The 72,089-nt window shown below is 36.0% G+C and overlaps 2 protein-coding genes across 2 annotated transcripts; one reads left to right on the top strand and one right to left on the bottom strand.

The window, feature by feature from the left end:
* The first annotated feature begins 25,140 nt into the window (after nt 1–25,140).
* On the top strand, nt 25,141–29,184 carry zgc:113227 (uncharacterized protein LOC541506 homolog). The gene is made up of 2 exons (XM_056459446.1): nt 25,141–25,270; nt 27,101–29,184. Exon 2 carries the CDS (start codon nt 27,113–27,115, stop codon nt 28,208–28,210), a length of 1,098 nt encoding a protein of 365 aa, XP_056315421.1. The 5' UTR covers nt 25,141–25,270; nt 27,101–27,112; the 3' UTR covers nt 28,211–29,184.
* Nucleotides 29,185–32,204: 3,020 nt separating this feature from the next.
* si:dkey-261j15.2 (uncharacterized protein LOC794828 homolog) lies at nt 32,205–39,575 on the bottom strand. The gene is made up of 3 exons (XM_056459447.1): nt 39,096–39,575; nt 36,921–37,322; nt 32,205–34,128 (listed from the first exon to the last, which is right to left on the bottom strand). Exons 1-3 carry the CDS (start codon nt 39,490–39,492, stop codon nt 33,860–33,862), a joined length of 1,068 nt encoding a protein of 355 aa, XP_056315422.1. The 5' UTR covers nt 39,493–39,575; the 3' UTR covers nt 32,205–33,859.
* Between the last annotated feature and the right edge of the window lie 32,514 nt (nt 39,576–72,089).

Here is a 72,089-nt window from a genome sequence, read left to right on the forward strand (position 1 = left end):
GTACTGACCCATACCGTAACGTACTACTCCATAAAATGCACTTTGATATTCAACCCAGGCTCACTCTGAAAACGTAGTCCCGCGAACGTTTCTGGAGACCGCGGAATACATCCCAGGAGGTACGTATTTGTGCAGTTTTTGTTTTCGCGAATCCGCGAGAGGCCGCTGTGCGCGCTTTTTTCGCATCTCGAACGTCTCTCGCGAGCGCCGCTCGCACCCGCGCCGTTCTCGCATAAACCCACAAGAGGCCGCTGTTGAACGACCGTCCCTCCGACTGCCTGAATGATTGACTGGGTGACCGACCAATCGGCCGACCCACCCTCCTCCTCCTTCCCTAAACCCAAGCAGTTTTACCGATTGACCCGCCCACCTGCTTACTTCCCTAAACTCAACCAACAGTTTACAAAAAAAAAAAGAGTCGTCTAGAAAAAAAAAGCCCTCGTCTGATTTTTATCACATTCTCAGCCTGTTCTGAACTTGTTCACTTTATTTTTTGGGTTCTGTTTTTGTCTTATGTGATTTCTGGAAACGCTTTTCCCCGGACTCGAACTTGGTAATCGTCGTCGTGGTCAGCTCCTCTCTGCGTCTCAAGTCCGCCGACGTACACGACGAGCTAACCGGACAAACTGGTTGCGGCGAGAAAGCCCTCCACATGAAGGTGAGCGGTCAGCCGGCAAGCGTGAAAGGGAACGGCGTCACACTGCCCCGTAGCGTTCGCTTAAAAAACTAAATGCAGCCGTACGTACCTCCGGCTACATAATTCGCAGTCTCCAGAAACATCCGCGGGACTACGTTTTCAGAATGAGCCTGTGTTGTTGATATTATAGCAGCTCAAACATTCTGACTAGCTTCTCCTTCTGTGTTTTACTGTTAAACATAACACAGACTCATACTAACATGAGGGTGAATTCATCAGTTCATCTGAACATTTTAAAACCAACGACTCTCCCTAATAACATCAATCTCTCTTCTTTTAATGCTCTTTTCACAAACATGCATGCATCTGAGCTTGAGAGAAAATCATCTTATTTTCTCTTTTATTACAGCCTGACTTGAGGCCATCACGCATTATGTCTTTCTCCCCCATTACAATGGCTTTAATATTCATTGTGCAGCGGCTCCGGCTCCTTCCAGACTGCCCAGGTCTTCATCTTTTCTTCATTCTCTCTGAATAAACCATTTCTTGCTTGAACTGTCCTGTGTGAATGGCATCTGAGGCCATTATCGGGGTAGAGGAAATCAGATAGGTGTATTCAAAAGAGCTGGAACGGCACACATCATTATCATAATTACAGGCTGGAAGTCCATGCAGAGGTATTCAAAAAGCAGCCCTTTAAATGTAAAAACCTGCGGATGGAGAACTGTCCTGATTGCTTTGAACAGAGTTCGTGGCCCTGCAGAGCAGATCTGTGTGCTACTCGTGGGTGGTGAGCCATGTTTCTCTAGCTCTCGACTTGAACTTGAACCCAGAAGCCCTAACACTGATTGAAGCTGGGAGAGCTCCCCGTGGGACTGCAGTAAAGCTAATACAGACAACAGCCACACCATCATGAGGATGTTCGGCTTCTCCATCTCTCCCCCAACACGCACCTCTGGATGCATTTATAGCGTATATATGTAGCATGTCCTTGGAAGATCAAAATAACATCTTAATGTTCACTTTAGCCGGTGAATGATTTATTTATGAGTGCAAATGTAGTTGCACATACTCAAGACATGATAGCTAATATACACTTGACTTAAAGGGCAGGCTGGTGTTTACGTATGACTTCTAAATGGTTACAATACATAAATACACTCACCGGACACTTTAGTTGGTACACCTGTCCAACTGCTCGTAAACGCAAATTTCTAATCAGCCAATCACATGGCAGCAACTCAATGCATTTAGGCACGTAGACATGGTCAAGTCAATCTCCTTCAGTTCAAACCAAGCATCAGAATGGGGAAGAAAGATGATTTAAATGACTTTGAACATGGCATGGTTGGTGGTGCCAGACGGGCTGATCTGAGTATTTCAGAAACTGTTGATCTACTGGGGTTTTCACAGACAACCATCTCTAGGGTTTACAACCATCTCTAGGGTTTGGCATATATATATATATATATATATATATATATATATATATATATATATATATATATATATATAGGGGTTTGGTCAAGAACTGATTGGATAATGGAATAATTGTCAATGATGTATTTGATACTGAAACTTCTGCGCATGCTCCTCCCGGAATTTGTTTACAAAACATCACATATGAAATTGCCACTGCATAAAAATATTTCATGTTTTAAAAAACAAAAAAAAATCAGTAAAGATGTGAGCTAAGAAAACAGCAGCATCAAAACCGTCCTCTCCCATAGTGTTAATTTTTTTTTCAACTCTCTTTGTTTTGTCCTAATGAATAAATATAAAATGAATAAATAAATCTAAAGATCTAATTGTGTATGAATGAATACTCTGAATAAATAAACAAACAAATAAATAAATATATAAATCTGAAGACATAATTGTGTATGAATGAATGAATAGTCAGAATACATAAAAAAATTAAAATAAAGAAATAAACCTGAAGACCTAATTGTGTATGAATGAATGAATAGTCAGAATATATAAAAAAATTTAAATAAAGAAATAAACCTGAAGACCTAATTGTGTATGAATGAATGAATAGTCAGAATATATAAAAAATAAATAAATAAATAAATCAACCTGAAGACCTAATTGTGTATGAATAAGAACTCTGAATAAATATACAAATAAATAAATATATAAATCTGAAGACCTAATTGTGTATGAATGAATGAATAGTCAGAATACATAAAAATAAATAAATAAATAAATAAATAAATAAATAAATCTGAAGACCTGATTGTGTACGAATGAATGAATAGTCAGAATACATAAAAATAAATAAATAAATAAATCTGAAGACCTAATTGTGTATGAATGAATGAATGAATGAATAGTCAGAATACATAAAAATAAATAAATAAATCTGAAGACCTAATTGTGTATGAATGAATGAATGAATAGTCAGAATACATAAAAATAAATAAATAAATAAATCTGAAGACCTAATTGTGTATGAATGAATGAATGAATAGTCAGAATACATGAAAATGAATAAATAAATAAATCTGAAGACCTAATTGTGTATGAATGAATGAATAGTCAGAATACATAAAAAAATAATAATAAATAAATAAATAAATAAATCTAAAGATCTAATTGTGTATGAATGAGAACTCTGAATAAATATACAAATAAATAAATATATAAATTTGAAGACCTAATTGTGTATGAATGAATGAATAGTCAGAATACATAAAAAAAAAATAAATAAATAAATCTGAAGACCTAATTTTGTATCAATGAATGAATAGTCAGAATGAATAAATAATTAAATGAATGAATGAATGAAAAAATCAATCCGAAGACCTAAATGTGTATGAATGAATGAATAGTCAGAATAAATAAATCAAATCACATACACCCAAAAATGTATATGAAATGGCCTCTGCATAAAAATATTTCATGTTTTAAAAAATCGTCCTCTCCCGTTGTGTCCATTTCTTTTGAACTCTCTTTGTTTTGTCCGAGCCCCAAACCGCACTCCATCATACATGAAAAATGACACAAGCCGTTTTCATTATTACAGATATCATGCAAATAAATATGCATTTTGAGGAGTGGCCTATTGCCACGACACCGGGCCCTCATGCATATTTAAATAGCTCCAACCCCGTGTCTGGCCGGCAAGCAATTTTCAGCTCCATCCCCCCAGCATGCATATGTATGAAGCGCTGTTTCATATGTATCGGGTCCATCATTTTCTCCTGTTTCACTGAGGGCCGATGACACGCATGGCATCAAGAGGGATGACCCTCACAGGGGGCCAGACGCTCTCACAGGAATACAGCAGAGCCAAAACAAACTGCAGACTCCCATCATGCTCTGTAGGAGAAGGAGATGAATAATCCAGATCTGCAGTCTGTCGCTGACGGCCTTACATGGAGATCTGCAAGAGGTGAGGATTAGATGCGGCCATTCAGACGAGATATATCTAGCTGTAGGCCTGCAGACCCACACACGTTTTACACCACTAGATCCAGGCTGGACCGAACCATAATAGTGGATCAGTCACGGTTTTGAAGCATATTGTTAAATGAGCCATTTCATGTTGACATAGTCAGAATTATTAGCCCCCCTGTATATTTTTTCCCCAATTTTTGTTTAGCAGAAAGAAGATTTTTTTCAACACATTTCTAAGAGTTTTAATAACTCATTTCTAATAACTGATTTATTTTATCTTTGCCATGATGACAGTAAATATTTCAGATATTTAAATAGATGACAGATATTTTTCAAGATACTAGTATTCAGATAAAAGTCCAAATTAAAGGTTTAATAAGGTTGGTGTTCAAACTCAAATTAGTAGAATTAAACACTAAATAAAGCATATATATATGTACTTGTCGTGATAATTGTCATATTAGTTTAACGTCATGATTGTTAGAACAAAAACTATTTTTAATATTTAAAAAAAAACTTTTATAGGTTACAGTAACCTGTTATGTTTTATTATTATTTACACCCACCTCAACCCTAAACATACCCCTTACAGTTATTAATAAACTGTATTTATTGCTGGAAACTTCGTCAGAAATGATAACTGAAACTGGACATGAGAGAAGCTTCACGAAGACTTCATATATAATAATAAGGAAACGTGGAAGCAAGGATTAGGTTAGCTACATAGTGACCATCAAAATTACCAATCATAAAATATCAGAAATAGTAAAATTACAGATATTGTTACCATTTTGGATCTATGGCACTAACATGAAGTTATTTATTTATTTATTTATTTATTTTAAATGTATTTATTTTTACAGGGTATATTTGATTTAACAACATTAAACTGCCTGCCCAATGATATGGTCACGTAATCAAATTGTGATTTATTTTGTTGTGGGATGTATTCACATCTATAAAATATGCACAGGAAATAAGTAAAACAAACAAGCAAATGGATGAATGAAGAAACGAACAAATTTAGAATAAATTAAATAAACAAACAGACTTACTGAATAAATAAACGCAATTAGTAAATAAATGAATACTTAAAAATGAATGAATGAATAAATAAATAATTTTAAGACAATTGTGTATGAATGAATGAATAATCAGAATAAATTAATTAAGAAATAGAATTAGATGCTTTGTTTCCAGTGAGGACTTTACAGTGAGAAAACTTGTTCATGCTTTTATCACCAGCAGGGTGGATTACCGTAATGGACTCTCATTGGCCTCACCAAAGAGACAGTTGCAACTAATCCAGAATGCAGCTGCCAGGTTTCTGACCAGAACCAGAAAATCAGAGCACATCACACCTGTCCTCAGGTCTTTACACTGGTTCCCAGTTACATTCAGAATAGAATTTAAGGTATTATTACTTGTCTATAAATCACTAAATGGCCTAGGACCTCAATACATTACCGATATGCTCACTGAATACAAACCTAACAGATCACTCAGATCTTTAGGATCATATAAACTAGAAATTCTAAGAGTTCAGTCAAAGCAGGGTGAATCCGCCTTCGGCTATTAACAGCTGCTGGAATCAGCTTTCAGAAATGATCAGATGTGCTCCAACATTAGACACATTCAAATTAAGACTTAAAACACATCAGTTTAGCTGTGCCTTTACTGAATGAGCACTGTGCCACGTCCGACAGATCGCACTATTGCGTCATTCTATTCTTTTTCATTCTTTTATAACCTGTTTTAACACATTTTAATCTGTTTTTAATCATTTTTAATCTGTGTTGTTTTTATTTTCTTATACTTCTCTTTATGTAAAACACTTTGAATACCATTGTGTATAAAACGTGCTACATAAATATACATGCCTTGCCTCTCTTAAATAAATAGATAAATAAATTTGAATTATGAATGAATCAGTAGTCCGAATAAATAAATAAATATATAAATAAATACTGACATGATAACTAAGAAAATAAACAGATTTATTCATTAAAAAATAAGACTTGGAATGAACTAGATCTTAGAATGAACACAAATTAATAAATAAAAATTAAAACAAACAAACAAACAAACAAACATAATGAATAAGTAGTCTGAACAAACAAATGAACAAATAAATAAAATATGAAATAAGACTCGATGAATGAATGAATGAATGAATGAATGAATGAATGAATGAATGAATGAATGAATGAATGAAAAGGATACTGAACAAACCAACAAAAACATAAATAGACAAGGAATTAGAGGACAAACTAATCAAACAAACAAACAAATGCATAGAAAAGTGACTAAATAAATAAATTGCATACAAGTACACTAAATACATGCATACATACATGCATAAAACTTTTTTAATAATGAAAAATAAAGCTTCAACGCACACACACACACACACAATTACATCCTTTACCAATAAACCTAATCATAACAATTTAGCAGCAATCTGACAGGCGTTGCACTCGTAGCCACGACACCAGTGATGAAGCACTTGGCATTTTGGCTGCGCTCATTTATTAGAGAAGATGAGATAGAGATTCTCTCAGTGGCAGCGGTCCATATTAACACATATGTCTAACTCATGTTTGATAATTGCTAGCATGTGCTAATTAGCCCCAAAGCTGCAGAGGAGGTCACTGATACCAAAGAGTGGCACAGAGAGAGGGAGAATCAGGGCACGTTATAAATGCCACTTTTAGTGCCCTTGAATGGCACTGAATGGCAGAATGAGGAGTCGTTCCAAAAAAATCTGTGGCAAATAGCGAGGTAAATTATTTATTGAAATATGGATTTAAAAACAATTCTAATGATAAACTTTAGATAGAAAAAAAGATCAACAGTATATACATACTTCTATTATCCCTTAGACATAATTACTGCAGTTGTTTTTAAGGAATACTGCAGTATTAGTTAACTTCTGAAAAGTGCAGTTTTTTGAACACGAAAAAACTGTGTTAAGTATATTGTAGTATTACTACTACCATAATATATTGCATTGCACTTTTCAGAAGTATAACTAATTACAGAAATACATCTACAATACTGCAATACATAATAACACTAAAGTGCACTCTTAATACTTATGTTCCTAAGTGCAAAATGTAATTATAAAACATATCACTATATTGCCCTGCTCAGTTTATTTAATGTTACTTCAGTTGTATCGCAGATTTTACTGCTGTTGTTGTTGAACTGTGTTTATACCTCATTATACTGTAATTTTGCAGTTGCATTGAATTTTGCCACAGTTATCCTTGTATATAGACTACTGCTGTTGTACTGTTCAGTTCACTACAGTTTTTTTTTTATTATTCATTTTTGCAAATAAACTCTTAAAATTCTAAATAGAAAATTACTTGAATCCAAAAAACATCCTTAAAAAAGTACAAAATATTCTTGGAAGATGTTGAAGACCAAACCCCCTGGAACACAAGTGCAGTACAGTTCTTACCACACCATTGGCATATTAAACTACAGCAGCACAAGTGCAGTAAAGACGGAGTTTACTTGTTTTTACTCTAGTTTACTGCAACTCATACTGCTGTTGAACTTTATTGTTCTGTATTTGAACTGTGTTTATACTTTATTGTATTGCAATTTGCAATTGTATTTAATTTTACTGCAGTTATATTTCTATATACTGCTGTTGTACTGCAGTTGTACTCAGTTTTACTTCAGTTTACTGCAGTTATTTTTTGTAACTACTTACTTATTTACTCCCAGGACCAGTTATATCAAAGTTGATATTTAGCCGTACCATGTTGGGGTTTTGTAACATTTAGTTTCATGAGGTGGGTTGTTAGCTCAATGCTTAACCCCTGGAGGACCAGGGCATACACACTATGAACAATTTAGCTAACCCAATTCATCTACAGCACATGTCTTTGGACCGACGAAAAACACACAGAAAACTGACCCAGCTGGGGCTTGAACCAGCAATCTTTTTGCTGTGAGGCAACAGCGCTACCCACTTCATCACTGTGCCGCCTACTACTACTACTACTACTACTACTACTACTACTACTACTACTACTACTACTACTACTACTACTACTACTACTACTACTACTACTACTACTACTACTACTACTACTGCTACTGATAATGATGATGATGATAATGAAGAAACTGAGCCCTTAACTGAGCTTGCCCTCGGCGTATAGATACTATCTGTAATAATTAGCAAAATTGTTTAGAATCAAATCATGTTAAAATGGGTAGCAGGTTTGCAGATTTTTAAATATAATCACATTGCATAAAGTCCTTGTATTTCTGTTATATTACATTTTAAAGTACTCATAATCAGATTACAGTTACTTTGTACTGATTATGTTTTTATTTATAGTTTTTCCATTATGCCGGCAGTTAGCTCTCTGCAACTCTCATATGGTCGCCCACTGAAGCTAAGCAGGGCTGTGCCTGGTCAGTATCTGGATGGGAGGCCACATGGGAAAGCTAGATTGCTGAAAGTGGTGTTAGTGAGGCCAGCAGTGGTTGCTCATCCTATGGTCTATGTGGGTCCCAATGCCCCGGTATATTGATGGGGATTCTTTACTGCTCAGTGAGCGCCGTTTTTCGGATGAGACATTAAACTGAGGTCCTGGCTCTCTGTGGTTGTTAAATTTCCCAGGATGTTCTTCCAAAAAAAAATAGGGTTTTTTTCGGCATCCTGGCCAAATTTGTCCACTGGCTTCTGTTCATCATGGCCTCCTAAACATCTTCATGTCTTAATTGGCTTTATCACTCTGTCTCCTCTCCACCAATCAGCTGGTGTGCGGTCTGGTGCAATATGGCTGCCATCCCGTCATCCAGGTGGATGCTGCCCACTAGTGGTGGATGAGGAAATTTCTGTCCAGAAAAGCACTATATAAATGTAAGGAATTATTATTATTATTTTTTTTTATTATTATTATTATTATTATTATTATTATTATTATTATTATTATTATTATTATTATCATATCTATCTATAATGGCATTCACCTACTGTGGATTCCAAAACTCTTGACAGGCAGGGCGCACACATATAGATAGGGTGAGGAGCTCTGTCACCCGGGAGGAGCTCAGAGTAGAGCCACTGCATCTCCACATTGAGAGAAGTCAGCTGAGGTGGCTCAGGCATCTGTTTGGTGCCTCCTGAAATGCCTACCTGGGGAGGAGTTCCAGGCATGTCCCACTGGGAGAAGGCCTCTGGGAAGACCCAGGACATGCTGGAGGGACTATGTCTCTCAGCTGGCCTGGGAAAGCCTCGGGATCCCCCGGAGAAGCTAGAGGAAGTGTCTGGGGAGAGCAAAGTCTTTGGGTTCTTTCCTGAGACTGCTGCCCCCGTGATCCGGCCTCGGAAAAGCAGATGAAAATTTATTAATTAATATTTCCCAAGTCATTTTAACAGAGCAAGTGCATTTTTTACAGCATTCCCTATCATATTTGTTCTTGGAAGAAATTCTTATTATTTTTATTTTGGCTGGAATTATATATATATAAATTGTTTAAACTGCTAATGTCAATATTATTACCCCACTTATTGTAAAAGGTGTTTTTTTTTTCGTTGGTTGTCAAATGACTTGCCTAATTAAGCTAACCTAACATAATTAACCTAGTTACACCTTTAAATTGTGCTTAAAGTCGAAGATAAAGTAAAGATATACATACAATTCTGTAAATACATACTTAAATCTAAACGGTGCTGTAATTGTAAATACAGTATTTTTTGCTGTAATTGATTGACAGTTACGAACTGCTGCCAGTAAGTTACTGTAAATTCTACAAGAAATTGTCAACAGTGTGTATAATCTCCAACCTAATGAAATGTCCAAGTTTTGAAGACTTTTATGTTCAATGCTTCTGTATGGTCGATGTCTGCGCAAATTAGAAACGGTTTATTGTGGCCATGCAGCAGTTTGCACTCTACTGGACCAGAGGTTGGCCAGATCATATCTAGAGCTTTCACCGTTCAAGAAATCTGGAAGGCTGACATCGGTTATGGATCCCAAAAGACCAATTTTACACAGACTGAGACACTGTGTGACATTCATGGAATGAAAGCCTGAGGCACAAGAAGACGGGGTGAAAGAGGACAAGATGGAAAGAGAGAGCGTTGAAGACGGCAGAGAGAGAGGGAGAGAGAGAAGGGATGAATAGTCAACTTAGTGGCGGCTGATGTGCTGATATCTCTTGTGGCTGTGGGCAATGTTCATGTGATTGGGTGTTTGTCAAACAGACGCAAAAGATATAGCACCCCATTCACTCGAGATCACTACAAAAGCACACACACACACACATACTTGTATACATGCGTTACAGGGACACTCTATGGGCATAATGTATTTTATCGAGTTAAAAACTGCTTATCATATGGCCCTAACCCTAAATCCAACCCTAACATGAAACCTATGTGACAAATTTTGAACACACACACACACACACACATACACAGAGACATAGGGAACATTTCTAAAGCCATATGTTTGAGGAATAAACATGAAGCATGGAGAAAAAACATGGCTCTTCCACTCATCTAAATGTATATGCAAGTTCAGTGCTCTGTAAATATAGTTGGGTTAAAAATACCCCAACATATAACCCAACTATAGGTTATTTTAAGCACCTTCCCAACTATGGGTTATTTTAACCCAATGCATTGGGTTATTTTGATTAAATGTAATTTTTTCCATTCTGATATTACTATTGCTACTGTTAACAGTACTATTACTAATACTAATACTACTATTACTTTTAAAATTATGACTGTGTAAATAAATAACATACAGTTTAAAAAATATTTAAAATGCTTTATTTTCACATTTTATTCCAGACACTTTTGTTAAAATATAGCAAGAATCACAAATAATGAAGAAACAGAACAGTACCTTGAAATAGATAACGAATCCTCTCCCAAAAAATGATGATAGCAAGCCTCTGCTCTCATCCAGGATGACTTCTTCATGACTAAAGAAAGAAACGTTGAGATTGTTAAGATCAAGTCATCGCCCTCTAGTGGCGAATAATAATCACTTTAGTAATGCTCCAATTCTCCATTTCTTGGGAAAACCAGCAACTTCTTAAATAAAATGTAGCATATTTTTGTCTATCTTAGTATTTAAATGCTACAATATAGTTTTTTTAGCTAAAGGAAATGTGTTTTTTATAAAAAGGCAACATACCTTTACCAAGACTGGACGCGATACTGGATTGATGTCTCCGCTGGGTCCTAAAGATGAGAATGACGGCCGAATATCTCAAATATGTGTATCAATCCCCCCCAAAAAAGGTAGAGATGAACACGAAAGGTTGATAAACTGTTTTTTTTTTTTTTTTGTTTGTTTAATACAGATTGCTTACGAAGCGTTTGTATCTTCATTAATTAAGAGTACTGGTGAAACAGATATAAAAATCACTCGGTGCACGGAGAGAGGTAAACATGATAAAAAAAACAGAAATATTATCACGTTACAGTTTAAATAAACTTTATAACGCAAAACAACATACATCTGTTCTGTGTCAGTTGAATCAGTCGAATGTTGAAATTCAAATTTTAAACCCAACTGGTTGAGTTTTTAAATAAATAACCAAATAAAGGGTAAAAATAACCTAACAAAGCACTAAACATTTAACCCAACTAGTTGAGTTATTAATAAATAACCAAATAAAGGTTAAAAATAACCCAACAAAGCAGCAAATATTTTTAACTCAACCACTGGGTTAAATAAATAACTCAACGTTTTTTATACTTATGTCTGTCAGTTTACTCCAGTACATAATACTGTCATTAAGGTGTAAAATGATTAAAGCTATTTTATTTATTTATTTTTCTTATTTTAACTTTTTTTTTAGGGGGGGGGGGGTCCAATTTAAAACCGACTACTTGAATACTTTTCAGAAGAGGAAAGTATACTTTTTAATCTTTACAATTTAATAAAAACAACCAAAAAAAAGCTGATATTCAATATAGAAAACTTACCATTTTCTGAAATAATACTAGTAAAAAAAGCTGTTATTTAATGGCTAAATAGACTTTATTTTTTTCTTCAACTTCAACTGTGTTTCTTCAGCTCTGCTGCATTTTAATTGTTGTTGTATGCATCTGATAGATGGTTTTGACCTTTTACCATTGCATGTTTCCCCATTGAACCAAACCTTTGTCTGTCTGACAAATCATGTTTACGATATTTACTTTACCTTAAACTAGAGAACAATTCATTATGATGAAACTTGGAGGAAATTTTTGAAATTAGCCATGATTTTCCACTTTATGTTGCACTTACAATTAAGTGCTGCGTGAATTATGTTTTTGCAGTATTTTTGTTACCCCAAACCCTACAAAAAAAAAAAAAAACAGTGTCATTATCGATTTATTCCAAACTAAACCCATGTTAAATAGCTTAATTGTTTGTTGTTTTCATAAGGCATAACAAAAATCCATTGATTTTATTTAAATGTATTTTTATCTAATTTTATGCTAAATGTCTTAAAGTCGCCATGAAACGGAAGTTGATTTTCTTTTTTTCACCATATCACTATATTTTCATGTATATTGAAATAAAATGGTCAATGAGAAAAAACAAAAGATGGTGCATGATTTCATCCTTTGTGAACCGATTGGATCATTGGATGATGTGTGATGCTACCAAAATGAAGGAAGACTGACGAATGGATGAAGGCCGAGCAAAAACGAGACACGCCCTAATAGCCCCACCCTAGAGGCATCCCATGTGAGCAGAAGTGAAAAAAGTAGTTTTGAGGGAGGATGAAATGTAGTATTTGATAAAACATTATGAGGGTAAATTCATTTATTCAAAAATAATGAAGTGCACAGATACAATGTTAATAACAATCACTATTATATACATATAAAAATACGAGTATATGTTTTGATTTTATGCCAACTTTAATATTTGCTAGTCAATTGAAGTCCAGTCAATTAAAAAAGCATTCAAGCAAGTAAAAAAAAAAATTCAAGAAGCATTTAAAAATCAAAGAAACAAGCAAGTAATCCATTGCGAACACCAACCTCAGTGTTCCAATCCCTGTATCCAGTCTTGTGAATAGCGTGGGACGGAGTGTGTACATGTGTATGTTTTTGCGTCGAGAGGTTAGCGCTGGTCAAGGTAGAATGGCTTGAACCGGAGGGTTCAGGGAGAGGAGGCTAATGCAGAAAGCCACTTCAAAAAACACTTTTCATCTTCTCTCCTTTTTTAACCATCCAGCCCTCCATCATTTTCCCCATGCCCTCCACTCCGAAAACTCCCCTTTTCATCTGGAGAGGGATCAAGACCGCGGATGTGTTTGACGTAATTATGTGCGATCAGGATTCTGCCTGTCCTCCTGTAGGAAATGATTTCATCCTTTTCAAAAGCAGGTCATAATCGAAAATAAGATGGACTGCATTTCACGTTCTTCCTTTTTTTTGCATGATGATACTCCGCTGTCCGTGAAGACCTTCTGCCTTTATTCATAATTCATTTCTAGCATGACAAATGCAGGCTTTTTTTCTCCCCCGCTGAAAATATGATGGACTGAAAGCCACATGTAGATGACTTTGATGATCAATAATGAATATACGGAACAAGTTTACAGGTTTGGACAAAAGCATTTTGATGTTGTGGTACGTGTAGAGATCACGGGTCAAAAGACATCGGTAAGGAATTAACAATGTCTTTTAAGCTACGGCTTTAAAAATTCAGAAGATTAAAGCAACATTGTCTGGTTGTTTGCAAAACCCTATTTGTGACCCATTTGTGACCCTGGAGTACAAAACCATCCTCTTAAAGGGATAGTACACCCCAAAAAAAAGAAAATTTACCAACATTAATTCTAAAAACAAAGCCCTATATACATTTTTGGAGATCACAAATTAAGTAGCCAGAGGTACGTATGGCTGCATTTCATCTTTAAAATGAATACTACAGGGTGGTATGATGCCGTTCCTTTTCGAAACAAACAAAAACAAAGGACGGTGCATGATTTCATCCTTTGTGAACTGATTGGATCATTGGGTGATGTGTGATGCTACCAAAATGAAGGAAGACTGACGAATGGATGAAGGCAGAGCAGAAATGAGACACGCCCTAATAGCACCGCTCTAAAGGCATCCCATGTGACCAGAAGTGAAAAAAGTCATTTTGAGGGAGGATGAAATGTTGAAATTAAGAAGGTAAAGGCGACGCAGTGACGCAGTAGGTGGTGCTGTCGCCTCACAGCAAGAAGGTCGCTGGTTCGAGCCTCGGCTGGGTCAGTTGGCGTTTCTGTGTGGAGTTTGGATGTTCTCCCTGTGTTTGCGTGGGTTTCCTCCGGGTGCTCGGGTTTCCCCCACAGTCCAAACACATGCGGTACAGGTGAATTGGGAAGGCTAAATTGTCCATAGTGTATGAGTGTGAGTGAGTATGTATGGATGGATGTTTCCCAGTGATGGGTTGCGGCTGGAAGGGCATCTGCTGCATAAAACATGTGCTGGATAAGTTGGCGGTTCATTCTGTTGTGGCGACCCTGGATTAATAAAGGGACTAAGCCAAAAAGAAAATGAATAAAATGAATTAAGAGTGTAAATTAATTTATTCACAAATAATGAAGTGCACAGATACAATGTTAATAACAATCACTATTATATACATATAAAAATACGTATATATATTTTGATATCATGCTAACTTTAATATTTGCTAGTCAATTGAAGTCCAGTCAATTAAAGAGTAGGGTAGAAAAAGCATTCAAACAAGTAAAAAAAATCAAGACGCATTTTGGGGTGGTATGACGCCGTTCCTTTTCGTGCTTACCAGCTGACCGCTTACCTCTGTGTGGACAGTTCTGCTGTTATCAGTTTGTCCAGTGGCTCGCTGCGTATGTCAGCAGACTTGTGATATGGAGTGGGGTTGACTGCGACGACAGGATTCGAGTCCGGCGAGGAATGGCTCCAGAAAGCAGGTGAGACAAAAACCAAAGCCAAAAAATAAAATAAAGAAGTAAATAACAGGGTGAGAATGTGGTAAAATCTGAAAACGTGGTAAAAATCAGACGAGGGCTTTTCTTTTTCTGGATTGCTTTAGAAAACTGTCTGTTGAGTTTAGGGAAGGAGGAGGGTAGGGGTATCCACATTGGTCAGTAAGTTGGTCAGTCAGTCGACAGCGGCCTCTGGTGGAATTACGAGAGAACAGCAGGTGTGAATGACTCTTGCAAGAGCAATTTGACATCTGAAAAACTTACACAATGGCCTCTGGTGGATTCGCAAAAACAAAAACTACAAAAAAAAAAAACAGGTGTTCCTGGGATATATTTGGCACTATCCACAAATGTATATAGGGGTACGTAATCAGATTGATCCTGGGTTGATGGTATGAGGGTGAGTAAATGACAGTAAATTACCTCATTTTTATACTAGGGCGAACAAATAGTAAACTTCTGCCATCATTTACTCACCCTTCAGTTTCTTTCTGTTATTGAACGTGAAAGAAGATATTTTTGAAAAATGTTGGAAACCAGTAACCTTCCAATTATCTCGTGCTCAGTGGCATCTAATATTCTTCATAATATCTTTTTTTGTTAAACAGATTTGATTTACTCTCCACTTTGATTTACTCAAGCCAAAATGATTTCATTTTGGCTCGGTACACTGCAAAAAAAATGCTTTTCTTACTGTACATTTTTTTATAAAACTGCTTTGGTCATGAGTCAATTTGCATCGTGTCAGTTAATATTTAATTGACACCTTTTACTTTTTCCAAATTTGCAGGAAATGTACTAAATGTTTTTTAACAGTGAAATACTTTCACATGCCTATAGACCGAACATATACTGACAATAAGCATGCTTTTTAATGTTTTCCATATTATTTATTTTTTCTTTGCACGTATAGTTGAAGTCAGAATTATTAGTCCCCCTTTAAATGTTTTTTCTTTTTTAAATATTTCCCAAATTATGTTTAACAGAGCAAGGAAATTTTCACAGTATGTCTGATAATATTTTTTCATCTGGAGAAAGTCTTTCTTGTTTTATTTTGGCTAGAATAAAAGCAGTTTTAAATTTTTTTAACTATTTTAGGGTCAAAATTATTAGCCCCTTTAAGCTATATATTTTTTCGATAGTCTACAGAACAAACCATTGTTTTACAATAACTTGCCTAATCACCCTAACCTGTCTTGTTAACCTAATTAACCTAGTTAAGACTTTAAATGACGAGTGTCTTGAAATACGTCAAGTAAAATATTTTTTACTGTCATCATGAGAAAGATAAAATAAATCAGTTATTAGAAATGAGTTATTAAAACTATTATGCTTAGAAATGTGTTAGAAAAATCTATATAATAATCTAATAATTCTGACCTCAACTGTATATGGCTGTTATATCTTTCAAAAGATTTCAGGACTCCAAACATCACTGTCATGTAAAAGAATGGTTCAAGTATTCATACAGAATGACGTTGAAAGTAATTATTAGAATTATTTTGAATATTAATTTCTTTTCAATTGCTAGTATTATCAAATGGAAACTCAAAAAAAACGTAATAGACTATTATTTTTAATCTAAGTATGTTTATGGTCTGTTTTACACTACTAAAAGCAAACATTTTGTTGATGACGTTGGAAAATTAATAGGTAAAAAAAATTACAACACCCAATTTGTCTTGTTTCTAGGCAAGAATCATTGTCTGGACAAGCAAAAAAATCTCATCTCATTTTTATCCGCTTTTCCAGGGCTGGGTCCCGGTGGTAGCAGTCATAGGAGAGAACCCCAGACTTCCCTCTCCCCAGACACTTCTTCCAGCTCCTCCGGGGGAATCCCGAGGCGTTCCCAGGCCAGCCATAGTCCCTCCAGCGTGTCCTGTGTCTTCCCGAGGCCTCCTCCCGGTGGGACATGCCTGGAACACCTCCCTAGGAAAGCCTCCAGGAGGCATCGGAAACTGATGCCCGAGCCACCTCAGCTGACTTCTCTCGATGTGGAGGAGCAGCGGCTCTACTTCGAGCTCCTCCCGCATGACAGAGCTCCTCACCCTATCTATAGGGTGAGCCCTGCCACCCTGCGAAGGAAACTCATTTCGGCCGCTAGTATCCAAGATCTTGTCCTTTCGATCATGACCCAAAGCTCTTGACCATAGGTGAGAGTGTGTAGATTTGCCTTTCGGCTCAGCTCCTTCTTCACCACAACGGACCGTACATTGACCGCATTACTGCTGCCGCTGCACCAATCTGCCTGTCAATCTCACGTTCCATCCTTCCCTCACTCGTGAACAAAATCCAGATATTTGAACTCCTCCACCTGGGGTAAGGACTTTCCTCCAAACTGGAGATGGCAAACCACCTTTTTCCGGTGAAACACCATGGCCTTGGACTTTGAGGGGCTGATTCTCATCTCAGCCGCGTCACACTCAGCAGCAAACTGCTCCAGTGCATGCTGAAAAATATTGTCTAGTTTTCAGAAATAATAAATCCAAATTAAGCAAGTTTTTCCTCTTAATATTAATCTGTTTTCACTTTGAAATTAGATTATTTTGCTGGTTTTAAGGAAAAACTCACTTAATTTTGACTTAATAATTCCGAAAATAAGACTATATTTTTAACTTGTCTGGAAAACGTTTCTCAATTTTAGAATTTTTAGATATTTGGACTTAAATCAAAGCATATAAGAAGGGCATTTTTGCAGTCTACATGTCTATTAAGGTGATTTTAACCATTCATGTCTACTTTGGTACAGTACAGCACCATACCATAAAGCAGGGAACTCAAAATACAAGATCTACTGTATAATAACGCTGTTGTTTTCATCGAATCTCTACGGATAAGCATCTTTCAGCTAAATGTTAATGTGCATGTTCATATGCATATATTATTTCAACGGCATCATAATCTTAAGTGCAACCACCCAGGGAAATTGACCGAGCGCTGTCTTTGTGGACGCTCAGAGCATCAGGACAGGTTGCATTCAACAACACGACGTTCATTAATCTATGAATATTCAAACCGTCACTTTAATATCACTGACACGCCTGAACTTTGTGGCGGTCACCAATTGCAACAGGTGACCACGAGTAATTATGCAGATTTATTCAAGACATTAGCATGATTAATTAGGTGCAAACCGAGGTGGCTACACTTGAATTAGTAAGCATTATGAATAATTACCATGCATATTTTGCTCTTTATGCGGCTGGGTTTCGTGATAAACAAAGCTTTAATTACGAGAAAACATCTGGGAATAGTAGTGACCTTCATTAATCTTACGCAAATTCCCTCAGCTCTACACCCTGATGCATAATTATTGCATTAATAACAGAGGCTGCACTGTATTAGTCCACTTGAGGAAATTCATACTATCTGGCTTTAGGAAGAACTACGCTAAAAGTTATAACCTGTTCTGAGCTAAGACCCAAATGCTGTGCTTAAACTGAAGAAATGTTGAGGAATAGCTGCTGTTTTACATATAACGAAAGGAAAACCAGGCCTGTAGAGTTACAAAATAACATAAATGTATAATAAATGCATCATGATTCAGCCACTGTATTCCATATTGGAGCATAACCTTTTACATCATAACTAAAAAGTCATCATTCAATGATAATCTTTCAGATAAACTGCAGATTTTGCTTGAAATTTGGTGTTTTTCGATGCATAATGAAATCAGATGAAATCAATTCTAAATAAATGATAAAGTCTCACAGAATGAAGACTTTAAATAAAGCAAACAGGTCATATAAGTTACTTTTATGGTGGATAAATGGTGTTTTTGTTAACTTAATCCAAGTCATCATCATTGTCATTAAAATTGACTATTTTTGTCAATATAGCCAACTTAATCCATGTACTTGAAATAGTATATACATTTTTTGGTAACACAATACCAGTGATTTCCATAATAAATAATAATATTGAATACTGAATAACCATGATTTTCAGTAATAACTAAAACATTTGGCATTCTATTTCCAAATCTAATAAATTGAGTAAATCGTAAATCTGAGAAAATTATCATTTAAGCAATCTATATTTGCTTCAGATATATATAGAGAAATATTGCTCATTTATTTAGCAACTGCAAAAAATTCAAAAAATAGAATAAATAAATAAATATATATATATATATATATATAAATATATAAATATATATATATATATATATATATATATATATATATATATATATATATATATATATATATATATATATATATATATATAGTGCATCCTGAAAGTATTCATAGCTCTTCACTTTTTCCACATTTCTTTATGTTACAGCCTTATTCAAAAATGGATTAAATTCATTTATTTCCTCATTATTCTACACACAATACCCCACAGTGACAATGTGAAAAAAGTTTTGAAATTGTTGATAATTTATTAAAAATAAAAAACCTGAAAAATCACATGTACATAAGTGTTCACAGCCTTTGCTCAATACTTTGTTTTTTGGCAGCAATTACAGCCTCAAGTCTTTTTGAATATGATGCCACAAGCTTGACACACCTGTCTTCTCTAGGAAGAGTCCTGGTGGTTCCAAACATCTTCCACTTACGGATGATGGAGGCCACTGTGCTCACTGGAACTTTCAGATAAACAGAATTTTTTCTGTAACCTTCCCCAGCCTTGTGCCTCAAGACAATCCTGTCTCGGAGGTCTACAGACAATTCCTTTGTCTTCATGCTTGGTTTGTGCTTTGACATGCACTGTCAACCCTGGGACCTTATATAGACAGGTGTATGCCTTTTCAAATCATGTCCAATCAACTGAGTTTACCACAGGTGAACTCAAATTAAGCTGCTGAAACATCTCAAGAATGATCAGTGGAAACAGAATATACCTGAGCTCAATTTAGAGCTTCACTGCAAAGGCTGTGAATACTTATGTACATGTGATTTTTCAGGTTTTTTATTTTTAATAAACAACTAAACAATGTCAAAATTACTAAAAACGTTGAAATAAGCAAAACAGTATTTTGAAAAAAATAAAAACAACATCACAGTGATACTGAATGAACCCTGGTCTCCATTAACTTTCGATATATGAAGACCAGCCAGTTTAATCGTCTTTCAGTCCTTATTATTCTTCTACCACATCACAAATATACAGTAGACATTTGCCTTTTTGATGTTTTTCATTCTTCTGTAAGTCAGCGGTGTCAAAAAGGCGTGATGGATGAGAGCAGCAGAGGAAAGGGTGAAAGGTTTGTCCTCTCGCAGTGACTCTGCCTCTTTGGCCTGACTTCACACAAACAGATCACCAACTCTGAAAAGGACCAGAATCTAGCAGAGGGGATCAGTTTTCCCTGAGCCGAACCACTTACCCAGCAGCACTCACACACACACACACACACACACACACACACTTCATGTCAGGGTTGTCACAGTAACCTGATCCTAAGGCCTCTTGACATGCAGCAGTCCAGTCTGCTCTCTCTGCCCGTTCCTTCACTCTGGCTGGAAAACAAAGGAATTGCTTCCACATGTTTCTAAAGGCTGCAGAGTCTCTGGGTACAAGCCTTCAGAACGAGACCCTTCTCTGCCAGGACACTTGCTTGCTCACTCACTCGCTTTCTTTCTCTCTCCTCTGCACACACACACACATCAAAACTGCCATCTAGTGTCTTGTGTTTACAATTTTTTTGCATAGACGAATATGTATATACAATTATTCCTTCCTGAATTATTAGCCCCCCTGTTTATTTTTTTCCCCAATTTCTGTTTAGGGGAGAGCAGATTTTTTTTCAACACATTTCTTAACAATAGTTTTAATAACTCATTTCTAATAACTGATTTCTTTTATCTTTGCCATGATAACAGTACATAATATTTTACTAGATATTTTTCAAGATACTGGTATAGGCCTGTAGGAAAGACCCACCCCTCACTGACAAAGGTCTAGAATTTGTCACATACATGAGCTTATTTGTCTTCTTTTGACTGCTATTCCATAATAAATTGTGAAAATAACCCATCAAGAAAGATTTTAGGACCATTTTCCTATTCTGAAGTCACGCCGTGCAAAATTCAGCATCACAAATTGACTGAGGAAAGTTGAATGCGCTGGCCAGTTTTTTATTTGCCTAATAAATGGCAATAGGCTACAGTTTATAATTTAAAATGTTAACAAATATGATCTAATAAATTTGTAATTTAATAATAAGAATTGTGTTTTTTTATATTTCTTTATTCTAAGTCTTTAGAGAGTGTTTTTGGTACATCAAAAAGTGTTGTTGTGATCACCATCCGACAAGCTAATGCAGCACAAGGTAGTGCTTAAATCACATGTGTCAAAGACAGTTCCAGGAGGGCCGCAGCTCTGCACAGTTTAGTTCCAACCCTAATTAAACACACCTGATCAAACTAATTGAGTCCTTCAGGCTTGTTTGATACCTACAGATAGGTGTGTTGAAGCAGGGTTGGAACTAAACTGAATTGATTTTGACACCCCTGGCTTAAATCGTCACAAAAACGCAGTATTTAAATTGCATAACTCAATAGAAAATAGGGCGAATAACTGCAAAAAGGTCCACTTTTTAGGACAAAAACCCACCCCTTTCACCAGGCTGGCTACGGGCCTATAGGATTCAACTTAAAGTGACATTTAAAGGCTTAACTAGGTTAATTAGGCAAGTTAGAGTAATTTACTTTAGAAACTTTACTGCAACTTCCCTATTGAAGTCTTTTTTAGTCTGTTTCACACTACAAAAACAACTAACATGTTGGTGATGATATTGGAAGTTTACTGCAGTAAATAATGAAAATATCAAAACAAAACACCAAATAAAACTACAACACCATTAGTTAGCATGACGTGCCCAGGTATACACAATTAAATATCAAAGAACAATGCTCAGACAGAAATAATAGAGTTTTTTTCTACCAACCTTTTAATTTGCAACAGATTTGTGGAACAGTAGTCTACATTAGGCAGCACCATGGCTAAGTGGTTAGCACATCACCTTACAGCAAGAAGGTCGCTGGTTTGAGTCCCTGCTTGACCAGTTGGCATGTCTGTGTGGAGTGTGCATGTTCTCCCTGTGTTGGCATTGGTTTCCCTCACAGTCCAAAGACATGTGCTATGGGTGAATTGAATAAACTAAATTGTTTGTAGTGTATGTGTGTGAATGAGTGTGGGTGTTTCACAATACTGAGTTGCAGCTGGAAGGGCATCCTCTGTGTAAAACATATGCTGGAATAGACCTCTGAAATAGAGACTAAGCTGAAGGAAAATGAATGGTCTACATTAGGTTATATAATACTAAAATATATTGTGCCAGAGTCTATTAATATCTAGAAGAGATACAGCTGCAGATACGCACATCAATATAGCATAATTTTTGTGACACTGTACAATGATAATGAATATTTTTACATTCTTAGGGTTAGGGTGGGATGTTAATGATATACAATCAATGTAAGGACTACTTCAATAAATAAAATGAATAGTTCTTGTTATAATTACTGCTTTTACATTACTGTGGTGGATAGGTTTAAGGTTGGAGTAGGGGTAAACATTAATAAAATCAATGTAATTGTGTAATTTAATACATAACATAAATAGTTCTTGTTTATAACTACTGTTTTTACTTCACTGTGTCAATAAAACACGTCAATAAAATACAATTAATGTGTAATTTATTAAATAATGTAAATTATTCTCGTTTACTTCCGGCCGCAGATGTATCCCTTCTAGCAACAACCGTGGGCTGTTTATAGCATTAAATAAACTTATAATGTGCATGCTCAGCTTTCATTTTACCTTATTTTCGTATATAGTTTTTGCTTAAATTTCACAAACAAAGGCAAAAACCGTATTCTGCATCGTGTTAAAAGTTGCAAGCTGCTCATTCTTCCGACCAGTCTTGACATGCTGGTTGTTCATTAACCTAATTAAAACCATCATAATAGCACGGAGGACTTCTTTTACTGGGCAGCAAAACAAAGTCTCATTTGCATATAGAGACTTAATGAGTGCATGGCAGCAGGTGCAGACGGATGATAATTATCAATAATGATAGTCACCTGTGACCATCCACACCTTTTTTCAAGGTTCATTCCTTCATAACAAACTTAACATGAACATCACGGACAGCAAAACTACAGAAATGATATCAAACAATAAACCGAGAAACATATACAAAGTTGTCAGTGACTCGTACAAAGTCAATTCGCGCTTACATGTTTCTTTTTATTTAATTCTATAGTTATATTTGGTCAAAATTAGCATTACATCAAATACAAGGATACTAAAATATATTTTGTAGGCTAATTTGTTGAGAGACGGAGTGTTGCTGTCCTCTACTGGTAAAATGAAGCTGGTGCCATATATCATGTAAAAGTATATAAGCGTACCTTCAAAAGGATTTAGATATAAAACAGACACAAAAGGAAGCCACTCTTTTTCTTTAATCCACAAACAAAACAAGCCTTTATGGCCTTTACAGTATTCTATACAATATATTCGTTTGTAGGCTATGTGATCTACCTAAAATAAGTATCAATGGATCTCACTTATCACCAACCAAATATATTTTAGGGCTATAAAAAGATATTTTTATACATAGTAAATATAATATATAGTAGTAGTAATAATAGCAGCAAGAGAAAACCAAATATCAACGTTTGCTTTTTTTATTGCATAACAAGAACAATAGCATACAGAAAATGAGGGATTTTATACATCAATGGAACAAATCAATAGGGAATAAAAACAAAATATAATTAAAAATAAACAAAATTGTATAATAAAATCATTCCAAAGTTGCGTATCCTTATAGCTTTTATATTTTTAATGTATTTTAGGGTTTTGATATAATGTTTAAGATCAATTTTAAACAAATAAATTTTAGGTTTATCATTGGAATATTTTTGTTTGTGTACATGGTACTTCCCATTTAAATCATTAGATTAATAGGCAAATTTTGCTCCAAATTTTTGATATTATTATTGTATGTAAAAAAAAATATCTTGTAAAGTGTATCTTGTAAACTGAATTTTTAATTTTGTAAGTTTAAATATAAGATATTCAACATCGAACCAAACATTTGGGTATATGTGCATTCAAAAAACAGGTGTTTTATCAATTCCTCCTCTAATTCGTAAAAAGTGCACGTAGATTCCATGTCTCTAAGAAAAATTAAGAACTTGTTTCGCTAGATAAATTAAATTAATTACTTTATATGTCACTTCTTTGTTGGTGAGACAGTATTTACTAGGTAAGTTCCACTTTTTTTTCACTCAATCTGCTCAAATAAGGAAATCCAAAAAGGTTTGCATAACTTTTTAATGTTACAGTTATTAAATTTATTGTCTATAATTTTCACAACATTGTTCATACCAAGAGCTGAACAAGTCCACTAGAATTTGCATCAAATACTATAGCAAATTATTTAGCAGTTATGTGGATCTTGTAATATTTAAGAAACTTACAATAATTAAAAAGTTGTCCATTCCTTTTGAATAACTGTCTCACCAATATTATATCATTATTATCCTAATTTTTGTAAAAAATAATGATTTATTTTTACAGGTAAACATTTGTTGTTCCATATCACTGATTTATGTGGTAAAAATTATTCTTTTAAATAACCATAGTAAGCATACCTGTTTATAAAAAGAGGAAAGTTTTATCGGCACCTTGTCAATATCAAAATTATACCTAAATCATAATAATAATAATAATAATAATAATAAATAAATAAATAAATAAAAATAAAAACTTCGGAACCCCCACCTTGTCAAAAACTAATTCTGAGATGATACTCCAAATTTTAGAATTCGGGTAATTCGTAATCCATTTGTTTTTAAATACACAATTATCAGTGCTGAAATCAAGAACATTGAGACCACCATCTTCAACTGTATTGCACAAAGTTGTTTTAAATAATGTGGTCTGTTCCTCCATATGAAATTGAACAAAAAAGTGCCCATCTCTTTAACGACTGTGGAACATCTAACCCAAGAGACGTCTATATTAAACGTGACAAACCTTCAGTTTTGGCTAATAATATTCTTCCTTTGATTGACAAATCTCTCATTAACCATAAGTTAAACATTAACGTTTGCGGTGATTTGGGAGAGCAACGTAATGACGTAATCTTGCACGCGACGCCGTAACCGCCCATAAACAAACATGGCGCACTATGCTCGTTGTTTGCAGGTCTGCCTTCTCGTTTTGAGAACGTATATTAACATACAGAGTAATTTAATTCAACGACTTCATGCAGTTCAAAGACAATGTCACAGACAACGTCTACGCACAAGACGACAAGTAAGCATTGATTAGATTGTATGCATTATATACGTGCAGGATTCTCAACTACTCGTGCTGGAGCACTGGGGGTTTTCAATGCACAAATTGGAGACTGTTTAGCTAAAATACGAATAAATATATAACATGCAAAAAAAAAAAAAACGGAGCAGAGAATCACAAAATGGTCATGTTTAACTTTTGTTTGGCAAGAAGGTGGTTAAAAATAATTATGAAAAATAATTCAATAAATTAAATTGTGTGGCTCTAAGGATGTTTAATCCACATAATTCAGAATGCGTGATAATAAACAAACCATATTCACATATGCAAATTAATGAATTGAAAGTCCTCCGTTAATTCCGAACAACTAAGTGAAAATGTAAATTTTTTTAAAGCTAGGCTAATTACAGAGACGAAAAAACAAGGCTGTTCCGTTGTCAAAAATATGTATTTTTATACATATTTTATACACTACCTGACAAAAGTCTTGTCTTCGATCCCAGTTGTAAGAGCAACTAATAATAAATTGACTTCTTGTTGATCATTTGGAAAAGTGGCAGAAGGTAGATTTTTATTTTATTTTTTTTACTTCGATGAATTATCTGTTTAACTGCTTCCCAATCATCACAAATACTGCAGAAGACCTATTGGAACCCGCATGGACCTAAGATTCTGAGAAATAAGTCAAGTTTGGTGAAGGAAAAATCATGGTTTGGGGTTACAGCCTGAGGTATCAAGACATTTGTGCTGCCCATTACATTACAAATCAAAGGAGAGGGCAAATTCTTCAGCAGGATAGCGCTCCTCATACTTCAGCCTCCACATCAAAGTTCCTGGAAGCAAAGAAGGTCAAGGTGCTCCAAGATTGGCCTGCCCAGTCACCAGACATGAACATTATTGAGCATTTCTGGGGTAATATGAAGGGGGAGGCATTGAAGATGAATCCAAAGAATCTTGATGAACTCTGGGAGTCCTGCAAAAACACTTTCTTCACTTTTCATTATGACTTTATATTCTATACTGTACATTATTTCTGTTCAGTGACTTAGCAAAGTCAGACCTTACTGTCCTAATTAAATAATTAAAAATCAAAGCATGATCATATTTTATTTTGGCAAAATAAGCGCAATGTAGAGGCCTTTGCCTTTCATATAAGCCACTTATAATGTAATGATCAACTAGAAGTCAAGTTATTATTTGTTGTTTCTAAAACTTGGATAGGCGACACAACATTTGTCAGGTAGTGTATATTCCAAGCCTGAAATTCTGTAGCACAATGTCCTAAAGGATAGTTCACCCAAATATTACAGTTGGCTGTTAATTTATTTAATTTAAATTAGCACATTCAAAGATTGTTGGAGACTCAATGGCTACTGGCACTTTGAGAGAAAAAACAACATACAAAGGCAAACCGTGTCTCCTGACAATACACTTTGTGTACAGGTAAAGCAAAACTGTATAATGCATTTTTAACTACGTTGTAAATAATGTTTATTTTTTTGCCCAGACTGATCATTTATCTTAATAAGACCATAATCCATCATCAGGAGCCATTAGTATTATTATTATTTATTTATTCATTTATTGCCAATAGCCATTGGCTCGCATCTTTATGAATCCCCAATGGTTTCAGATTTAAAAAAAATAATAATAATGTTCTACTGTTGAAAAAGTCATCTACATGTTGGAAGGTCTAAGGGTGTATACATTAACCCAAAACACAATACTTAAGTCTTAAGTATAACATGCATAAAAAACACTTGAGGCCTTTATTTAGTTGTCTCACAACAGAAAGACACCTGAATGTTTCAATTACATAAAATCCATACGCCTTCATTTTCCTAACAGATAGCCTTAGTGATGATGAGAAGACGGACGGCAACTGTGTGGTCACATCCGCGAGAGCACCGCTGGTGGGACGTCATTGTGCCTGAATTCACTCCAGAAGAATTCATCCAGAATTTCCGAGTCTCGCGGGAATCTTTCGAGTACATATGTCGCCGTCTCAGACATATGCTCGAACGAAAAGACACCAATTTCCGCTTGAGCGTACCTGTAAAAAAACGAGTTGCCATTGCGCTCTGCAAGCTCGCCACTGGCAGCGAGTACCGATATGTCAGTCAGCTTTTCGGGGTTGGCGTGAGCACGGTATTCAACTGTGTGCAGGACTTCTGCAATGCCGTCATTAAAATTCTTGTGCCCGTGCACATGAAATTTCCAAATCCCGAGAAGCTGAAGGAGATGGCAGACGTTTTCGAGAATCGCTGGAACGTACCACAGTGCGTTGGCTCAATTGATGCACACCACATCCCAATAATAGCGCCTGAAAAAAACCCTCGTGGCTATCTTAACCGAAAAGGCTGGCATTCGGTGGTACTCCAAGCAGTAGTAGACGGCAACGGACTCTTCTGGGATTTATGCGTTGGTTTTTCTGGAAACCTAAATGATGCGAGGGTGCTACGACAGTCTTACTTATGGAGTTTGTTGAGTGAAGGAGAACTGCTGAACCACAACAAAGCAGACATCTCCGGTTGTGATGTTGGATACTACCTAATTGGAGATTCAGCTTATCCCTTGCAGACCTGGTTGATGAAGCCGTTTCCCGATATTGGTGGACTGAACCCGCAGCAGGAAAACTTCAACTCCAGATTGATTAGCGCAAGGTCGGTTTCGGATCTGAGCTTCAAGAAGCTGAAGGCACGATGGCAGTGTCTCTTTAAGAGAAATGACTGTAAAGTGGAGCTGGTAAAGAAGATGGCTTTGACCTGCTGCGTGCTACACAATATCTGTGAGGAAAAAGGGACTCAGTTTACCGAGGACTATTCAACTGACCATTTGAACTTGCAGCCTCCTGTTCAGGCATTAATAGAGAACGGACAACCAGAAGGAACGGACGTACGAGAAGCATTATCAGACTTCTTTAACAGACAGAGTGATATTATTCAAGTAGTAGTTTAATGCTGTTATGGTTTTCGCATTCTTGGTGGATTTTTTTAATGAATGTTCTTATAATTGATGTGTAGAGTATACAGCGGGGAAAATAAGTATTTAACATGTCATGTTTTTTTGGTTCTGTGGCTCTCATTAGGGATGTGCACATTGATGCCCGTTATTGATATATCGATACTCAATCTTTGAATTTGGTATTGATATTTTTTTAAGTATTGATATTTCAATAATTTCTACATAACTAAATGTTTTAGTGCTGTGTACAGAATTGTCGGTGATGCTTTGTATACAAGACGTTACACCAATCAATCTGCGGCGGAAAGTGACGTGAACACTCATGTGCTTTTCAGATAACTTAAACATACTCAACACTCGCAAGTCACACACTTCTTCATTACGGAATGACATGATGGCAGAGAGGAAACGCAGCATGTTGTGGTGCTCATCAGCTGAAAAAGCGTTGCGCGAGCAATATTTATGATAAGAAAGTCATACACAGCAACAATATAAGCAGCCTTTATAAACACTTACAGACAACACACCCTGAAAGTTATAAAGGGGAACAAAAACAAGCTGCCCACCCATCCTCTGTTCAGTCTCCCTCTGTCCAACGAAAGACATTATAGGAGTTTTAAAGGAGGCAAACCCCTCTCTCTCTCTAAGTCAAAATTATTAGCCCCTTTAAGCTATATATTTTTTCGATAGCCTACAGAACAAACCATCATTATACAATAACTTGCTTAATTACCCTAACTTGCCAAGTTAACCTAATTAACCTAGTTACGCCTTTACATGTCACTTTAAGCTGTATAGAAGTGTCTTGATAAAGATCTAGTAAAATATTATTTACTATCATCATGGCAAAGATAAAATAAATCAGTTGTTAGAAATGAGTTATTAAAACCATTAAGTTTAGAAATGTGTTGACGGCGGCTAATAATTCTAACTTCAACTGTGTGTGTATGTATGTATGTATGTATATATATATGTATATGTGTATATGTGTATATAAAAACAAAACACAACAAATCATAGGATAGTATTATAATATATAGTAAAATAATAATTAAATACAAATAAAAATAAATAAGTCAGTTCTTTCTACAGTTCCTGTTACCATTAGGTGAATAAGTATAAGTGTGTATGTATCTCACTTTTAGAGGCAGACAATTTAGAAACAGGCGATTAATAAATATATGAACATATGATCTCATCCAGCCGTCCCCCCACTTTTAAAATGTCTGCTACACCCCTGCATGCTGGTTAGAAATGTTGTCCGGATTGATGCTGCGCTGACGCCACGTGACTGTCACATGTGGCATCAAAGTACAGCAACAGTGCTCTGAGATCAGACGACCGATTCAGACCGTGCAGCATCTGAAGAGCGACTGCACAAGCTCTGATGAGGACACCGATATTACACGATTGGCCTAGTTCACAGCATGACAACAAGCACATGTGTTTCAGGTTTATTATTGGACAACTTCCGATGCATAAAATTCAAAACAAACCATTAACTTTTTATACCCTCTCTATCTCGTACACATCATGCTAATTAAAAAGCTACAAATATTTTACTGCAGTATCATCTTTTGTTAAATAATCTGGTTATAAAGGCTGGATTGTTTGCACAGGTTTATTTTTAACCTTTTTTTATACAGACTATTTACTGAATTCAGCTCTATAAATGATTTAAATTATTCATTTATTCATTCATAACTCATTAAGACTTAATCAGAACACCTTGTTTTGGGTTTTACACTAATATATATTGGAAGGTTTTATATTTATAAATGTAAACCCCTTTTTAGCATATTCAAACAAGAAGTATTAGCCTAAAGAAGGATGTTTAAACTCCTAGAATTTGTGCTAATTGCTTTGTATTTAATTGGCCCTGTTCGTTTTTATGTTTATATTACCCTCTCGTTTCCCTTTATTTCTCTCATGCGTTTGTAATATATTTAATTTCATATTTAATTTAATGAACTCTAGTTTGTAGAGACTGTATTATGTTTTATTTGTAAATCTTTTGTTGTTATAAATACAAAAAAATGCTGACGCCATGTGATCGGTCATCATGAATGCCGCAACTTTGAACCCCGAAGTGTCCGGATGTCTGGTTTGACTGCTCCGTTTTCAACTCCGCCCCCGCCTGCGCTCGGCTATTCTCGTTGATCACCGGCTGCAGCTGTGCTTCATGTCGAACGCATCTCATGTTTTGATCTTTTGATTGGTCTCACGCAGTCACGTGATGCAATTTCACCGGTCAGAGTTCACCAAGTTTGAACTTTGCAAAGCAGCGAACTGCAAAAACTTGCATTTTTGAAAACTTGCGTTTCTGGTCTGATGCATTTGCATGGGTATGAATGGAAGTCTATGGGGAGAAAAGTCCAGTGTGACCGTGGCTTTACTTTTCACTTTTTATGGTCTTCTTGACTGACATCAGCAGATGTGCACTAATCTGTTGGTTCCTTTATGAAACCGGTGTCAAACTTGGTTCCTAAAGGGCCATATCTGCACTGTTTAGCTTTATTCCTAATTTGACACCTGATTGAACTAATTGAACCTTTCAGTAAAGCCCTGTTGACACGGTGTCATTTTAGCCATGATTTGGTCGCCTGAGACAAATTTAGGAAATCCTAAAATATTCCTGTAATCCTAGGCTAAAATCTGTGGTCTTTGATCATGGGTTTGTCTTGTTAACCGACAGCTGCTTTAAACTGCGGTCACACTAGAAATTTTGCGAAATTTTGTTGTACAGCGCTGCGAAAAGAGGCAGGATTAAACAAGATGTTTAGACATTAACAAAGCGAGCTATTTGCTCCATGTTTTAAATTTCTGTCCAGAGAGGTCATGTTTTGATCCTCGATTGTCTCACGCAGTCAAGTGATGCGAAACTTTACACATGACTTTGTGTTTCCGGTCTGACGCATACGCATGCATATGAATGGGGAGTAAAGCACAGTGTGACTGCAGCTTAAGTGACGTTTTTAAACTAATTTCAGGAGAAAATTAACAGGGCTGGCACTTTATTAGCAATCATGTCATCATCCAATCATTTTTAAGATATATTCCAATAAATAATTAGAACATTTACATTTCTCATATCTTGATCCAATATCCAACACTTTCCAGCAGTGATTTCAGCAGCAATGAGCGTCAAGCCATGAACTAATTTTTGTACAATCTAGGCCAGGAACCAATTTGGATAAGAGCGCCGAATCTGATGACGCAAATCAGCATAGGGAAATGTCAAAATGGCTCTTTTTCTGGTTTTATTATTGAGTCAAGCTGTAACCAAAATTAGCATTAGTTTGTTTGTTTGCCCTCAGGTATCACAATGTGGGATCATGAAAAAGTCATGGAATAATGACGCCAAACTCCGGGTGAGTTTTCTTTTGTGTCTTGACATTACAACAACTGAGATCTTAAAGTCTGACATGCTACAATCGTCTTCAAATTATTCAAAATCACAGTGTGAGTCCGGTTTAAAGGTGCGGTCACACTTGACTTTTCCTCCCATAGACTTCCATTCATACGCACGCGAATGCGTCAGACCGGAAACGCGGGGTCATGCGTCAAGCTTCGCATGTTGCTGCGGTGCAAAGTTCAAGCTTGGTGAACTCTAACCTGCGAAATCACATCACTTGACTGCGTGAGATCAATCGAGCATCAAAACAGGACCTCTCTGGACAGAAATTTAAAACATGGAGCAATCGCTTGCTTTTTTAATGTCTAATAAGCTTGTTTAATCCCGCCCCTTTTCGCAGCGCAGCACGACGGAATTTCGCACACACAAAGCCCAGTGTGACCGTAGCTTTAGTGTGTTAAAGCAGGGTTGGAACTACTAATTGCTGTAGGCCTGAAGCGTTTGACACAATGATAGGTTTGACACACCTGCTTTATGGTGTTCCTTCGAGAGATACTATTTTACGTTCAAAGGAGGCTCTCAAAGATTTTATTTTAATCACAAAAATTTCACAACATGAAAAAGAAAAGCACATTTGTTAAAAACAATTAATGGTTTATTCGTTAATAGAGTCGCTTTACCTTCACACCTGTCAGATAAAATGTTTTTATAGGAGCAAATCACAGGGTGTCCATATTTTGCGTATGAGGTGATGTACACATGTACACTGATATTTTTATCAAAGTTTTCCCTCATTTGTTTTGTTTTTTTAAGGTGCAGTATGTCAGATTGACCCCCAGTAGTTTAACTTGGCATTGCAATTCAAAAATCGAAACACTTTGTCATTAAGCCCCTCCCCTGAGAAAGCCAGGCAAACGCAGGTTGTTTAGATTCAGATTGGCTACATCCAAGCGAACTACTACTATGACATGATCACCTCAGGTACTGATTATGTGCTTTCTTTTCAGCGTTAAATGCTACCAATGCGAGTGTGACTGCCATTTTACATGACATTTTATGCCATATTGAAGGCAGCAGCAGATAGTCTACCTCAGATCTTTAAAATAAAACGAACATTTGCAAACCAGCAAATATCAGTCACCCAGCATGTAATTTTAATAATGTTAAAGGGGTTTAATATGTATTAATTAGATTCTAAAACTTTTTGTTGAAGTGCAATACATTATTCTGTGCTTCTGAATAGCTGTATTTAAATGTTTCTGTCGTCTGATCAGACAGTAAATTTGCTTGTCTCTTAAGTCTTATGACACCGTTAAAATGTATGCTGCTCAGCTAATGTTTGTGGTTGTAATTTATATTATTAGCAAATAAAAGCCACCTAACGTGGATTTTTATAACTCTGAATCTGCGCCTCATTTCAGAGGCTGCTGCTGTTCGCCAGAGGCTGCATTTTCAACCGCAGCCATCAAGACTAAACTGAAATTTGGTGTTTTCCACCAAGGCAACCCAGAGTGTTGTAATATAAATAGGTAAACTGGCAGTGGGCAGGTTATAGTGACCCAAAAACAAAGACTAATAATCTAGTAAACTGACTATAGCATTGTTTTTCAGATAAACAAATATGTTCACTTGACATGTTTCTTAAATATCTGCAAACATATGGTATTTCTATGCTTTAGAAGAGTCAAAAACTTGCATACAGCATCCTAATCTCATGTTAAGAACATGCCAAACCATCAAATGGTGATTTTATATAAGGCCATGTTGGCCCATCAGATTCCTGAAAAAGAACAGAGAGCAGCATAACCTGATATCAAACAAAAGCTGACATCATGAGTCAAAAACTGTGGTTTCACTGGCCAAGTGACCACACAGTTACCAAAGTTTCTGAATATCGACACCCTGGCTGGGGTTTTCAAGCGGTTTTGGTTTCAGTAACCTGAATACTGCATTTGCGTGTAGACAAACAGCCAAACCACGTACAAAAAAATATCAGTGTTAGTGTGGACAAGACCTCAGAATGCCGAAATAATCCACTTTTGTAGGAGACAAACACATTTTGTTTGCGACACTACTTCCATATAAACAAAGATGGGACAAGATGGTGTTGTAAAGGGAAAAACAAAAGCATTTTCAGGGATAGAACAAGTTATGAAATTCAATGACAGTATTTTCCTATAATATACAAAATAACCATTCAAAATGGAGGAACACATTAAAAATGTTACAAAGAATAGATTTCAGTTTAGCTTTGACTCTGTGTGCAAACATGAATGAAGTGTGCATGTCTATGGCTTGTTTTCCTGCTGTGCCTCCATTAGAGTCACCATGCGTCCCAAAAGTCCAAGCATAGAATTGGTAGCTTCATCCATTTTATTAAGAATGGCTGTATTAAGTTCTTTGGCATGTGCCATAAACCGTTCATCAGCAGTCTGTAAATAATCAAGCAGCTCCTGGTTTGAATCATTCTTCCTTATTCTGCCTGATCCCAAAGACTTTTTTATTTGCGTCTGAGAAGAGCTGAGGGACGGTTCAGGTTGGTTCAGCACTTCATCATCTGTAAGCAACATGATAGCAGCAGCATTACTTGAAGAGCTAAATGTACTAGGGCTGTGCAATATGGCATTATACATTTGAATTATTAGCCCTCCTGTATATATTTTTTCCACCAATTTCTGTTTAACAAAAATATTTTTTTTTTCAACATTTCTAAAGATAATTGTTTAAAAACTAATTTTTAATAATTGATTTATTTTATCTTGGCCATGATGACAGTACATAATATTTACAAGATACTAGTATTCAGCTTATATTGCAATTTAATTATTGTATAAAGATGGTTTGTTTAGTAGACAATCAAAAAATATATATTGCTTGAGGGGGCTAATAATATTGACCTATAAAAAAAATAAAATAATAAAATAAAATAATAAATATATATATATATAATTTATTCAATGAAAAAAACTGCTTTTATTCTAGGCAAAACAAACAAGAATTTCTCCAGAAAAATTTAAAAAAACATATATATACATATAGGAAATACTGTGAAAAGAAAATCCTTGCTCTGTTAAACATAATTTGGGAAATATTTGAAAATGAAGAAAAAATAAAATCACAGGAGAGCTAAAAATGTTGACTTCTATATGTTATGTACAAAATAGCTAGTTTCACATTATGGTCTATAGTTTAATTTTGTGGTGGCACAATATATTGTTTACGGTAATTACTTTTTCATAATTTATGAGCGCAATATTACACACCATTATGGTGACACAGACAGAAACATGAAAAATAGTATCCTGGGAACGTTGGAATCTTGATAGTACACTGTTTACATGCAATTTCTTAAGCAATATTTTTATTTTTATGTTGGACCTGTGATCATTCCTTTTTGAAAAGGGTTTTATACTTTATTATATTTATTTGATATTTCAACAGTTTTGCCTTTTTAAGTTCTATATAATGTGAGAAATATAAATCGCATAGAAATAAGTACATTATTGACTACATACTTTAAAGTACAAATTAAATCAAAACTTAACCATATGATTTTGTTTTGTTGGCTCACATTGCTAATGCATGTCTTTTTATTATTGGTTTCAAAAACCGTTAACAATAGATTGCAGAAACTTAGAACATTAGAAAAAAAACTGAGATGTTGTTACATTCTGCATAATACATTTTAAAGAAGGGAGAAAGAAGAAAAAAATATAAATAAAACGTATAAATTAAATAAAGTAAATAAAAATTAAAAAACAGAGACCAGAGTGGAAATTATATAAGGTTATACATTGAAAACCATTTGTGACTTTTAAAAGACTTATTGTTTTTTGCCCATTAAAGACAAAATGTATGACTTATAGTAAATTAGGAAAATAGCCAGAATTTGATTTTTTTTTTCCCCAAAATGTTCACTTGTGAAAAAAAAATATATTAATAAAAATTACCCATTATAATAAAAAGATGAAAAATATACTGAATGCAAGATTCAGGGTTGCAATAAAATACAATTGTCAGTGCATGTCATTAATTAAAAAATTGTTTGCCCTTCTAATCTTTAATTAAAATCTGAAAATACACTTTTTTTTTTTTCCAGTTAAATTCTCAGATAAGTCTGTCTGAGATATTGGGCGTGAATAACATACTTAACCACGCCCCTCCAACGGTCAGTTTTAAACTGATGTGGAGTTGTCTGTTTGCTTGTAATAACTCTTCTAAAACCCATTTCCCGATCTTTTTGAATGAAATGCCTACTTTAATACATCCAATCAGTTTGCAGTCGAAAAAAAACAAGCCACGTCCATCGTTTTCTCATTTAATATTCTGTTTTTCTAGGAACTACATCAAAAAAAAAGGTTGCAGCTTCTGTTTCATGTGGACTTTTTAAAATGCAAGAAAGTAATAGTTTAGAAAGTTATATATAAGTATATAAATATATATATAAGTATATAAATATATATATAAGTATATAAATATATATATATATATATAAATATATATATATATATATATATATATATATATATATATAAATATATATATATATATATATATATATATATATATATATATATATATATATATATATATATATATATATAAATAATTAATTGAATTGAGAAATGATACAATATCGTGACTTTTATATAAGGATATGAGATTTTTGTCAGATCGCCCAGCCCTTTCATGTAATGCATTGACTAAAGACTGATTTACACTTCTGTGTCGAGTGATCGGCATGACCCATGGCGCCTGCCTTGCGCATAGTGGTGCGTTTTTACTTCTGCATGCTGTTTGTGTTCTACAATAACACTTCCAAAATGCTAGATGGCAGTAGGTTATGTTCCTCTGTGTTGGGTTTCTTCGTGGGTGTTTTGTTTTTTCTAAATGCTAAAACTCGCCCATTCAGAGGCAGGAACCGGCGGACATGCAACAACTTTAATCATAAGGTAAACACAAAACAAAAGTTTCCATCTGGGGCTCCTTTGCGGGACTTGACACTTGTAAACAATTGCTCCATCTTGCTCGTGGCTATTAGCACCGCCCACACTTGTCACCGCTATTAAACCGACCAATCATAGAGCTCGCCCGATGCGTCGTTGCACTGTGTAGTTACTTTTTTTTTCTTTCTGAAAGAGGTGCGCGTCAGCGAGGTGCATGCGACCGCACGAAGGCTGCACCGGACCATGCGCGTACGCTTGGCGCAGAAATATAAATCAGCCTTTTCTAGTCTTGCCAAACATATGAATCCAGCTACAACAAAAATTAGCAACATCCAAAATGTGAAGAAACAGTTGGACAGCTCACATTGCGAAAACGTGTAAAAAAAAGAACAAACCAACTTACCAAGATCAGCTGCAGAAGAAAGCGATTCGGCCTTTATCGCAAGCATGGCTGAAGCTGAATTTAAAGCTTCAGACAGTTGATTGGCTGGTAAGTTTTCCAGCTCATTGTCCATAAGGTCGTCATCATCGGTTTTAATGTTCAGTTGGATGCTGCTTTTAGTTGGTTCGATCTTTTGGTCCTTTAACTCCTTTTTAAGTTTTTTGATTTTGTTAACGATTTGCTCGGTTGTACGGGTAAATCCAGCATTTACCATCTCCTGGCATATGTCTTCATATACTCTCTTCCGTCTTTTCGATTTTTCTAATCTCTCCTGGAATTCGGTGGAAGACCATATGGTGAGCAGCGTGTTGGTTTCTTTTGAAGTCCATTGTTGTACAGATTTGTGCTCATGTACTTTGCTACCTACAAAAAAAATATACATATTTAGTGAAACATTTTTAACTAACTTTATAGGTTTTCTCAGGACTGTATTGTGATATGGAAAAATTGATATAAATAATGACATGTTATTTGACAAGCACCGATTAGATGACATTTGACATAGCATCTCTTCTGTTGGGAGAAAAAAAAAAATGTTTTTTTTTTCTTAAGCGAGTCAAGTGATATATTTAAAAAATAAATTAATTAAAAAAATAAAAAAAAACTTTACAAATTTGACAAATATTGCATTAAAAAAGTTTGCACTTAAGTAAGTTCCACTTCAAAAGAGACCCATTTCGATAATGCAACGGTTTAAAATAAATTTAACAATCATTTGGATTGTGGGCATTAAGTAAATATTCATGAGCAGTCTAGTATGACCTATTCAACACCTTGTGTAAACAACTTGTTCATAGTATTTATACAATTTTGTTGTTGTTGTTGTTATTATTATTATATAACGCTATACAATGATTATATTGCTTTAAGTACATTGTATATAACTGTGCAGCCCTAGTACCCAATGTAAACACATTGTGCAACATAACATTGTATGCAAATAAACAAGCATGTCACAATGAGAAAGTTATCCCTCATTACACATCTGGATCCATTCGTACATGACACTTATTGCTTCACAAATATAAAAGTGATTGTTTAAAAAAGTAAAATTTTAATATTTAGATGTGGACTTTTTTAAAGTGATCATGAGTTACATGTCCAAGTAAATTAAACTCATATCAAATAATGCTACTTCACAGTTATTTAAAATCACATACAAGAATGCATGTATAGATATTTTTAAAAACAATTTATTTATTTAAAATGTGTAAATGCAGTAACAAAATGGTTTTTAAAAAAATTTAGCATGCACATCTTTAAGGTAAATTTGGTTTTATACTCTCACATTTGCTCAGTGACATGCACTCTATATTGTTTACCTTGGAACTTTGAATATTCTGTCTGAAATCTCATGCAAGTATGACTTGAAAGTAACATTAACACTATTTATTTGACTGTGGACAATGTTGTACGTTGAATTGAGGTAAAGTTGGTTTTATATTCACACACTCGTACTTTCAGCTTAATAATATACTTTCAGAAAAGTCTTCTTCGCAAGTATTCTATCAGTTTTCACTTATCAAATTTATAAATACAGTGACAAAATGGTTAACTTGATAGCGTTCACATCTTTTACTTTTTATCATTCAGATAAGTTGCTGATTAGTTACTATGGTTTTAGCTGGACAATATTGAGGTACACCTGTTATACATAACAATGAAATGCAAAAATCTTACACAAATTGTGTAGGCATTACCAGAGTTAAAAGAAACTGATTGAGGTAAAGTTGGGTTTATATTCACATATTCAGATATTCTCAATTATATTTCACAAAAATATTCTTTGCAAATTCTAAATAGTAAATTCATATTAGTAGCCAATGGCTATCAAAATACAACATTGTTCACAGTCAGATAAATAGAAGTATGACTTGAAAACAACATTAGCACTATGTAATTTCAAACCGAATATTCGAAGTACCATGGTAAACGAGTAGATATAGTGACAAAATGGTTAACATGATAGCGTTCGTCTCTTTTACTTTATTTTCTCGTTCAGAGAAGTTGCTGATTAGTTTACTATGGGTTTTAGTCGGACAATATTGAGGTCCACCTGTTATTTAAAACGATAAAATGTTAAGATCATAAACAAATTGTGTATGCGTTAAGAGGGCGAAAACAGCGGGAACTCACTTATTTCATCCCCAGATGACACGGGCGATTCAGGGTTGGTTTCCACAGTGGCCGTCGCCGAATTCAAGGCCCTGGTGAAATGACTGGATGGTCGGTCTCCCAGAATCGACTCCATAACTCCATGGTCGAATGTTCTCTTGTTCTGTCCTCCACGGCCGCGTTTGCTTGGTTTCATCTTCAGATCCCTATATTCCTTCCGAAGCTTTTTCAGCTTGTTTACGATTTGCTCGGACGAGCGATTGAAGCCGCCGTTCATCATTTCTTGGCTTATCTCGTCGTACACTATTTGCTTCTTCTTCGACCTCTCCAGCTTCTCTTGGATCTCTGAGGAGGACCATATCGCGAGTAGCACGCTGATTTCCTCTGAAGACCACAGCGTGTGTTTACCCTCGGACATTTTGTGGGATGTTCAGTTAAAGGCACGGTCACTGCAGACAGCAGCGTGGTTGCTACAGATAGAAAGGCTGTTGTTTTGAAATCGTTTCCTGGTGACGTCATATTCACACGCCTGTGGATTTGGGTTCCTGACTCGAGGTGAGTGCACCTTTTAGGGCCTGTGTGTGGTCAAATATGCTCTAAAACACACTAAATATTATATAAATAGAGGTGTGTGTGGTGTTTCATTAGTCAAGGGTCATCTTGCATTTTGTTACAGTTCTACGTCAGTAGGCGGCGACAAGTGAGTTAGCCTGTTCATTAAGTCATTAACAACATCAGTGCTAGAATAAAATTGCACCACAGATTACATACTTCCCTACAAAACTGTGAAAATGTGTTAAACTTCTGCAGGCATAACGTTACTGAATGTTCAGTGGACTACCACGAGGCCATTGGAGATGATTTATGAATGGGAGTAAAGCAGACTGAAGTTGGTAGGTTACTTACACTTTTCTAATTATGCGATATGAAGGAATTTATCGAGGTAAAGTTGGTTTGATATTTACACATTCAAACTTTCTCCTTAATAATTTAATTTCAGAAAAGTATTCTTTGCAAATTCTAAATGGTGAAATCATATTAGAAACAAATGACTATCAAAACAACATTGTTTACAGTCAATTAAATAGTGCTAATGTTGTTTTCAAGTCATACTTGCGTGTGATTTCAGATCGATTATTCAAAGTACCATAGTAAACAATATAGGGTGCATGTTACAAGTTGTCACTTAACGAATGTGTGAATATAAAACCAACTTTACCTCATTAAGGAATTTCTCATTTACTTTACTGCATGCTCCAATTGGTGGGTGGAGCTAAGCAAGCAGTGATGTAAAAGTTGGCATTGTATTATTTGGTGGAGGCAGAGTTTATCCAAACTGTTACTGAATAAAGTGCCACATTCCACAGCCTGTTTTCGCAGATTGGCTTCAAGAAAAATGTAGACAAATGCAATTGAAAACAGGATGTTTTTATAGCGCAAGCTTTTTATGTAAAATGCTAATTTTGATTGAATGACCCCTTAAAAACCTCTGTTCAAAAATATATATTTTTGTGATTCAGCCAGTGTGACAGCTTTTATTTTTTTACCATTGTTTATTTGCAGTTTGTCTGTTACAGTGTTCCTTATTTATGAAACCCAGTTTTGATTCCTCATGTCATGACCCCTTTACCAGTGCTATTTATTTATTTATTTATTTATTTATTATAATTTTTTTTACGTAAACAGCCATGAGACGTTTTTATTCACAACTGATCAAGCTGTGTTTTGTTCTCCGGTGCTCAATGCCTCCCTGTTAGTGTAGAGAGTAGCCATTTGCAGTCGGAAACTGAAAAATACTTTCAAGTCTAGCAAACTATGTAAGTAAAACAAATATTAAACATTTGCTTTATTCACTAGCATACTGTTTTTATGATGTATTTAACAATATGATAAAGACTGTAAACAGTAGTCTGTCTTTGTTCCAGCATTGGAAACCATTGCAATTACATGGAAATTTACAATGATATAATTAGTTATACCGTTAGTTGTACGCTTCGAAATTCTTCACTCCATAGTGGCCTGTTTCGAGCACTTCGGTTTGGAATGACACTGCAACATATAGGGACTATCCGCTTGGAATGCAATGGGTGTGGGTTTGGAGTGTATTCGTTTATTTTTTTTTAATTTCCTGTGGCATTCACATGCTCTGAAGTGGCCAAGACTGCAAGTTTAGGTGTTTAGCAGCATTTCTCAATCCTGGTCCTCGCGCCCACTGCTCTGCACCTTTTTGTAGACTTAAGAATCTCCTCTATTTGAACAGGGCCAAAGTAGTAATCAGCTGGTCATGTGACCCTTATGGGACGTTCCAGTTCATTATTTAAAATATATATTTATATTGGTGGCGACGCAGTGGCGCATTTAGTAGTGCTGTTGCCTCACAGCAAGAAGGTTGCTGGTTCGAGCCTCGGCTGGGTCAGTTGGCATTTCTGTGTGGAGTTTGCATGTTCTCCCTGCATTCGCGTGGGTTTCCTCTGGGTGCTTTTCCCCACAAGTCCAAAGACATGTACAGGTGAATTGGGTAAGCTAAAATTGTCTGTAGTGTATGTGTATGAGTGTTTTCCAGGGATGGGTTGCAGATGGAAGGACATTCGCTGCGTAAAACATATGCTGTATAAGTTGGTGGTTCATTCTGCTGTGGTAACCAAGGGACTGAGCCGAAAAGAAAATGAATGAATTTATAGGGGTACTAATAACTCTTATCTAATGTGTGCATAACATTTATATTATTCAATCTACTTTTAGTTACTAAAACAATACACCATTTAATTATAATTTTTTTTTGGACCAGTTGTTTTAACTCTTTCTTTCCAGCTAAAATGTGTTTAGCTCCAAACCTTATAAAAAAGCAACTGAACCAGTTACCCAGATAGTGGGCCACTTCAGGCAGTTATGCGGCACTGGTGGTCTTCTTTCATCCCAGACATAATGAACGTGAGCCGGAAGTGGCTCACCTGTATATTGGCAAAAGGGTGCCAAAGATTACAATTCATATATGGGTAATTTAAGGCAAAGATTTGGCACTTATGGCAGAATATAATCTGGATGTAAACCTAATGTGGAAAATGGTAAATTTGGCCCAAATGACAGAGGACAAATGTGGGCCACAGTTGGCAAAAATATAGCATAGTCATTTAAGGGTATTCTGGGTCTAAACCAAAAGTGGCTCACATGTGTAGGTGCAAATGTGGCCCAGTTATTATAAAACATATGTGGGCCACTTTTGGCAAATATTTGGCACAGTAAGCTTTGGCTAATGTGGCTGTGAGCCTAAATTGGCCCAGATGTGAAATGACAAATGGGGCCAAATCATCTTAAGACATATGTGGGCCACTTTTGGCAAATATTCAACACCGTAAGCTAGGGTAATGTGGTTGTGAGCCTAAAGTGGCCTAGAGAAAATATTGCAAATGTGGCCCAGTTATCTTAAAACATGTGGGCCACTTTTGGCAATATTCATCTAAGTAAACTCTGGTTATGTGGGTCGGATGTAAGTGTCTGGTGTGTGCTGGATCTGGGCCAAAATAAAAGTAATTGTGGCCCAGTGTTGGGTTCTGGTGGCCCAGAACAGTTCTGGTTCATTTAGTTGAATTCTGGCTGATATGTTGTATTGCTATTGCTTAATTGTGGCCCAGATCTGGCAAACAGGAGTATACTGCCCTAGTGCCATCATTCCATATGGTATGTGGGCCGGATGTAAATGTTTGGTGTGGGCTGGATTTGAGCCACATGAATTTTGCTATCTAGGTAATCAATAATCAATTAGTTTGATAAGGGTACAAGCTGAACAATGCAGGAAAGTGGACCTCAAGTTAAAAAGTCCTGGCTAAAATCTTTAATTGTTAGCTCAGAGGATAAAAATATGTACCTAGTTTTCCAGAAGGACTCACTTTCAGTTTTTTAAAAGCTGACAAATTAAAATATTTTGTACTATTTCAGTGGAACCACTAGGAAACCAAAATTGTTGACACACAAGCACTGGCCATAAGGTGGCAGTATATACTTGCATATATCTGAAACCCTTGAAGCCATGTAACAAAGATAAATGCTACTCTATTACTTGTAACCCAGAAGTTAATATTTCAGCTAGTTGGGTATGACAGTGAGATTCTTGAAGGTCTTTTAAATCTGAGACATGACGTGTATTTATAGCACAGCAGCTTTCATTCATTTCACACAGAGCACAAACCTCATGGGAGCAGACAACACTGGGAGTAACTCATCCGTCGTTTCAAGAGAGGATGCGGTTATAACAACACCGTATAGAGCATTTTGAGGGATGTAAATAATAACAATAGCCCTTATGTATTTCCTGTTTTATATTTTTAATGTTCATAGCTTCTGAAAATCCAAAAGCATATGTGAAAGCATGTGTTACTTACACATACTTATTCCGAATAAATGTGAAAGACACTTGTCAGATTTTATTTTGGACAACAGGCATAAGGTTTAGCTATGTGATCATCATTTTTCTGCGCTGACTGGACTGTTTACACAGTGCAAAAGCGCATGTAGGGATTGTGATGTCGAGCCAACCTGCAAATCTCAGCACATCATGTTAGCAGACCAATCAGACCCTCTTGAGGGCGGGCCTTTCGGAGGAACTAGGAAATATGACGTTTTCATGTTAGCTGAGTAGCTGTATATAATCAAAGTAAGATGTATGAAAAAATGACATGATTTTCTACAAATGAAGCATGAGCACACATTGCTTTGCATCTTATAAACACAACCAAGCCTTAAAAATACACTGTGGACCACCCCTTTAAAAACAAATAAGCAAACCCAGATCAGACAGACATTTCTCAAAAGAGAAATGTAATTTATTATTATTATTATTATTTAAGTCATTTAAATATTTCATTCATATTGTATAATTCTTCAAAAGAGGGCATGGGCCTCTTAGCCCACCCCAAAACAGCAGCCAATGGGGCAATAAGCAAATCCTATAGTATACTATAGAATTATTACATTACAAAAAATGCAAAAACTTGGTTACAGATTTGCTAACTAGTTAGTAGAGAATTAACAAATTTAAGGGAAGTTTCATAAACAAGTTTCGAGAGGAACACGTGATATGATCAACTTCAGCTGATCCTCATCACTAATCATTAGCTAGCCTATCGGAGCACTCCAAAACTACTATATATATTCTAGCTAAACTTCATTCCCTATCTCTGTTTTCGGAACCCCCCCCCCTCCCAACCCCCCCTATCCTTACATTATCCCTCCTCCTCTTTGATCGGGCAACACGGTGGCTCAGTGATTAGCACTGTTGCCTCGCAGCAAGAGGGCCACAGGTTCAAGGCCCATTTGAACCAGTTGACATTCCCTGCGCGGAGTTTACATGTTCTCCCCGTGTTTGCGTGGGTTTTCTCCGGGTCCTCCGGTTTCCTCCCACAGTTCAAAAAACATGTACATAAGTGAATCAGAAAACAGTCACAAGCACCCAGCGTATACATGCCTAACCAACCAGCCAGAAGCGGGGGGGACATTCGAGAAACACCTGATCTCGTGTCCCTCCTAATGCTCATTAACCAGGCGGGAGCCTTGGGCTCATCTATCTCCGAGCTCAGGGTTCTCTCCCGGGACAGCATGCCAAACCTGCTATTATAGTTGAGCATTATCTAAGTGCGAACTCTTGAAAACTAAGTTTAATTAATGCATTAATTCACCAAAGCATTTATGTACAATTAATCAACAACCTCAGAGCTGTCTTTAAATGTTTATCAGTAGATGTTAACATCAAATGTCTTAAACATCATTTGGGAAATGTTTAAAAAAAATTATTAATTAATTTATTTTACTTCTTTTCTTTTATTTTTTGAAAGAGTGGGAAGGAGTAATGTGGATATAAATAAAGTGAGATGCTTGACCCTGGACTCTGTCATGCAGCTCAAATATATCAGAGTTTGCCATCTGTGCTTCTGTCTCCCTCTTGCTCTTGGCTAATCATCTACACGAGGCAGACAAACGGAACAAAAGTCAGCAAGGGCCGGATGTTCGCTCATATCTTTCCTATAGACTGTCATTCACCCTGTGCCAGTGTACGCCTACGTCCTGGGTGAGCAAATGGCATCCTTCCACTGCCAAGGCCAATGATGTGTCATCTAAAGGTCCATATTAAACACATTTGACAATACCAGATGCGGTTGACAACATCAGATCCTACAGTGATGCCCTTTAACAAAGAATTAAATTCTAGAAATTAAAGCAGAATATTGCTGATTGGATTATTACAATAATGAAATTAGCAAGATGGCGGCATGAAGGTTGCTGGTTCGAGTCCCGGCTGATCCAGTTGGCATTTCTGTGTGGAGTTTGCCTGTTCTCCCCATGTTGGCGTAGGTTTCCTCTGGGTGCTCCAGTTTCCCCCACTGTCCAAAGACCTGCAGTAAAAGGGAATTGAAGAAACTAAATTGGCCGTAGTGTGTGTGTGTGGGTGGGTGGGTGTTTCCAGTACTGGGTTGCAGCTGGAAGAGCATCCGTTGCGTAAAACATATGCTGGAATAGTTGGTGGTTCATTCGGCTGTGGCCACCTCTGAAAACGAGACTAAGCCGAATTAAGATGAATGAATGAGTGAATGAAGTCAGCAAGGCATTGAGTTATAAGCATTAAATAAATAGTGTTGGTAAATGAAAACAAAGATGTGCATCAGTAAAAAGTTCAATGGTAAACTACTCTGCTATATAATGAAAATAAATATGCACTTTTTTTTTAAAGAAATTACTATTTTTGTTCAGCAAGGACACATGAAATGGTAAAGAATATATATATATATATATATATATATATATATATATATATATATATATATATATATATATATATATATATATATATATATCTATATATCTATATATATATATATATATATATATATATATATATATATATATCTATATATATATATATATATATATATATATATATATATATATATAGATATATATATAGATATATATATATATATAGATATATAGATGAGCAACATCACACGAGTTGCAGTGCCATATGGCTGTATATCAGCACTGGTGGTGGGAGGCATGCATTGCCTTAGTCTCCCACCACTGCTGATATACAGCTATATTGCACTGCTACGTGTGTGAGATTTATGTTTATACAACAGTCCATCGCCACAATGGTGTATATAAAAAGAAAATCAAACACGGAAAGTCTAAAAACCCTTTTTATATAAGGAACTACTTTCTTCTGCCATTTCATCTGAGCCATTCTAATTCACCATTCCAATTCACAAACGTCATTTTAAAGATAGTATTTGAGTAATGCTCTAGCGTAATATATAAAGTAATGACAAAATCAATGATTTCGCTCAATATTCAATATTATAAAGTTGAACGGCATGAAATGCCATCAGTCTAGAGACATTTCCCAGCATTTCTCTGTTGCAATCGGGATATCACAATTTTGAAAAAAGCCAAAGCAAAGCAAACACTACTAGAAACACTACCAAACTATGGTATAAATACAGCACTACAATATTTAAAAGAGAGAGATAGACTTCTAAAGTCACTTACCTGTTTAATAATGATTTGATCAGCTGTAGTTACGCTGAGTTTTTCTCTTCTAAGGGCTCTGTCACCATCTTGTGGATGGACAACGTCAACCGTCTTTGCTCTGTTCAGTATGACATGCTGATGCGTTGAATCAATATTTAAAATAGGCACTGTCTTTATAAATAAACTGCATAGTTGTAATCTAAACTACTTTCTCGCCTAAAAAAAAGTCTCAAAAGTACATTATGTTGTCCAACAGCTGCAATATTTGTCAAACTGTAATGAGTTTATTGATCTGCTGTCACTATGGGCGGAGTAATACAGAAGGGTGAAGAAACTGAACAAGTGCTTTTATTAAAATTTGTAAAAATTGTTTTATTACTCATGTTAACAGCAGCCTATAGGTAAGTGAGCATATGATAGTTCTTTCATTAAAAGCTTTAATTTATAATGTAATTAATAACATTAATCTTACACACTTATTGCTATATTTTAATTATGCAATATAATACTGAATAGGTACAATTCCATTATTATATATTTTAGTTACAGATATACCCTAGTATTACCTTATTTGTACAGTAAAATATTTCATGTTAATCTAGAGAATTTATCACTGTGCAATAGCTTTTAATTTGATAGTTAATGTGTTTTTATTATTATTTTAATAAACACTAATATTTATTTAAAGAGCACTAAAGAATTATTTTAAATTATAATAATATTTTGCTATTTATGTTTTTATGTATAATAAAGACTCGAGAGACAAACATTAAGAACTCTTATTGAACCCGAATGAGACTTAACAGACTTGGTATTAAATGATAGCCTTTTAAACATTTCTTCTAAATATAATCTAGAAAAATACATACAGTAGTCAAACTTTGAAGTGGATAAGGCAAGGCTAGGCAAGGCAAGTTTATTTATATAGCACATTTCATACACAGTGGCAATTCAAAGTGCTTTACATAAACAGGAATAAAAGAAACAATTATAAGAGAAATAAAAACAAACATAAAAATAGTAAGAATAAAAATAAAATAAAATAAATAAAAATAAAAGCTGATGAAATGTGTTATAAAAGAATTAAAAAGAAGAGAAAAACATAGTAAAAACATCTGTCGGACGTAGCACAGTGCTCATTCAGTAAAGGCACAGCTAAACAGATGTGTTTTCAGTCTTGATTTGAATGTGCCTAATGTTGGAGCACATCTGATCATTTCTGGAAGCTGATTCCAGCAGCGAGGGGCGTAGTAGCTGAAAGCCGATTCACCCTGCTTTGACTGAACTCTTGGGATTTCTAATCTATTTGATCCTAAAGATCTGGGTGATCTGTTAGGTTTGTATTCAGTGAGCATATCTGTAATGTATTGAGGTCCTAGGCCATTTAGTGATTTATAGACCAGTAATAAACCACTTTAGGTTTTTAAATCAGAAGCAATGCAACAAGTTTTTCCTGTTGCTATAATGACCGATTACTCAGTGGGAATTAGGCTTTACATTCAGTATTAAACCCTTTAAATCTTCCCTGTACAGCAGATTCTATATGAAACCAATTATGTTCTGCTTTTCTCGATTTAAACATGACCCTATTGGAAAATATTGTGATTTTTGTGTCTGGGAAATATGATACGGGGCTGTGACCTTGCATACCTCCCTCTGGCAGCGGCAGTGTTTCCTCCTGCATTGATTTTCATTTCAGTGCTGCGTTATTTGGGCTCCTGCTTATAGTCTAGACCCAGTGCCAAAATAAGAAGGAGCCAAGACTCCACACCTCAGAGACGTCTATTAGCCAGTATTTAAAAAGTGATGGAATAGGAAATAAGACAGTCAGAACAATGCAGTAACAAAAAGCTTATCTACAATTTTTTTTTTATATATCAGTAGTACAAATATGTTGTTAAATGGTGCAATATAGATACAAAATAAGCAGCTAGTGATCATATCTGAATAGTACTTTCAACATCATTCTTCTAACTTGGGGATGCCCAAACTTTCTTGTATGAAGGGCCAACAACCAAATATAATTGAGTGCCATGGGCCAAAGGTAAATACACCAAACTATATTACATTACAGTTGCTATAGCCAATTTATTTCAGTATGTGCATTAAAAAAATCTAATACATTTAATTGAATCATTTAATTTTCGTTAGCTTTTTGGATCTTAGCAATAAAATAAACAAACAAAAAGTTACCTTTAATTAGAAATTACAGTTTCTAAACTGCATTGGTGGAAAGAGTACTGAAAAATCATACTCAAGTAAATATACTATTACTTGCCTAAAAATATAGTGCAAGTAGAGTAAAAGTATCTGTTGTAAATATTAGTCAAAGTATGAGTAAAAAGTAGTCCTTTCAAAAGTACTCGAGTAGTCAGTAGTGAGTATTACGCTGTAAAAGCTGATGCATTTACATGTAATTTGTGAATGTGTGTAAACGTAACATTCTGTAGTGCATTTAGTTATTGCCCAGCAGGCACACAGCATCATAAGACGTTAATATTAGGTTAGATTTAGGTTGTGATGTCAGGTGACAATTTTAATGTCTAGCCGTAGACGTCAAATGATGTTGATATTTGGTTGATTTTAGGTTGTGTTGAAAAGTGACCAAAATCCAACGTCGAGCCAACATCTTAAACTAACATCATATTGACATAAAATACTGACATTTATTTATCAAGTATGGCAACCAAAATCCAACGTCTGATAGACGTCATAGTGGTAACGTCCACACAACATCAAGCTGTAACATCAGTAGATGTTGATTTTCAGGTTGGGCATTGGACATTGATGTAGGCCTGATATTGGGTTCTGACGTCAACACTATTTTCATTTCCAAACAAAATGCAACGTGCCCACGACATTGGGGTACAACGTCAATCTGATGTACAGTGATTGACTTCTTGTGCCTGATGGGTGTTTAAGGCTATTTTGGTCATCATACAGTAAACATCCGTCATCTTCTCATCAGTGACATGCATCTAAACAGTCTCTGGGTCAATGCGTGTAAAGATTTTGGACCTCTTCTTGTACACTTTTAATGCGTCCAAACAGTTTGCTGCAATTATAAATTGCCCATTTCTTGGACCGGAATCACAGAACTGATTTTTCTAATCCCCATAGACAAAAAATAAATAAAGCAGCGACTGCAGGTAGAAGGAAAGTAGTCGAGTAAAAGTACCAATACTGCACTAAAAATGCACTCAAGTGAAAGTAAAAGTACACATTTTTAAAAGTACTTAGTAAATTACAATTCCTGAGAAAAACTACTCAGTTACAGTAGTTTGAGTATTTGTAATTTTTTTACTTTACACCACAGCTAAACTGTCCCCATCATTCTCTCTCTCTCTCTCTTTTCAAATAGGATGGCGGGCCAAATCAAAGGTTACCATGGGCCAACTTTCCTAGTTTGGGCATCTCTGTTCTAACTACATTTCACAAAATTTGACTCTGACAGACAAAACAAGCAAATCAAATCAGTTACTTAAGATTAAGTTACTTAAGAAACTTCGTTTGTGGAATGTTGTACAAAACTAAAAGCACAAACTTGTGAAAGTAAAAATTTGAAATTGATTTAAAAATTTGTAATAGACTTTCAACAAAAAAATAAAATTTTCACAGTATTTCAGATTTATCTTAATTTTTCTTCTGGAGAAAGTCTTATTTGTTTTATTTCGGCTAGAATGAAAGCAGTTTTACATTCAAAAAAGGTCCATATTATTAGCCCCCTTAAGGATTTTTTTTTTCCGATTGTCTACAAAACAAACCACTGTTATACAATGACCCCAACTTGCCTAATCAACCTAGTTAAGCCTTTAAATCGCACTTTAAGCTGAATGCTAGTATCTTGAAGAATATGTAGTAAAATATTATTTACTGTCATCATGGCAAAGATCAGTTATTAGACATGGGCACAATTGTTGGTACCCTTCAATTTAGTCCATTCAGGTCAATTTCATTAGTTTGCCTTTTTTATTGCTTCTTTTGAACCACAATTCGAAAGCAAAATCTGATTTTCAATAGTTTATTTTCTGTAATTTTTGATTAACAATTACTTGTTTTGCTTTACAATAAAATAATTGTGCATATTAGCGAGTGCAAAAGCCAAAACTGGACCTATTCTAGCAATCTAGATCTAATAAACTATCTAGTATATATGCAATGTAAAAATATCCATAAATTAGCAGTTTTCCAATCTTTCCTAACAACTCCTAACCTTAAAAAGATTGAAAAAGTAACTTTTTTATTAACATTTTTAATAGTTTAAAGTGATGTATTGTCTGGGTTGGGGTTGTATATTGTTACAAAAACCTTGTAATAAACTACCAGTTTTCCGTTATTTTACAGACTTATTTCTCCACACATTATTTCTTATACATTATTTCAGACTACTAAAATTGCAATAAAAGCCACTTTGATAGACTGTAGAGTTGAATTTTCAACATCAAAAGTCAACAGAGCAGAGATCAACATCCCATAATGCAATTTACAACCGTAAATAAATGAAAAATAGAGGAAACCAATTTACCAGATGTGTTTTACAGTGTGGTTAAATCAAACACTTGTAATTTATGAGTCAAGCTGGACGTCACCATTAGAACGTTCAGTTCAGGACATTCGTAAGATTTATAGTACTGGAGTTCAGTTAACAAGGACAACTGCCTGAGAAAATAGATGTTTTTTTGACTGATTGTTTCTGCTTTGATTGCTCTGAAACCATTTCTTGTGTTGTCTTTGTTTTGTCTTATTCACCTCAACATACTTGCTGAAATTTTTCTTGGAAGCAAATCTGCCTCAGGTAGAAATTCATGCAATGGGAAATGACGGCCATAGCCAATTTATAAGAGCAAACGTCTCATTTCACCTGGAAAATCAGGCATGGCCTAGAGCTTAGCGCAGCTGTTGTAAAACCAGATCACAGGGAACAGAAGGCATAGGGGCGGGAGATGAAGGGAAAGACGGTGATAAAATCAGGAAGTGATGAATGAAGGAGAGGAAATCAGTGGAGATGGATGACGGTAAGCGTAGATGAACAGAGTAAGGCAGTGAGATGCTATGTGCTCCAACAGCTGTTGTTCTGGCAGTGCGCGTTTTGTTGGCGGTGCTTCATGTTTCCCAACCCTGTTCCTAAAGGAACACCAACAGTACACATTTGTCAACCTCTTTCTAAACACACCTGAATCAAATCATCAGGGTCCAGTTTAAAAAAAAAAATACAAAATTGGTCCAGATTTGAAAATCCCATGTTTTGCCATCCAGGATTAACTGATCTATCTTACTTTTATGACAGTTTTTTTAAAGGAACATTGGGTTGGATTACTGTGACCCAAAAAACTAATTTTAGGATTACCAAATCTTGTTTACCAGAACCTTGAATGGAACCAACAGTGTAGCCTACAGGCTTAGCAAATAACAACAGGTAGGCAAAATACCAGTGGCCACAAACAGCCATTGTTTGTTTTATGGTATGATATATAAACACTGCAATCAATAAACATTTATTATAATTTTTTAGTTTGTTCTAATACAATACTGCTTTGATATTGTTTTGTTGTTGTGTACCATGTATCATTAGATGTGACGTGCTTCAAATATGAAGGAATTTATTTATCATCAGTAATCATTACGTTTGTTATCATTCACCTAAAAAACTTGTTTTCCAGCCACAGCCGCGCTTCATTCTCGAAATGTATAGTTTGTTTCAAGTGATGTATACAAACTATATAGTATACTATGAGCAGGGATACAATCAGTCAGCGCAGTCGTAGTTCCATGGTAAAAAGTGCCATTTTGTGTCTGCCGGTTGGTTTACTTGCGGGAGTTCCATTGGCAGTTTCTCGCACGTAAATTCTGAACAATCAATAAGCAGTTTAGGAAATATGTTCAATAACATCTGGCCAATGAGAAAGTTTTGTCAGATGACTGCATTTTGGTTCTTTTCATCTGGTTCGGACCAAAGCAATCAGTGTGGTGTAAAAACGACCCAAAGATGGCAGAAAATGCTACAATGTATCATTTATTGGCCTTGGTCCGGACCAAATGAAGCGAACTGCAGATGTGAAAGCACCCTTCAAGTAGGTCTCAGTACGCTTTTTTGGTCCGCTTTTGGTGTCCACTCGAGTACGATTGCTGCATTCACATCTGCCCAAACGAACCGCACCAAGAGGGAAAACGAACTCTAGTGTGATTCAACCGAACTAAATAAGGCAGGTGTGAAAGCACCCTAAGATATGCTTGGCGTTAATAACAGGCTTGGCATGCTGTCCCCGGAGAGAACCCTGAGCTCGGAGATAATTGAGCCCAAGGCTCCCACCTGGTCAATAAGCATTTAAAAGGGGTCTGAGATCAGGTAGGTCTCGAGAGCTCCCCCTGGAAAATGAAGGAAAAAGAGGAGATGGGGTGGAAGGGAGGATTTTTCCAAAATGAAGATAAGGCAGTTGTCTATTTAGTTTAGGTTTGGCACACTATACACTTTGCAATTATACACTTGTGTACTTATACTATACGGTTGAGTGTGTAAGTGCATATGTATGTAGTGTCGTCCCAAATGGAACACATTTGAACAAATGGTCCCAAATGTTTTTTCACTAAGCGTAAATTCAAACCGTTTCCCTGATTATGTTTAACGGTTGCCAAATTAGTGAAATACATGACCAAACTACCAAGTAATACTTGCCATGAGTATAACCGCATTCACCATCGGGAGGCGCTATAATCAATCTCAGAGGACAATTTTGCATTTACAATCAAAAATGCCCAAAAGCTCCGCCTCTTCCGATACGTGGGCAAAGCTGCGGCTGCTGAGTGTGTGAAGTGTCCAACATTACGCACTTCATATTACCGGTTAAATAAGTGCATCATCCAGGTAATTAATGTGCTCTCATTATTTTTAGAGTTTTCAGTGTGAACGCATTACTTTTTGTATTTATATTATAAAATGGCAGAGAATAGTGCATAAGTATGAGATTTGGGATGCACCTAATATTTTTATTTATTTTAACTCAAGGGCTGGAACACACCAAGCAGCTGCCAAAATGAATTGCGCCTCCTTGAACCTGGTTGTTGCTAGATCGGATACGTTTGCAGCCGGAGGTCAACGAGAATTATTTCTATTATTTATAAAATTTCACATTTATTGTATTTTATTAACGTCTACCCTAAACCCAACCATTACAGTAACGTAAAAACAGTAGTTTTACAGAGTATTATTTATGTTATCTATTAAATTACCCTATAAATTGTATTTTTAACGCCTACTCCCACCCAACCATAAACCCAACCATCACAGTAGTGTAAAAATAAAAATTATTGTTAAACAGCAGGGGTAATCAACTATATTTGTCAGAGGGCCAGGGTATTACCAGACAGTCTCCTTGGGGGCCGGACCCCCAAGAAGAAAATCTAATAAAAATCAAATTTTGGCTTAACATTTTGTTAAGTTTCAAACTAGTATCAAGCAAGTTGTTGAGACTTAGAAATAAAAAAACAAATGTTAAGTAAGGGCATGAGGAAAAGTTATGCGTTCATTCACTTTTTTGTAGTTTTTTCAGCTTGTTTGAAACAAAGGCTTAACACCGCATAGTCTGTCCTCATTTTGGAGTGTAGCCTAAATATAGTCATAAATGGTGGTTATTCTGACAAGAGACTCTGTTGTTATTATTTTAGTTGCTCTAATAATGTGGACCACTATTTTCTTTTTGATCCTCACAATTTTAGAATCCAGTCGCTTGCCGGACTGAACGGCTCAGTGGGCCAAATTCGGCCCGCGGGCCGCCAGTTGATGATCAGTGTTATACAGTGTCATAAAAAAAAATGCTGCTATATTAATGTGCATATCACACTTCCGGACGGCTGCATATCCGTTCTAGACTTTACCCTCGAACCTCCTGAATGTAATTCTTGTATTTCATTGGGGTAACGTAACCCAGAGCTCTGTCCTCAAATTATTCATATGTATCTAATAAATGACTAATATTTATGACATTGAAGAAAATCCTCTCCTGAACTTTTTTTTTTTGAGCACGCATGGAATTGGCTAGATATTCCAACAATGCATTAGCTTTTACAGTGAACTTTCATAGAAAGAACTAGCCACACTGGAAAAATAATGATTCATTTGATTGATTAAATCATTTTTAAGCCGTGAGCTTGCAAATAGGGATGCACGATATCAGCAGCCATATCGTTATCAGCCGATTAAATGCTATTTTTAATGTTATTGTTATCGGTCTGATATCAAAATTAGGCCGATATTTTTAAGCCGATAGATTGTCATTGTACAGAATTGCCTGCCTCGTTTTGTTATTCAGCCTATAATTTTTATGCAACAGTCAAGTTGCATGTTAATTTGCTATGCAAAGAAAAGTATATCTATTCTTGCCATGCTGATTTATGTGAAATTGTTAATATATAGCTCTATATAATCACCTTGCAATTTAGACATTTTTGCTCTTTTCTTTTTTTTTTTTCTTTTTTTTTTGCTTTGAGTATGCTATTCTAAGATCTGTTCAAACTTTTATGAAGTTTTTCAAATAAAATCAGTTGTTCACTGTATAAAAAAAATAAAAATGTAAAATTTTTTATATTTATCGGTTGTAGTATATCGGTTATCGTCCTCCAAATCTAAAGAGTTATCGGTTATCAATATCAGCCCAAAAATCCATATCAGTGCATCCCTAGTTTCAAACAATTTATATGGGCTGAATTTAAACAAACTAATTAAATTAAGTAATGTTCAACATTTAATTTGTTTGTTTAAATTCAGTCCAAATAAATTGTTTGCAACAAATTACCTTAAAAAATTGAGTAAATGCAATGAATCATTTATTTCCAGTGCAACTGTCTCCTTCAGAATTCATTCTGATGTGAACTGAGCATGTGCTGTTGTTGTGGGGGGAAGTGCACAATGCAACATGATCCTGCTGGCTGAGAATGCATGGAGGCGGACAGGAAGAAGCGGAATCAAACGCACATACATTAAGCACTTCTCACGCCGCGTCCCCAAGGTCCTGTGGATGGACAGTGAGATGCTGAAAGATATAAATATGCTTATTGAACATTTTCAGAGAGGACAGGTGAGGATGCCAGGTGCTGCTCAGATGGGACAGTGAGCCTCTGCATTCTTTAATATTTACAAGCCTCAGTCATTTTGACGATCATATTATGTTATCTAAGTATTTGATTAAATTTTTACCCACAAGTGACAGGCAAATCAGCCTAAAGAGAGGAGAGCTACAATTTGAAGACAATGAAGCAACCATTTCCATAAATCTCATTCGTAAATGAGTTGTATTATACAGGTGCCTCATCTAACCTGTGTTTTTACAACGCTTCATTTGGGGGGGCATTGATTCAGTATACAGACAGAACAGGAGAGAAGAGGGTTTCATAATTTATGACTGACATGTTCTCAGACAGCCATTAGGTGCACATAATGAATGGATTCACTCTGGCAGTGTGACACAGTACTGGCTCTGCAAATTGAGCCGTGATGTTCGGACAGATTGAAACTGTCACACACAAACTCAATCCTTCCAGCCTGGAAAGCTGTCAAGCGGTGCCGTAAATTTTCAGGGTGAACCACTGGAGCCGTCCACGCAAAAAAGTAAGACATCACTAGACCGACATTTCCTCATTTTAATACCGAAAATGTGACAGTAACCCTGTCATTCAATTATCCAAGATCCTCAGTCTGCCTGTGGATTTTCTCATGTTTTACTGCGTGACCTAATCATGGTCGTGATTTATGAGGCGTCGTGAGGGAGGACAGCAGGTTATGAACTTCCTCCGATAAAATGGCCCCCGTTTCCATTGGCTGCTGCTGTTTTATTTGTGTAATATATGTGTTGGCCTTGATCCAGCAGTGCAGTTCGTGTGGCGGCAACAGGATTACGAGCGCATCCAGAAGTCATTGTCTGCCATCATCGGTTACACTAGAAACAAATTAATGAAGTTGTGCCAGCAGTTGTGGAATGATACGCTTCTGATGCGCAGTAAGAAACCGACCGACTGTAAAATGGCCACACACATGCTATCAGTTATCTGTATTCAAGACAACAAAATGAATTTAATTCCTGAAGCGGAAAATCGATTTTAAAGCATTAATTCTCTCCAGAATTAAAATCGTTTGGTAATTTGTTCACCACTGCATGTCATCCAAGATGTTTATGTGAAATCATGTTGTTGTTTTTCTATAGGAATCTATAGGAAAAATAGATTTGAATGGGGACCAATTAGCTTAAGATTTACATTGCACTTACAATGTAGCTTCAATACAATATAATACTTTATTGTCAGACTTGCATCTGCAATTTTTCTTGCATAACAGCATGATAAATACTCCTTACAATTAGACAAAGACATATTACACTGGCCCTATTCAGCTCCAAGACAGCCTGATGTACCAGTGACCAGTGGTGGATAGAGTACTGAAAAATCATATATAAGTAAAAGTATCATTACTTGCTTAAAAATGTAGTGCAAGTAGAGAAAGTATCTGCTGTAATTATTACTCAAAGTATGAGTAATAGATTAAAAAGTAGACCTTTCTAAAGTACTTGAGTATTGAGTATTATGCTATGCATTTACATGTAGTTCATGGATTTGTGTAAACGTAACATTCTGTAGTGCATTTAGTTATTGCCCAGCAGTCATAAGACGTGAATATTAGAATTCAATGTCTAGCCAGCATCTAAGGACAACATTATTTTGATTTCCAATAATGACGTCAAATGACGTTAATATTTGGTTAATTTTAGGTTGTGTTAGAAAGTGATCAAAATCTAACACCGAGCCAACATCTTAAAGAGCCCCAATGGTAAAAAATCTACTTTTCTGTTTGGATAGACATATGAGCAGGTATAGTGTATAGACCGTCATATTGGGGTGATATAAACACACCCAGTCCTTTTTTTTCAATTTAACAACATAAAAATGGACCAATTGGAGCGGTTATTAGACCGACCGCAACTTCACGTAGGAGTGCGGTCCCCCCCGCCCACCGAATTGATTGACAGCTGCATGTATTAACAAGTCCCGGTAGTAACGTGTATAATCATATCAACAAGACCAGACATGCGCAAAGCAACCGGGAATAAAAGGTCTGTTCTAAAAGAACTAGCCTTAAGGGTGCAGTACGACAAAACAGCCCCCTAGTGCAAAAATGTATAAAATAGAATTTAATAAAATGTATAATAAAAAATCTGATGGGTGTTTTGAGCTGAAACTTTACAGACACATTCTGGAGATGCAAAACACTTATATTAAATCTGAAAAAAGGGATAACCTAGGTGTCCTTTAAAACAACATCATATTGACGACAAATACTGACATTTATTTATCAGGTATGGCAACCAAAATCCAACGTCTGATAGTGGTAATTTCCACACAGCATCAAGCTGTAACATCAACATTAGACATTGATATTTGGTTGATTTTCGCCCATGTCTTGAGGTAGTTCATTGGGATGCGATTTACCTTCTATGTGTGATTTGATTGGACAGGAATTACAGTACTGATTTTTCTAATCTCCATAGAGAGGAAAAAATAAAGTAGTGACTACAGGTTGAAGAATAGTAGTGGAGTAAAAGTACCAATACTGCACTAAAAATGTACTCAAGGGAAAGTAAAGTACACATTTACATTTAGTCATTTAGCAGACGCTTTTATCCAAAGCGACTTACAAATGAGGACAAGGAAGCAATTTACACAACTATAAGAGCAGCAGTGAACAAGTGCTATAGACAAGTTTCAGGTGTGTAAAAGTCTAAGAAGCAAAGCATTAGTAAAAATTTTCTTTTTTTTTTTTGAGAGAGAGAGAGAGGGCACAGTTAGTGGTATAGCCAGAGAGGCAGTTGCAGATTAGGAAGGAAAGTGGAGACTAAACAGTTGCGTTTTTAGTCGTTTCTTGAAGACAGCAAGTGAGTCTGCTGTTCTGATGTAGTTAGGGAGTTCATTCCACCAACTGGGCAGATTGAATGTGAGAGTTCGGGAAAGTGATTTCTTCCCTCTTTGGGATGGAACAACGAGGCGACGTTCATTCACAGAACGCAAGTTTCTGGAGGGCATATATATCTGCAGAAGTGAGAGCAGATACGAAGGAGCACAGCTAGAGGTCACTTTGTAAGCAAACATCAGAGCTTTGAATTTGATGCGGGCAGCAACTGGCAGCCAGTGCAAACGGGTGAGTAGCGGAGTGACATGTGCTCTTTTGGGTTCATCAAAGACCACTCGTGCTGCTGCGTTCTGAAGCAGCTGAAGAGGTTTGATAGAACTAGCTGGTAGCCCGGCTAGCAGAGAGTTGCAATAGTCCAGTTTGGAGAGGACAAGAGCTTGAACAATGAGTTGAGCTGTATGTTCAGATAGGAAGGGTCGGACCTTTCTGATGTTGTAGAGTGCGAATCTGCAAGATCGAGCAGTTCTAGAGATGTGGTCAGAGAAGTTCAGTTGGTCATCAATCGTTACTCCAAGGCTTTTTACCATTTTGGATGCAGTGATGGTTGCTCCATCCATCTGGATTGAAAAGTTATGGTGAAGAGTCGGGTTGGCAGAAACTTTAAGCATTTCCGTTTTCGTGAGGTTAAGCTGGAGATGATGATCTTTCATCCAGTGTGAAATGTCTGACAGGCAGGCTGAAATGCGAGCTGGAACCGAGGGATCATCAGGGTGAAAAGAGAGGTATAGCTGGGTGTCATCAGCATAGCAGTGGTAGGAAAAACCATGATTCTGGATGACTGTTCCTAAAGATGCCGTGTAGATAGAGAAGAGAAGTGGCCCAAGAACAGAGCCCTGAGGTACCCCAGTGTTTAGATGCTGTAGGTTGGACACCTCTCCCCTCCACGACACCCTGAATGACCTGTCCGAGAGGTAGGAACTGAACCATTGAATAACAGTGCCTGCGACGCCCAGTGACTCAAGCGTAGATAGCAGGATCTGGTGGTTTACAGTGTCAAAAGCAGCTGATAAATCCAGCAAGATAAGGACAGATGATTTAGAGTCTGCTTTAGCCAGTCTGAGGTCCTCCACGACCGAGAGCAGGGCAGTCTCAGTTGAGTGGCCTTTCTTAAAGCCAGATTGCTTGTTGTCCATGAGGTTGTTTTGAGTAAGAAAGTCTAGGACTTGATTGAACACTACTTTCTCCAAAAATCTTGGCCATGAATGGAAGCAGGGATACCGGTCGGTAGTTTTCAAGTAGCGTTTGATCCAGGTTGGGTTTCTTTAGCAGTGGGGTTACCCTAGCCTGCTTAAATGAAGTAGGGAATAGACCAGAGTCAAGAGATGTGTTAATTATGTGAGTCAGTGTTGGTATGACTGCAGGAGAAATGGCTTGCAGGAGATGAGAGGGAATGGGATCAAGCGGACAGGTGGTTGCATGGCTTGATAGCACGAGATTGGACACCTCAGACTCAGAGAGCTGGGAAAAAGAGGTGAGTGTGTGTGGTGTTGGTGGTGTATCTTGCGTGTTTGTTGTAGGTGCCGCAATTTGAGCACTGATTTTTGCAGTTTTGGTGCAGAAGAATGTAGCAAAGTCATCAGTAGTGAGTGTGGAGGATGCGGGTGGAGGAGGAGGATAGAGGAGGGAGGAAAATGTTTTAAAAAGTAAGCGAGGATTGGTGGCACTGTTGACTTTCTGACGGAAGTATGTCTGCTTTGCAGAAGTAACCTCAGTACTTACTCAGTACCTAAATGTACTTACTCGGTGTTGCTCTCGATGCTAACGTGCTTCTCCTTTTTTATAAAACTACTTAGTAAATTACAGTTCCTAAGAAAAACTACTCACAGTCATTTGTGTATTTGTAATTTGTTACTTTACACCACTTTTTAAATTTCACTTTGTTAAAGCTTGGGAGGTGACGAGGTGGTGCAGTGGGTAGCACGTTCAAGATCGCTGGTTCGAGCCTCGGCTGGTCAGTTAGCGTTTCTGTGTGAAGTTTGCATGTTCTCCACGTGTTTGCGTGGGTTTCCTCCGGGTGCTCCGGTTTCCCCCACAAGTCCAAAAACATGTGGTATTTAGGTGAATTGAGTAGACTAAATTGTCCGTAGTGTATGTGTGTAAATGAGAGTCTGTGTGGATGTTTCCCAGTGATGGGTTGCGGCTGGAAGGGCATCCGCTGCGTAAAACGTGCTAGAAAATTTATCGGTTCATTCCGCTGTGATCACCCTGGATTTATAAAGGGACTAAACCGAAAAGAAAATGAATGAATGAGTAAAGTTTGGGACACTAAATGGACGTTTAGACTTTAATGGTATAAATTCATGATTCAACACATGACGTGAGTCCAAAAGCCTTGTGAGGTTCTTGTAATACAGTATAATTTCTCAAGAGGCTTTCCAAATATCTTTGAACAGATTTTAACCTGGTTCAGACTTTTCATTTCAAGTTTTCAGACTCACACACAGACTCATGTACCATACTGAATTACAATACCTCAGAACACTCATACTGTAAGTATGGACATAAAATGTTCTAGATTTTTTTTCGATGCTCCAAAAGATCTAAGACGACGCAAAAGAAATAGATTCTTTGTTTTATCTTGTTACACACATCAAGATGATCTTTCCATGAAACCTTGTTGTCTATTATTACACTCAAATACTTATGTGTCTACCTGTCTGATGTTTACATTATGTATAACTACAGAGTTTGTAAATAAATCAGACGTTGTGGACCTGAACACAATTTCCTGTTTTTTCTAGGTAAGAGCATTTTTGTCCACTCCACAAGTTTACTCACACCTTGCTGGTGCAATCCCATAATTCTATTTTCTCAGTAAATTTATTAAAACTGTATCGTCTGCATACTTTAAGGTGAATTGATTAGATCTGTATGCACAGCAGTCAATTGTGTACACAGTGAAAAGCAAAGCAGAACAACCTTGAGGTGCTCCAACATTTATTTGTATTGCGGTTGACAAAACGATTCAGTTTAACTATCTGAATTCTGTTTGTAAGAAAAGAAACATACCACCTAATCAGATAAAGATTTACTTCCAACTCAATAAGTTTAGATAATATATCGGCATGAATTGTATTGAATGCTGAGGAAAAATCTAGAAAAAGAGCCCTTACACAAGTATTTCGTTTATCTAAATGTTTAGAAACAAAGACGCCCCAGCATCCTCCGTACTACAGACTTGCCAATAAGGAAATTGACACGGATCAAATTTATGCTTAATAGTGCTTACCAGATGTTTAAGTGAAATTCTCTCTAAGCATTTCATAATCACAGAAGTAAGAGCTATAGGTTTATTGGTCTTCAAAGGGCTCCTCAGGATCCCAGCCGAAGTATAAGAGTCTTATCTAGTAAAATGATTGGTAATTATATATAAAAGTGTGTGTGTATATTTTGAACCACAGATGTTCATCTTGCACAAGCTCTGCATTGTGCATCTGCAAATTCCCACATTACATAATCACAATTAAAGGTAAAGCATGGTGTAGATGGAAGTACACCATGTGACACCAAGTGAAAACTCAATCACTGCAAATGGTGTATGTACTTATGCACTTACACTCTCAACAGCATAGCATGTGAATGTAGTGTCGTCCCAAATTAAACACTAACGTTTTTTTACTAACTGGAAAATTCAAACCGTTTCCCAGATGACGTTTGACGGCTGCCAAATTTGTGATAAGTGCATCGTCTGGATATTTAAAGTGCACTTATTCTTTTTTAGATTAAAAATAATATTTCAGTGTGAATCCACCACTTGCACTATTTATACGACAAAATGGCGTAGAATACTGCATAAGTATGCGATTTTTGGCATGCTTCTAATCTATTTTTTCCTACTTCAAAACTGTATTTGTAAAATGAATGATTGTTTTGCTTGATAAAACACTGATTATTTTGAAAACTTTTTTTGTGCAGAAAAACTACATTACCCATGATGCTGTACAGAAAATTCCACCAATCATAATTGCAGCAAGCAAAGCATGACAAAGGGGATATTTAGCTCCACCCGTTTCTATTAAACACTGCAAATGGCACAATAAAGATAACGTCTCTCTACACTTTACAATATACCTAAATATTCAGTATATATGCATATTTTGTAGTCGATTTTAAATAATATTGTTTCTTTAGCTACAGCCCACAACTTTAAATGAATCGTTATGTTTCTCCATCATTTTTAATCTGATTTGCAATGCTCAGATTGTAGTTCTTCCCATCATTAAATCTGTTATAAAAAGTCTTTTACCATTGTTTATTTTTTGTTGTTGTTTTTTTTTTTTTTATAGATTTCTTCAAATTAATGTTGCGATTCTGCTTGTAGCTGGTATGTTTGGTTCATAATGCTTTAACAAAGACTTAAAGGACATTTGGGAATAATGAATAGGATAAATACTTCCAGAACCAGCCATGCACTGACAACAATTCTTCACATTGGTTTTGCTAAAAGTTTTAAAGACAATTTATACGGGCTGAATTTAAACAAACTAATTAAATGTAGTAAAGTTCTATTTAAAATCAGCCCATATAAATTGTTTATAACTACTTGGCCTAAAAAAAATAATAATATTTTTTTCAGGGTGCTAAAAACAAGGGCAGACACTAATACACTCTATATAGCAATAAAACATGCTGAATATATAAAATCTCTCAGGGTTTGATTGGCCCTTTGCTCTCTCCTGTTGCAGAAGCTCCATGTGTTCCTGTCTAGGGAGTCTGCGTCTCTCTTTACGTCAATCTGATGACATGCTGTCATGAAAAAGATGACCGGGGCACAAAAACATTGAAGCCGCATATACATTGTGCCACTATAGGCCTAATCTGAAATGTGCATACCTTAAAAATGGCTTTATGACCAAGGAAAGAAATGAAATTTTATTTTGCCCTTTTAAATAACAGAAATTCTTGAACATTGAGCTTCAGCACTCATGTGAGATCTCTAAACCATGAGTGAACAATTCTATATGTTTCAAATGTATTCCATCTATGCACTGAATAGATCTTTTTATTATTAAATTTTTTTTTTTGGCATAATTTCAGTGGGTACAGTACACTGAAGAGTATTTATTAGGTATTTTACCTGTCAAGCCTCCCGTTTTTCCCGGGACTGTGTCCCGCTGTCATCCCGTTAAAGTATTTTCTCGTATTTCTCCCTTATTTTTAATCTTTCTATGAAGGGTGGCAATAAACATAAAATATCCTCCCTATACGCAACCCATACCACCGAACCACCAGGGCACATCCTTTGCTCTTAAATGTGAATCTGTTCTGTGCTTTTTATTATTTTTTTCTAAAGTTATTTACAATGAAACTGTTCTTCATAGCACGCTTAAATGATCTTGGATCTGCCAAATCATCTTAGATCTTTTAATCTTGATAACTGATCTCTGGCTAATTTGGTTCTTCAAACAAGTTCGTGAATCAAATTAAAATGTCTGGATGAACTGATCTGAGATCGCTGCGTGTGTTGAGAAGGACAGATATATCGATCCTCGAAAACATGATCAGCAATGCAACGATTGGCTGACGGCACAGCAGCGTAATGACGTCATCTGATTATGAGCTAAATTACATAAAATTCGTAGTAAATGGTGTGTGAAATATGATACGCAATAACTTTACACCTTGTTGTGGGCTGCATGCTTAGACCTTTCATGTGTCAAGAGCATTTTATTTAGTTTTACAGTTAGAGCGAATTTTCTTTATTATAGTAGCCGGTTTTTTAATCGGTGTAAAGAATAACTGGATGTTTACAAAAGCATTATGATATCGGTAAAGGTGTCTGCAACTTTTGTGAAGCATCAAATCACCGTCATATTAACTGTCAAAAGATGTTTATGACTGCATAAATGTATTAATGCTTTTTAAAAAGTCACATATTCTGCATGTCTATTATCATACACAAATTGTTCTAAAGCAACTAAAACAGTTCATACCAATAAGTTTTCTCTTTGCACCACCAAGTGGCAGTCTTTGTACTTTAAATTCGGAGTGCAGGTTGCAGAAGTTTTATTAATATATAAATATTTTTTACTTATATATATATATATATATATATATATATATATATATATATATATATATAAGTTAAAAATATTTACCATTTTCCCAAGCGTATATAACTACTACTGTAAGAAAATATCAGAATTCGGTACATACTTTCAGTATTGTCTTTGCTTGAACTCACCCAATCTAATCCTGTTTATATGAAATGAGCCTGCTCCCGACCAGGTTTAAGCTACCAGAACGGTTTATATAAAAACAAGTCTCGGATGAGTTTTGAAGAACGAAACGGTCCTGGATCGTGTCAAATCGTCAATAACCAAATCCAGCTAACGGAGTAATCCACGTTCGAAGAACAGACCCCAGATCAGTAGATTTGGTAATTTAGGGAATTTTATTTGTTTTGTTTTGTTTGTTTTTCTTTAATTAGAAAGGTTGGGGATCCCTTTTTTCACCAATGTTGACAGGTATGTAGAGGTGAATTCAGTTAATATAAAACTTGGTAAATGTAATCCACTATGATTTCAGAATGAAGAAATCAGAATCTTGTTCTTCATTGCACAGTATTAATGTCAAATTTGATTGTAGGAATGATGCGACGTTTGAAGTACTAATTTTCTGACCAATATAAGCTTTCATTTCAAAAAAAGAGAAGTAAATCAAACCCATTTATTTCCATGTTCAAAATATTGATTTATTTTCAGTTTGACAGTGTTTAAAGGGATAGTTCACCAAAAAAAAATCTGGCATAATGTACTCACTTTTTATTCGTTCCAAACCTTTGAGTTTTATCTGATGAACACAAAAGATGATAATTTGAAGATTTGCGGTCTACTTGCAACCTGTCACGGATTGGCCAGGCTCTTCCACCAGTATCACGCAACGAGCATCCTCAAGCTGCGGTCACACTTGACTTTTCCTCCCATAGACTTCCATTCATACACACGCGAATGCGTCAGACCGAAAACGCAAGGTCATGCGTTAAGTTTCGCATGTTGCTGCAGTGCAAAGTTCAAGCTTGGTGAACTCTGACCTGCGAAATCGCATCACTTGAATGCGTGAGACCAAACGAGGATCAAAACAGGACCTCTCTGGACAGAAATTTAAAGCATGGAGCAATCGCTCGCTTTTTAAATGTCTAATCATCTTGTTTAATCCCGCCCCTTTTCGCAGCATCGCACTACAGAATTTCGCACATACAAAGCCCAGTGTGACCGTAGCTTTAACCACGCACAGCTGCACCCAATCACCCAGACTCACTATATAAGCACACACCTCACCTCACTCATTGTCCGGTCTCGTTCCAACAAAGCGGACTCTTAGTAAGCACCTCCTGGTTATCACTACCCTTCGATCTCAGCATATGTACTTACCTAAACTCTGTTTCCTTCCAGTCTGTCCGGTGTCCTGTCAGCGTTGTGTGTATCGTTAGTCTGTCTTCCCTGCAAGCCCTCTGGTGTGTGCATTCGGTCATCCTCAGTGTCTGTCATCCCACCTGCCACAAAGGGTCATCAGTTTCACCGAACTCCATTCACTTCTCATAAATTATCCTTATAGGCTCCACTGTTGGAATAAACATCGTTAAATACTTACTCACCTTGTTTGTCCGTCTGCTTCCATAACACAACCATTGACTTCCATAGTATTTGTTTTTTTTCTACTATGGAAGTCAGTGGTTACTGGTGTTCAGCTTTCTTCAAAATATCTGCTTTACTGATCAAAAGAAGAATTAAACTCATAAATATTTGTCACTACAGAGTAAGTAATGAGTACATTTTCATTTTTTTGGGTGAACTATCCCTTTAATGATTGTAAATGAACATGACTAGAAATAAGTATTTTTGTATATTCTTACTTGTTATAATAACCACACTGTTTATGAACTGAACTATATTTAGCCCTCGAAACCGTAAACTACATATATACAGGATTTAAAACCAATAAAATGTACATATTCAGTTGCGCAGTTGTCTTCAGCCTCTTACACAATCTGCAGAGAGAGTTATAAAGGAAAGCAGAAAGCTGTGCAAGGACTTTCAGCTCTTTGATGTTTCTCATATTATACAGTATATTGTTCATGTTGTAATTTTGGATATAGGTGTTTTAGTCTCATGAGATGCCTCCTTAGTTTGATATAACTATAAAGCTTCAAACCGAGATAACATTTAACTTTTAGACAGACGCCAGTTGATTCCATCTTTCTGGGCTGCATTCTCTCAATATGAATTGGTTATCAGATCTGCTTTGACCATGATTAAATTGCTTACGTGGGATGACAAAACTCAATCTCTCTGTTTTACTACTGCAATGTGGATCCCATGACTAGGGTAATCTTATCATAGCCTCATCATAATCTCATCATAAGTTGCCAGGATGCAGTCTGTTTATACTAGACCTGCATTCATTTAGTTGAGTACAATGATCTTATAATATAAACTCAAGAGAAAAAAAGCTTGATGTTAACTGACTTCTATTTGAGTTTAGCGTTTCAGGATAAGTGTTGCTTTCCTGTAAAAAAAAAAAAAAGTCACGCTGTTGATAATTTGTTTAGTGTCGGATATACAGTTGAAGTCAGAATTATTAGCCGCCCTTTGAATTTTTTTTTCTTTTTAAAATATTTCCCAAATTATGTTTAACAGAGCAAGGAAATTTTCACAGTATGTCTGATAATATTTTTTCTTCTGGAGAAAGTTTCATTTGTTTTATTTTGGCTAGAATAAAAACTGTTTTTAAATAAATAAAAAAAAACAATTTTAAAGTAAAATTTATTAGCCCCTTTAAGCTATATATTTTTTCAGTAGTCTACAGAACAAACCCTCATTATACAATAACTTGCCTAATTACCCTAACCTGCCCAGTTAACCTAATTAATTTAGTTAAGCCTTAAATTTTACTTTACACAAGTTGCATAGACAATTACACAAGCTGTGTTGAAGTGTCTTGAGAAATATCTAGTCAAATATTATTTACTGTTATTATGACAAAGATAAAATAAATCGGTTATTAGAGATGAGTTATTAAAACTATTATGTTTAGAAATGTGTTAGATGTGTTAGAAATCTTCTCTCTGTTAAACAGAAAATGGGGGAAAAAATAACAACCCAGGCTCATTCTGAGAACGTAGTCCCGGGGACGTTTCTGGAGACCGCGAAATACGTCCCGGGAGGTACGTATTTGTGCAGTTTTTGTTTTCGCGAGTCCGCGAGAGGCCGCTGTGCGCGCTTTTTCCCGCGCCGTTCTCGCGTAAACCCGCTAGAGGCCGCTGTCGAACGACCTTCCGCCTGTCTGCCTGGATGACAGAATGATTGACCGTGCGACCGGCCAGTCGGCTGACCCACCCTCCTCCGTCCCTAAACCCAACCAACGACGGTTCACAAAAGCCGTCCAGAAAAAGAAAAGCCCTCGTCCGATTTTTACCACGTTTTCGGATTTTGACCACATTCTCACCCTGTGACGAACTTGTTCGCTTCATTTTTTGGATTTTGTTTTTGTTTTCTTACCTGATTTCTGGAACCGCTCTTCCCCGGACTCGAACCCGGTCGTCGTCGTCGTGGTCAGCCCCTCTCTGCGCCTCGAGTCCGCCAGAGTACACGAAGAGCTAACCGGACAAACTGGCTGCAGCGGGAAAGCCCTCCACACGGAGGCGAGCGGCCGGCTTTTAAGAGTGTGTTTTTAAGAGTTTTGGGTGAAAATGTAGTTGTTAAGATGGCAAAATGTGGTTTATTTATAACAATGAATATGTTTTTAAATAAATGTTTCAAGGTATTCAGAGATGTGAAATCCTAGAGTGTCAGTGGGACCGAGAGTAGCCTTACCTCTTACACTTTTTCTGGAATCTACCGCTGGCTCTTATGTGTGTCCTGACAGCGATTGACATTTCATAACATGTTGTTTAAGTTATTTAGAAGTATATGTTAGGTGGACTCTTTCCCAGAAATGTGTTGTGGCTGGAAGGGCATCCGCTGCGTAAAACGTGCTGGATAAGTTGGCGGTTCATTCTGCTGTGGCGACCCCGGATTAATAAAAGGACTATGCCAAAAAGAAAGAGAATGAATGAATGAATGAATGTTAGGTGGACTCTTTGCTCTCAGTAATCTACTATAAAATAGTTTTGGCTAAAGCGAAAGTTAAGTTTCTAAAAAAATTATAATAATAATCGTTCAGTTGTACTTTTTAACTTATCACTGAATTAGCAACTTTTATAGTGGAAGCTGCTGTTTATTAAATATTAATATTATTAAAGGGATAGTTCACCAAAAAAAATTATTCTGCTTTTATTTTCTCACCTTTTTCTAATTCCAATCCTATTAGTCTTTAGTTGGAATATTTAACCAATTCCATGCATGTTCAATAAAAAAGTTCAGGAGAGGGTTTTGTTCAATGTCAAAATAATAGTAATTTATTAGGTACAAACAAATGATTTGATGAACAGAATTCTGGTATCCTCAATGCAATGCCAGAATTACGTTCAGGAGGTGCACAACAACTCTACATTTCCTGACTCAAGAATTTATACAACGCTGCTATTAACAGGTGGAGTTTAGTGGAATTCATCACTTGCAAACCATTCTCCAATCCTCCGGCGGCTGCACCCAAACATACTTCCTCTTCTTCTACGAATTCTACATTAAAAGCATAAGACTTCTCAACTGCAAATATTCTGTGTTCAGTTTCAACTCATCTCTGCTCACGGGAAGTTTAGCTGTAGAGCTAAAGTTCATTTTAGACATTCAGGCCTTTGCATTTCCATCAGCTTCATCTACTTCTGCAAAAATGCTTAATTAGTATGCAAGGCGTATTATGGTCAGAGAAGAAGTTTGGTTAGTATAACACCATAAGCAATCCAAATGTTTAATGAAAAGAAAAAAAGAAATCTTCTGTTTCACAACACTTTCATAAAATATTTTTAAGAAAGCTGGAAACCTGTAACCTTTGACATCCATTGTAGTTGTTTTTCCTACTATGGAAGTCATTTATAAACTCATAAAGGTTTGGAACCACTCGAGGTGCAGTAAACAGTGAGTAAATTTGCGTTTTTGGGTGAACAATTCCTTTTAGTATTGTTTCATAAAACATTTTGGTATTGATAAACAGGATGTGTGTTAGTAAGGAAGACTGAGTTTAGTTAATGTTTTTATGGTATTAGAGTTAATACAGTAAACTTCAATTAAGCATCTTAGCATTCCTTCATTACTAGTTTTTACTATTTATATATCCTTAAGACATGAAATGATGCTTCGACACAGCACAACTTCTAGTATGGGTTAGCACTGTGACTGAAGCAAAGAAATGTCTTTACAGCTGGAAGGATAAACCCAGTCACATGGCATCTCCAAAATGCTGATGTGTTATTATGCCAAGTATCTCAAGGAGATTTGTAGATGAAGTTTATGCCATAGGTTATGTATATATAGCAGGTACATATACACAAATCCCCCAATAGACAACAAAAATCTTCTTTAGATAAAACTTCTCACTTGCCAACCTGGAAATGCCAAACAGTTCTTTGCAGTCAGTGTGGTGAGTAAGTTCAGTGATTAGTGCAGTTCTCCAGGGAGTTTTACATGGATGACAGTCTCCTTGTGTGTGACAGTAGAGGAGTCTGTCTTCAGCTCTGCCTGTGGCCTGGTGCTCCGGCTTTTACAGAGCATCATTTTTCACTTCTGTGAACTTTTAATTTCTATGCTTTTTTTCTAGAGTTGTTGTAGCTTAGGTTAGTTACTTAAATTGTTAGTTATAACACCTCCTGAGATGTCCTGTTTCATTTTTAACATTGTGCAGAATTTACACAGCACAAGCTAATTGTAAATTTGTGATACAGCCTACATTTACGTGAAACTGCAATGTATTTAAACATATGTTTGACTGCAGTTTCTAAGTAAAATGAACGCTACAGGCCAGTATGATGCACTGTATAAAATAATAATAATAATAAATCTTGCTGTTTTCAAATTTTGAGTTGAGTCAAATTAAATTTTCTAGTCATCTCATCTTACATCAGTCAAACTGACTAAATATTGCGTTAGACTTTTCATAACCTAAATAAAAATTGTTGAAATCTGATTAACTTATTAAAATAAGTTCAAGCCATGTAAAAAAACATTTGAAGAGTTCAGATGCAAAAACCTCTAAGTGCCATCTGGAATTTTCTTATATAATGAACGTTTTTATCAGCCTCTTATGATTATGTTCAGTTATTTCATATTAAAAGTGATGAAAATAATCTATTCTTTGCCATAAAAATGAAATTACTGAATCAAGACATAAGAGCCTAAGAAAAGTGCTAATAGTAAAAAAAAATTTCAGATGGCACTTAGAGGTTTTTGCATCTGAACTTTTTATTTGCAGTCATGACTTTTTGACATACATTTTTTTACAGTGTGCTAACAACATTTGTTCCTTTTCACACTAATGATATTTACAGAGGGACATCATCGGTGAATAAAGGGTTATCTTTGTGCAGTTCTTTGTAAAACTCCAGATAAATCCAAACCAACTTAACAGTGTTTATGATTTGTAATCAAACACATTTGCATATCTATCAAATACTCTCATATCTAGGTCCATATGGACAACAAAAAGATATGTATCAGATATGTGCTACAAAACACAACCTAAGTCAGGGATTCTCAGTACCGAGTTGTTACCGGGCCGTGAGAAAACAAATATACAGATTCCACTTTGTTTTGAGATTCCCCTTTAAGAATCAATATCCATATTTGCAGTGGTGTAAAGTACTTAAGTAAATGGACTTCGTTACTTTACTTAAGTATTTTTTGGCTACTTTGTACTTGTACTGACTATTAAAAATGTAAGCAACTTTTACTCTTTACTTGACTTTATTTTTGACTGAATATATGTACACTTTACTCCACTACATTTGAACGGACGCTTACAGTTTTTTCGTTACATTGTGATTGTGCGAGACAAGTCGGCATCTTTATCTACCACGGCTAATTTGTTGGGCAGACGAGGCGATATCGCCATCTGCAGGGTGCTGAGGGTACTGTATGCTATTGATGAGCTAAATCTCGTGAACGTGAATTAGCAGCTTGCCTAATACCAGATGTTTAACAAGCGACATGGCTGAAGCCAGTGATGAAGCCGAAGTTGGCACATCAAGCAGTGCCATCCCTGATGACCATCCATGGCCTTATCTGAAAGAAATGTTTTCATTTGCCGATGTGCAGAATGGCTCTTACAGGATGCAGTGTTTACTTTGTTTGCCATGAACTACAAAAATAAGTGCTTTTAAGAACTTATCGTCAAATTTGAGAAAACACATTGAAGTAAGAGTCTATTTAATGTGAATTTATTGAATTTAATACAGTTACTGATATGGCAAAAACCACTGCGACATGACAACTGTTTTAGCTTAATTTTTTGGTGCAACGTGAATAAATGTATCACTGAAATTATACATTTTGCATCAGGTGCATTTAGCTGTAAGTTTGTGATGTATTTTTCTTTGAATTTATATGTAGTTTACTAAGTTGAAAAATAACACTGCTTCTCTTTGTTTAATTTTAGTACAGAGCAAACATCCT

This window comes from Danio aesculapii, chromosome 6 (genome assembly GCF_903798145.1).
Source record: "Danio aesculapii chromosome 6, fDanAes4.1, whole genome shotgun sequence".
NCBI lineage: Eukaryota > Metazoa > Chordata > Actinopteri > Cypriniformes > Danionidae > Danio > Danio aesculapii.

Excerpts from the sequence above, each read along its gene's own strand:
- zgc:113227 (XM_056459446.1), top strand. The coding sequence starts at position 27,113 with ATGATGAGAAGACGGACGGCAACTGTGTGGTCACATCCGCGAGAGCAC.
- si:dkey-261j15.2 (XM_056459447.1), bottom strand. The coding sequence starts at position 39,492 with ATGTCCGAGGGTAAACACACGCTGTGGTCTTCAGAGGAAATCAGCGTG. Across the intron at positions 37,323-39,095 it reads GTCATCTGGGGATGAAATAA|GTAGCAAAGTACATGAGCAC; the intron begins GTGAGTTCCCGC and ends TTTTTTTTGTAG. Across the intron at positions 34,129-36,920 it reads TTCTTCTGCAGCTGATCTTG|ATGATGAAGTGCTGAACCAA; the intron begins GTAAGTTGGTTT and ends TGTTGCTTACAG.